The sequence below is a fragment of the Quercus robur genome, chromosome 9 (genome assembly GCF_932294415.1).
Source record: "Quercus robur chromosome 9, dhQueRobu3.1, whole genome shotgun sequence".
NCBI lineage: Eukaryota > Viridiplantae > Streptophyta > Magnoliopsida > Fagales > Fagaceae > Quercus > Quercus robur.
This window is the reverse complement of record NC_065542.1, coordinates 17,317,526-17,378,473: the sequence shown is the minus strand read 5'-3', so window position 1 is coordinate 17,378,473 and position 60,948 is coordinate 17,317,526. Positions and strand designations below refer to the sequence as shown.

The 60,948-nt window shown below is 32.9% G+C and overlaps 4 protein-coding genes and 1 pseudogene across 6 annotated transcripts; 4 read left to right on the top strand and 1 right to left on the bottom strand.

Moving 5' to 3' along the window:
• The first annotated feature begins 274 nt into the window (after nucleotides 1–274).
• LOC126698636 (uncharacterized) lies at nucleotides 275–3,810 on the top strand. 2 transcript variants are annotated; one of them, XM_050396007.1, is made up of 5 exons: nucleotides 275–577; nucleotides 680–875; nucleotides 1,543–1,629; nucleotides 2,203–2,386; nucleotides 3,605–3,810. In XM_050396007.1, the coding sequence occupies exons 1-4, from the start codon at nucleotides 360–362 to the stop codon at nucleotides 2,353–2,355; spliced, it is 654 nt and encodes a 217-aa protein (XP_050251964.1). In that variant the 5' UTR covers nucleotides 275–359; the 3' UTR covers nucleotides 2,356–2,386; nucleotides 3,605–3,810. The 2 variants fall into 2 exon arrangements, with proteins under 2 accessions (XP_050251964.1, XP_050251963.1); XM_050396006.1 differs by lacking the exon at nucleotides 3,605–3,810 and having other exon boundaries at nucleotides 2,203–2,519.
• A 1,717-nt stretch (nucleotides 3,811–5,527) lies between these two features.
• Nucleotides 5,528–11,658, top strand: LOC126698635 (amino acid transporter AVT6A-like). Its single transcript, XM_050396005.1, has 5 exons — nucleotides 5,528–6,104; nucleotides 7,786–7,938; nucleotides 8,842–9,045; nucleotides 9,799–10,264; nucleotides 11,055–11,658. Exons 1-5 carry the CDS (start codon nucleotides 5,696–5,698, stop codon nucleotides 11,191–11,193), a joined length of 1,371 nt encoding a protein of 456 aa, XP_050251962.1. The 5' UTR covers nucleotides 5,528–5,695; the 3' UTR covers nucleotides 11,194–11,658.
• Nucleotides 11,659–13,071: 1,413 nt separating this feature from the next.
• LOC126699606 (protein WHAT'S THIS FACTOR 9, mitochondrial-like) lies at nucleotides 13,072–15,735 on the top strand (annotated as a pseudogene).
• Nucleotides 15,736–35,075: 19,340 nt separating this feature from the next.
• LOC126701265 (probable xyloglucan glycosyltransferase 12) lies at nucleotides 35,076–38,619 on the top strand. The gene is made up of 5 exons (XM_050399384.1): nucleotides 35,076–36,288; nucleotides 36,470–36,778; nucleotides 36,898–37,188; nucleotides 37,280–37,393; nucleotides 37,547–38,619. The coding sequence occupies exons 1-5, from the start codon at nucleotides 35,449–35,451 to the stop codon at nucleotides 38,186–38,188; spliced, it is 2,196 nt and encodes a 731-aa protein (XP_050255341.1). The 5' UTR covers nucleotides 35,076–35,448; the 3' UTR covers nucleotides 38,189–38,619.
• Nucleotides 38,620–43,196: 4,577 nt separating this feature from the next.
• LOC126698406 (transcription factor bHLH74) lies at nucleotides 43,197–47,487 on the bottom strand. Of its 2 annotated transcripts, XM_050395604.1 has the most exons (9): nucleotides 46,971–47,487; nucleotides 45,570–46,188; nucleotides 45,231–45,461; nucleotides 45,080–45,145; nucleotides 44,927–44,995; nucleotides 44,139–44,210; nucleotides 43,891–44,034; nucleotides 43,732–43,813; nucleotides 43,197–43,651 (listed from the first exon to the last, which is right to left on the bottom strand). In XM_050395604.1, the coding sequence occupies exons 2-9, from the start codon at nucleotides 46,176–46,178 to the stop codon at nucleotides 43,626–43,628; spliced, it is 1,299 nt and encodes a 432-aa protein (XP_050251561.1). In that variant the 5' UTR covers nucleotides 46,179–46,188; nucleotides 46,971–47,487; the 3' UTR covers nucleotides 43,197–43,625. The 2 variants fall into 2 exon arrangements, with proteins under 2 accessions (XP_050251561.1, XP_050251560.1); XM_050395603.1 differs by having other exon boundaries at nucleotides 45,570–47,487.
• Nucleotides 47,488–60,948: the final 13,461 nt, after the last annotated feature.

Sequence of the window (60,948 nt, the reverse complement as noted above, 5' to 3'; positions counted from 1 at the left end):
TTTTTTATGCCACATAACCCATTATGCAGCAAAACTTTTCCCCTAAGCAGAATTCATCCCTAAATCCCTTGTTAGACCCAACTAGAATCCCTTTATTTTTAGATGCAATTCCTCTACCATCATAAATAATCTTGTTCAATTTGGACTTTAATAGTTTCACTAACCCAAATATGTAATATCTATACTAATACCCTTATGGACTTGTAAGCTAGAATCTAGCCCAACAACAAAATGGGCTTTCTGGCCTTCTTTCAAATCCACTTAATTTGAAAACAAAAACCGAAAAACTGCCATAGCGGGAACCTGTAAGAAAAAAAAAAGTCAAAAACACACAAACAGAGAAAGAGAAAGAAAAAAAAATGAAATTCGAGTGCTCTGAGCTGAATCTCTGGAAAGAAGCACTCTCTTCCTACTCAACTCGCTTAGAATCCCTTAACAAACCCAACCTAATTTCCTTTGACGACTTTTACCGCAACCAACTCCCTCCGATTCTTCGCAACCGAAACCCTAACCCTTACATCACCACCGCCGAGCTCTCCAAACTCATGCAATGGAAGCTCACACGTGGCAAATGGAGGTACTCTCTCTCTCTCTCTCTCTCTCTTCCTGAACTTTATTAAGTGTATAATCAATAATGTGTGAATTTTGTTTTTTTGTTTTTTTTTTTTTTTTTTTTAAGGCCGCGTTTGTTGGATTTCGTTTCGTCTTTGGACGAGGCGGTAGTGAAATCGGCGTCGGAAAAGGCATTCCAATCACTGCCTGATGTTTCCAAGGCTGTGTCTGAGCTCACGGTGCTCAAAGGCGTCGGTCCCGCCACCGCCTCCGCCGTTTTGGCTGCTTACGCGCCGGACGTGGCGCCGTTCATGTCCGACGAGGTATAATCGGTCCTTAATTTTGATCAATTATCACTTGTTCCAAACTAATAAACCAATTCGAAATCACTTTTAAGTACAGTTACCTAAAAGTTGTTTATTCTGTTTCGATGTGAAAACAAGCTCATCCAAATGGCTATTTTATTTAGGATGAACTGTTTTGGTACCTATTCCAGTTGTTGCTGTTTATTCATGGCTTTTATTAGATATCGATTTGTTGAAATGTTGCTTATTCGCTGGACTTGGTGTCATTCATGTCAGACGAGGTAAATTTGGCCCTTGATTTGATAATTAGGAAATGGTAGACTTATTTGGTTTACTGTGTAAAAGTATAGTTGTACCTTAAAAAAATGTGATACTTTAAAAAGTTGTACATTCTATTTGACATGAACATAAGCTCATCCAAAGTTGTAGCCCGATTTTATTTGGGATGGTTGTTTACTGCTTATTTCAGTGAATTAATTGTGTAAAAGTACAGTTGTACATTAAAAAATGTGATACTTTAAAGAGTTGCACATTCTGTTTCGATGCAAAAACATGCTCATCCAAATGAGGTCTTAATCAATATTCTTAATGCAATTTTATCTAGGATGATTGTTTATTTTTGTTGCTGGTTTATTTTATTGTGGCTTTTATCAGTTATTGATTTGTTGTAATGTTGGTGAAAAAGGCTATGGTGGCGGCACTTGGTAACTCAAAAGATTATTCACTGAAGCAGTACCTGTTATTCGCGAATAAACTCCAGACTAAAGCAAAGGTCAGTGAACGCTGTTCTCCTAATTGTCAATTATATATTCGTGGTTTGAAGTATTTATTTGCAATTATAATGACGTGTCTGAGGTAAGGGCTCATGGTGATTGTTTTGCCCTCTATTAGTGTGATCAAAATGTTTAATGTGAGATAAGAGATTGTAAATATTATTGTTTTGACTTTTAACTGCAATCTGATTTCAATGGAAAAGTTGAAAGCCAATAACTTTATCTCCAGATCTTAGGGCTCAGGGTCTTCTGGTTGTAGAGCTATTCTGGTTTTTTGGAAAGAAAAAGCTAGAGATTGATATCTCATAATCTCAATAAACACATTATGCATATGTAGGGTGGTGGGCTTCATTTTGGTTTAATGCTATACACTTGTTTTATGGTATTTCATTTGTTCTAATATTCTTTTTAGTATCTAGATTTAAATTGCATCAGATCAAATAAGCAATCACTCTGTATGGCTGTCTTCTTGTCGAATAAATAGTGCTACAAAAGTAGTCAAAGTTGGAAAGTTCCCCATTTCTATGGTTTATGGATGCCTGTTTACGTATCTAGTGGAAGATAATCTGCAGGAATTAAGTTCAGAAAACGAAACCTTTACACCATCAGATGTAGAAAGAGCACTGTGGAGTTCTGCTATGGAAACTAAGCAGCTAGCTTCACATCCAGATGCAGACTCCAAGGTTAAACCAAGTAAAAGCTCCAAGAGAAAGAGAAAGCCTTGATTTAGTAATGTGCAAGTTGACATCAATGCTTGTAAGTTATTTATCTTAACTTTGTTCTCTGTAAGTTATTTATGTCCTTACAGCTTGCAAAAGGCCCTTACTCTACTAGTAACTCATGAATGGCCACCAATTTTCATTCTATGATTGTGGTTTCTACTACTTTATTTTCTGCAAAGTATGATTGAATGACTTATTTTTGCTTAAAATATTATTTGTGGTAACCCTTCTCGTGCAATAAATGCTCCATTTTTTCTGTTGTTACTTGTTACCATGAAGAGAATATATATGCCTTGGTAATATGTCTGGCATTATGGTAGATGGGGCCACATATTTGGTCTATGCATCTCCTAATTCATCAATACCCATCTAGGAGAGGTTATCTGATTCATTTTGCTAGTATTGTTATGCCAAGAACTTTTCAGTTATTCCAAATTAGATTCTGCTCTTAACACTAGTTCAAATCTTCCCTTCCCTCTCCCCCTTGGGGCCAAAACTTACATATAAAAGAAAATATATGTTGATTATCACTTTTGGGATAAATTGTTGGATTCTTCCTTTGAGGTCTAATTGGAGAACCCATTGAAATATAAAGAACATCACATTTTAAGTTTGACAGAAATAGTTATACTAGATTTTGCAAAAAGCTATTTTATAAATAATACATACTGATGACAAGGGAATATCTTAAATGCAAAGGGATCTTGTAAAATGAACAAGTTTCTTCCTCTGTCAGAGGAAGTTGAGGTAATTTTATCTTGCCAAAGCAAGAGAAAGTTTTAAAAGGTTGGTGGAAGAAACAATTGATGACTGCAAACTGCAAAGGCTATCAAATTGCAGGTTTTGTATCATAATTTGGTATGCCGTGTGTGTGTGGGGTAATCGTTATGCTACGATGGCTCTTCCACACCTGCAAGATGTCATCTCAAGGACCTCACACTCTTCCTCGTGAGCTTGATTGGCTGCTTCACCCTATTGTCTTCATCAACCATTGAAGTACAGGACGGGTTGAATATGTTATTATCTAATGTCACAAGTCACAAGCAATAACAGAAAATTTGCTTATAGTCTAGAAAAAAAAAAAAAAAAAAAAAGAAGTAGAAGAAGAAGAGGATATGTTCATATTTTGGAATTTTTGTTAGTAAGATATTTAAGGTTTAATTACACTGTAAATTTATCAATACGTTTCCAACTATTCTGTTACAATTATATGGTGAGAATGACTAAGATGTTTCTTGCCTTCTACGTCCAGATAAGCTTTGAACCTCTTAGATGTGATCAGGCCTGATGTGGGGGCCCAACATTCCAATTTGAAACGTCAAGGGATTGGGCGTTTGGGTCGCCCTTTAAACTTTTTCCTTTGTAAGATACGTTCAACGAGTCTTGTTAGATGTCAGAGTCTTGTTGGTGAACTAGCATTTTTTAGTTTTTGAAACGAAGACATTCAAATTTTCCCTCCACTATTATTGTAACTAATTATCAAAAAAAAAAAAAAAAAGGGAAAAGAAAGTGCAGTGCCAACCGGTAAATTGCACGTTCTGGTCTGCACCCATAGTATGAATTAATGGTAAGGAAACTGTGAACCTAATACCTATTCAAGTTGGCTCTAAAAGAAAAAAAAAAAAAAAGGGCAAATGTTAACAAGCACAGTGGTGCTTGTTAATGTTGGACTAATGTGAGTTCCATTTGAGAAAAAAAAAAAAAAAAAAAAACTGACTCCAAAACTTATTTTAATATTTTTTTTCTTTCTATAAAATTGGTTTTACAACCTAAAAGCTGCAAGAATATGACATAAAGCTACAATAAAGTTGGAAATAACAAAGTAAAGACAGCTACAGTTAACGGGACCTTATGGTGCCCGTTAACACAATCCAAAAAAAAAAAAAAACCTATTCAAGTTGATCCAATCTCCCCCATTTTGTCTATTCCCCTAATTTGTCTGGTCTTGAAAGCAAGAAATGAATTTGAATCACTGATAGCTACCAGTCTTTCAAACTAGTACGACCTTGCCTAGATTGGTATTACATGTTGGCAGACGCATGATATATAACCATTGCCCTTTTTTTTTTTTTTTTTTTTGATAGGGGACCATTTCCGATTTAAATAGATTAATTATGAAAGTAAAGGAAATTTGATTGGAATGTGGTTCTTGGCCAACGTAAGGACAAATGAGGAAGTAAAAGGTTTTATTTGGCTTCCAACCAAATGGACTTTAATTAGGAAAATTATTAGTAATTAGTTTCTGAGCAGACGTGAGCGAGTGTTCAAAGGTTCTTTTATATATATATATATATATATTTATTGTAAACGTTAATAATTTGTATCCATTATAATTTGAGATTACTACATTTTTCAATCACAAAAATATTTAAGGGTATGATGAAAAAATTATTTCATCCAAAACACATAACACTCATCACAACTTAAATATTTTTGTGATTGAAAAATGTAGTAATCCTAAATTATAATGGATGCAAACTATTAACTTTTACTAAAAAAATATAAGAGCTTTTGAGGACAGGCGTGAGCACGTGCTCAGAGGCAAGTAAGTGAATAAAGTAATTTGAAAATCAAAAGGAGAATTGGCCTTGTTTTTTAGGCAATGTGTTAGTAGGAGTAGTATTTTTACCGGATTGTCCTTTAATTTTGTCTTTACTTAAACATAGGGGTGTAGGGGACATTTTTGAACGAAAAAAAATAAAGATCCCAAACAGGGGAAATCCTTTAAATAATAGTATAAAAAAGATAAATTCAATATTAGTTTTAAACTGTTAATATCATATTGTGATTGGCTTCAAAAAAAAAAAAAATCAAATTATGACTAATTGCTTATTACTTTCACATAGGTTCACTATTTTTTCTTTACCATTCACAGTTTGTCATGTAGACAATTGTGACACAAGTTATGCTATTTTATGTGGTCTTAGAATATTTCGTTCGTACTACTTATTTTAAATTAAACGATTTGAATTAGGAAAATTATTAATCATATAACTTCAATATCCCACCTATTTTAAATTAAATACTACTAATAGACAGATAGAATTTTAAACGTTTGACCTAGTTTAAATTCAAAATCCCCTCCCGTTTCTGTTTGGGTAGGTGAGGTGTCCCATACCTATTGGCCTTCCCTTATGCTTTCAGGGACATATACATCAAAACTATAGAAAACAAACAAAAAGTTTCCAAACTGACGAAAACTTCAAAGTCTCCTCTCTCCCTCTCTCCTTAAACTCAAAATAAAAAACCAAAGACATCATGGTTTCCACACCTCGTTCCCGCGTGAATCCCCAAAACAAAACTCTCTGAAACTCTCTCTCTCTCTCTCTCTCAAGTGACGATTATGCCCTCGGCTACGGACCCAAAGTACCGTCGCGGCGGCCCACGCGTCCCCCTCCTCCCGTCCCAGAAATGCTCGGCGGAGGAGGAGCTCCGGGAGGGAGGCTTCGACGGCGCGTCGTTTTCAGGGGCGGTGTTCAATCTCTCGACGACGGTCATCGGAGCCGGTATCATGGCGCTTCCGGCTACTATGAAGCAACTGGGGCTAATACCGGGTCTGGTCATGATCGTGTTGGGCGCCGCGTTGACTGAATCTTCCATTGAAATGATCCTGAGGTTCAGTCGGGCCTCCAAGTCCGCCACGTATTCGGGTCTGGTATCCGACGCATTCGGTGGGCCCGGTCGGACTTTATTGCAACTTTGCATTGTTGTCAATAACTTGGGCATGCTCGTTGTCTACATGATCATCATCGGTACGGACTTTTTAATGAACTTTTTTTGACTTTTTGTTTTATAATTTAATTTTTGTTGAATTGGGCTTTTGTTGTTGTTGTTGTTTGGTTTCTTGTAGTAAACTCTAAATGTTGAGTAATTTTAGCGACAGACATTGGTTAACTGTAACTTTCACATGAAACCACAATTTTTTCTTTCACAACTCACACTTTGCTGCATCATAGTTGTCGCAAGAAGTTCTGAAAAAATTTTGTGGTCCTAGACTTTTTTCTAAATATTAACCTTACCAATGGATCCCACAGGTGTACATACAGTTTGGGGTAGGTCTACTTTCAATTCTTCTTTATAAGGTTTCCATATCCGCCAAATTGATCTTGAGACAACTTAGGTGACCACTACATGACCACGTTTATGTTTCCATTTGGATTGTTGGGGGGAGTAGAGTATAGTTGGCCGAAAATTGGACTCACCAATTAATTGCACCATTAGACATGTGATAATTATGTGATTTTGCTGTCCAAAACAGCCAACAGAAGTTAGTCACATGAGTCGATTTGGAAGACGTGGAAACCTCAGGGAGTTATAAGGAAGAATTGAAAGCCCATGGGGTGTTTTTGCATTTGGGCCTAATTTTTGGTAGTCCCTTATGCTAACTCATAGTACATCGTGTTATTAGTTAGGTTGCATGGAGATGACATGGCCAATATTGTGAAACTTAGGTCATGTTGTTTAGTACACTGTAATGGTTAATTCTATAGGAATGAAATCCTGTAATGGTCATGTATTTGGTGATAATGTAGGAATAGAATCCTAAATCTGTGTTGTATAGTTTCATATTTGGTATAACATGATAAGATAGTGCAATGAAATCATATTTTCTTTATAAAATTATATTTACATTTTTTGTGGGTGTAGCTTAACATCCTTCTATGTATAAATTGAATGATTTTATAATTAATATTCTTGTCTTTTATTCAATATTGGTATCTTTATAAATATTTAAAAAGAAAAAAATTGATAACATCTTTTATAAACATTAAAGTTTATATTCACCCACATGAATATCATGATGTCATATAAAGCAAGTTTAGAGTTTTTATTTTTTAATAAAAGAAAAATACAAGTTTCATAAAAAGTTAATCCAACCATCCATAAGTATTAAAATGCAAAGTTTAATAAATTTACCTAAAAAGCATCACAATCGTCCATAAATTTTAGAAGTCTCATGGCTGTTTGAACTTCTACCTTCTGGCTCGTCATTGTTTATCCCTGTTTGTTTACTTTTATACTATTATACTTTCTGTTCTTTCTTTTTTCTTTTTTATGTTCCCTTGGGATTTTACTAGCCACTGTGTTTGGCTGCTCTTCTTTGGCATATCCTTTGGGTTCTGTCTTGTACTTCTTTTCCTCTATTAATATACTTCTATCGCATTTCAGTCCCAAAAAAAGAAGAAGTCTCATGTTCAATTAAAAAAAAAAATTTAAGTGCAATATGTTGGTTAAGTGCTATTACTTCGTTTAAGGAATAGATATTTCAAATCTTAGTAAGGAATTAATATTCACTACAAGGAAAATACAACAATGTCTCTTCCTATGTTCCAAATGCCCTTTGTAATTATATAATGTTTATGTTATTTAGTAGATTTTTCTTTGGATGGAGAGTAGAATTAATTAATATTATGGTGTTGGGATTGGATGCAGGTGATGTGTTATCAGGGACATGGTCAGATGGGGTGCAGCATTCAGGTGTGGTGGAAGAATGGTTTGGACAGCATTGGTGGACCACACGCTCCTCCTTACTGCTTCTCACAACACTCTTTGTTTTTGCTCCTCTCATTTCATTCAAGCGCGTTGGTGCGTCTCCTTGTTTCAATTTTATATATACATACATCTCATCCATGCATACATGCACAAACCCTAAATAGCATTTGGTTGTTTGTCTTTTGATTTGTCAAAAAGTCCTCACTAAATAATTAAAAATGAAGAGAAAATTTAGATTACAGAATATGGTGGGGATAAATTTGTCAAAGTAAAAAGATATATAAAAAAATAAATAAAAAAATCAAAAATGAGATAGAAAGTAAGGGTGATGGAGAGATGGTTATATTTTAAAATTAAACTATCCATAATTACAAATTTAGTGATGAAAGGATTAATGACAATTAAAATGATTAAACAAAATAGAAATTTATTAATATTATTATTTTAAAAGAGCTGCAAATATAGTGGTGAGGGAATTAAAGACTGTTGTATTGATTAGGTAAGATAAACTTTTATTTATATAAGAAAAGAGCCTGTGAGCACGTATGAAGGTGTGTATGTACACATGATAATATATTGCTAAGTTCTGTATTTTTTTGTTGAATTGAGAGCGGACGTTCTTGTTTTCTGATGGATGTATAGGAGGCAAGTAGGAGACTACTTTTTATTTTAATAGACAATTTTAAAGTGTATACTTTTTTTTAATGACTGCAGCTCATAAATTTGTGCTTACCACAAAAAGAGTTATTATCCCACTTACATGGGATGGGTACTCCAGTAAAGGAAGTTACATTAGTTTCTTCCCTTATTTGTTTTGTTTTTGTTTTTTTTTTTGGCATTATAATATCTGATTTTGAACATCTACGTATAACCTTGAAGAACTCTATGTGCATAGTGCATTCACCTTTCCAGTTTTAGTTGTTATTTGTTAACTGGCCAAAAAGTAATGTGAAATTTTGATTGATTTCTGTGCCTTTATCTTATTGGTGTTGATAGATTCTTTGAGATACACTTCAGCTTTGTCAGTGGGCTTGGCTATTGTATTTGTGGCCATCACTGCTGGAGTTGCAGTTGTTAAGTTGATAGATGGAAGCATTGAAATGCCTCGTTTGATGCCTGAACTTGTCGATCAGGCTTCATTTTGGAAGCTTTTCACAACTATTCCCGTTCTAGTCACTGCCTATATCTGCCACCATAATAGTAAGTTTTGAAATCTATTTCTGTTTCATTTCAGTTCACAACAACTCTTCTTTAAAAACCTTCTCCTCTCTCCCCGTGTGTGTGTGATAAAAATACTTATTATTCTCAAAAAAGAAAAAAGAAAAAAAAAGGTTCACAACAACTCTGATTGCAGTTAATGAAGGCTGCCTTGTAAGTTCAAACTTATATGTAGGGCCTGGTTCTGCTCAAATTTATTTTCCTCTCTACTGCCAAATTTCATTCCTAGTTAGTGGACGTTTTTCTTTGCTAATGTAGAAAAACAATGAATGCATTATTTTGTTGTCATTGGAAAGGGTATAAGAAATATCTAGATATTTTTCTTTGTGAAAATTTCTTGTTTTAAGAAGTCATCTCAATCTGTTAGTGGCTGAAAGGGTCATGTTTATATTTGACTGAAAACAGGGGGAAAAAAAAAACAGAATTTCCAATTTACCTTTATTTCAAGGAGAAATTATTTTACAAATAATTTGACACCAGATGATGTGCCTATCCTAATATGCCTTTCCAACAAAATGTTCCACACTCTAACCTATGGTTTACAACTTGACATAGTGGCTGCATATCAATGGATGGTTATTGCTCTTCTTTTTCTTGTCCATCTTTTAAAAACACACAAAAATAGTGTATGCCTATGCCTTGTAAAATCAATATATAGAAGATGTTTAATTATTGCTAACTTCTTGCTTCAACGTCTAACTTTTGGCTGTTCACATGCTCAAATGAATTTTGCAGTTCATCCTATAGAGAATGAACTGAAAGATCCCTCCCAAATGAAGTCGATAGTCCGAATGTCGCTAGCATTGTGCTCATCTGTTTACATTGCTACCAGCTTCTTTGGATTTCTTCTTTTTGGGGATCAGACACTTGATGATGTACTCACCAATTTCGATGGTGATCTTGGAATTCCATATAGCTCATTACTGGATGACGTGGTTAGGGTGAGCTATGGCATCCACCTGATGCTTGTTTTTCCAATTGTGTTTTTCTCACTTCGCCTCAACCTAGATGGTCTTCTTTTTCCCTATGCCATTCCGATTGCATTTGACAACCGGAGATTCTTCTCATTAACTTCAGCTCTCATGGGTTTTATCTTTGTGGGAGCCAACTTTGTGCCTAGCATTTGGGATGCCTTTCAGTTCACTGGTGCAACAGCTGCCATTTCAGTTGGATTCATCTTTCCAGCTGCAATCACACTTAGGTAAACTATTATGACTATGTCGTTTGACTTGTTAAATCACTTGCTACAGTAGCTGATCTGAGATCATCAAAATGATTGTTGCCTATAAGCTCATAGATGGACCAAAACCCGAAGATTAGCTGGTTTATTGTTATGACTAACATTCTTTAGTCTACAAAAATAGTAGTAATGGTAAATAAATATTTGTGCTTATTTTAGCTATCACATAGATGAAAGAAAAGATGTATCTAGTTTCAATAGTAGAAATGAGGGGAACCAGGGATTCTAGGAGGGTTTATTCATCTTCTATACGGTGCAGTAAGCTTTTTCCCAGTGTTTGTTAACTCCACTAGTTATGTGGTTGTCAATGATAGTAGGCCTGTATTAGATCATGAAAGGATTTTTACTGTGCATTTTGAGGTGTGTCTTAATTGATATATGGATTCCCCATTTCTTTGGATTGATGCTCATGTGCAACACAGTTAAGGCTGTGAAAAAAGACGATGCCCTGTTTTGGCATGATTTTAGATATGGACATATAGCTGAACAGTGAGTTGTTTCCATGAAGTTAATTCTGAGATGTGAGTTTACACTTTATGGAGTCAAGTGCATTTTTATTTGCTATCCAAATCCTACCATACTTAAGGTGCTCATGGGATCTTAGCAATCATATACCAGATAATATGCCTAAGAAAGCATATATCTTAGTGTGCTAGAAAATTGATCTAAAACATCTACTTGATTTGACATAAGGCCATGCTTTCAATTCTTAACATGCTAATTGGAAATAATCATATCTGCTATTGTGCAGAGACACTCATGGAATTGCAACAAAGAATGACAGGCTAGTCTCATGGGTGATGATCTTTTTAGCTGTCTCATCAAGCAGTGCGGCCATCTGCAGTGACATTTACGGCATCTTCAGTAGTGAGAAAGATGTTGGAGGCTAACCTAATGAAGCATGCAACCATGCGGTCCTCGTGCAAATCCCCACCCTGAAAAGCATGCTGGGTTTGGGGTCTCTTGATTTATCAAAAGAGAAGCACTGAACTGTTCAAAAATAGCAATGCTCTCCTACGCTTTCAATAACTGGGGCCTCAGTTTTGGAAAGTAATGTAGGTGACCATGATGCTTACATTTTATAGTATTACATTAAGTGAAATGTATATTTGGACTATTTTGTGTCAATTGTCACTCTGTGCTGGCTTATTAATTTTGGATTTGCTGAAGTTGTGGTATTCCAGATTAAAGAGCCTAACAAGTGGAATGTTTAGAGTGGTTTGTAACTTTTACTAAACAACTATTCTTTAATGTGTAGAAAGTAGAAACCATAAGGTTCGAGGGATGTATTTTTAGTAACAAAAATCTGGAGGATATTTTTCAAACTTCAAAAGATTTACTTGTTACTTCTGAGACTTAGATGTGTATACAAGAAACAAGGATTATATGTATATCACTGTCTGTTTTACCCTGCTAAACAAGGATTACTTATGAGACTTGAATGTAAATCTAGTTATTGGCCCATTCATAAAAGGGTCTCGTAATTTTTCTTTTTTTTAAAGCTGTTATGAATCGAGTGCCTAAGAAGCATCAAGTTTGCAAGCACTTTTGGGAGTGATCTTTATTCCTTTTACGCGTTAAACCTGCACCAATGCATGTGTTATATATGCTAGAGATCTAAGTGCCTCAGGTGGGTTGAACCATAATAGGGGTTCAACTCTGCCTATGTAACTTTTAGGCAGTGGGAAGCAGTTGGTCAATAATGATCATGATGTCATTGTTCTAGACTTTAGTCTCTTGGAGGGTTCAAACTCAAGATAGAATTGATGAACAATAATCTACCATCTTCATCATAATTATCTACATCTATGCTTGTCCATCCAAATAGACGACCATGCAGTCAGCTAAGCCAAAAAAGGAAAGTGTGATTGACAAAATACATTTAATATTTTATTAATTTACAACCATTCTCCAACAATTATGTATCTCAAAGATCTAGCAAATATGACAATAGATGTACTAACTATATTCCAATTATGGGATAGAGCATTCATTTGTAAAAGGCAAAAGTCACTTAAGCAACCTATATAAAGGCAACATCACCCAACTTCCAAAGGTATGACAGAAAAACTAATCATTTTTACTTATACAATTCATTCATTTAAGCTGAGTGAAATTTTGACTTCAAGTATGGAAAAAGATTAATTTGGTACCCAACGATGGAGATTTTCCTTCTTTGCAAATTTTCCAATACTTGTGTTTGGACAAGTAGTCTACTTAATGTTGTTTGCATCATCAAGAAGCATTGCTCCTCCAACATAAGAATATAGAAAACATCTGAAGTGTGGATTAAGTGTCACCCTTCATATAATGGCAAATTTATATTAAATATAGCAAAGATTGGGTCCAGTGTTCCAATGCATTGAATCTATCATGATAATACGTGTTCACTTTAAACCACGTGTCATTATCCTAAGTGTTCTAAAATACTGATCCAAGCCAAGTTCAATCTAGTATTATGTCATTTAAAATTTAAAAGTGAAATAGAGATTTTTTTTTTTTTTTTTTCCCAAGTCGAAATTGAGAGATTTTTTTCATTTAAAAAAAGCATAATTGCATATGAAGTTATGAACTATAAAGCGCACGTGTGTTCCGAATTTCAAAGCCCAAGTCCATTAAGCCCTTATACCTTAACCCCTGTTTTATTCTCCACTTGTTTACGTTACACAGCATCGGAAAATAATATACAGACAAAACATCGATCACCCAAAAAAAGAAACCATTGCTTAACCTAAAACCTCGGCATTGTCACAGTTTCGGGGTGCGTATCTCTCTCTACCTTATTTCAACGCTCCATTTACATTTTGGGTTTTCGATTCTCATTGAAATCTCAAATGGGTTTCTTTTACTTTTCAAAATCGGTGCTAAATATCTCAAATTTGTTCAATTTCTGTATCCTTTGCTTTTCTGCTCTGGGTCTCGTTTCTTTTACTTTGTTTTCGAAATACTTCTCAGTTCCAATACTATGATATTGTCTCTCTCAAACAAGTCCTAGGTGATGTATGTTGACTTGGTAAAATATTGATGTAATAGAAGTTCAACTTCTATATATTGTTGCTTTGTTTCTTAGGTAGTTTCTTATTTTGTTTTTTTAATATTTTTTTTCTTAGCTTAAATAAAATGTTAGTCCCTAAATTATAGTTCATGAAGTTTAAAGTAATCGTTTTTAGTCCCTCAGTGTCAGATGACATGTCCAAATTAAAACTGATATGTCATCTCTCTATTAGGCACATTAGGACTAGAAGTGATCACTTTAAGTTTGTTCGGGACTAAAAACGATCACTAAGAGTGTATTTTGGCCCTTTTTTATTTTTATCGATAGGTTTTATTTTGAGATTTGTTGCTGTGGTTCTTGTCATCTTTAGCTTTGTGGCTTTAGTTTTCACTTTTGGCATTTGAATTCTGATTATTTTGAGTGTTCAGTTGTTTATCTCATGTGATCTTGATCTGGATTTTGATAATTATTGCTTTGATTGGTGGGTGAAAGTGCTACCAGTTAGTGTGCATAATGGAATTCATTGGTTGTTGTGTCAAGTAAAAGAAGAAGAAAAAAATGAGTGTAAGCCATTTTGTGTTTCACTCCTACTTTGATTTTGAGTCATTTATTTATGGACCACACTGCTTGTTTCTTGTTAACTCTAAGTTCACTTTAGTGTTAATGTTTGTATTTCTACAGAAGGTCTGCTGTACTGATGAAGGTATTCTACTTGCAGTTTGTTGCTTCACTTGTTTATTGTAGACTTCTCTGCCATCCATGAACTGTGATGGGAGTTTGTGAATGGCTATTGCATTTGGTTGTGTTTACAAGGATGGTGAATGATATTCATGGCTTCGGTGACTGGTTAATTCAAAACATTACAAATATTCACACGCACAAATGTAATCCACATAAAGCCCTATTTCCTCTCCTCATTCCTCAATACTCTTCATAGACTACACCACACCTATGCAAACTCTAAATTCTCTTGTCAAAGGAAAACCTGAATCATTCACAACTCTCACCAATCACCTTCGATTTCCTTTCCTTAGATATCTATCTAAACCCAACCCATTATAGACCAGTATCTAAGTCCATCTCCATGTTTATCACCAACCCCACCTCCAAAACCCTTAAAAAGCTGCTCAGTTCCTCTCAAAAACCGATCTTTCCTTTCATATTCCAGCCCCAAAAAGACCAAAACCCTCCTTATACATACACCCAAATTTCCCACTATGTAGATGTATACATGAAGTGGAAGAAAGGCTCATACTATGACTCAATTGAGCACATCCACAGGTCTGAACAACTCAAGGCCATCATTTCCTTGAAAAACTGCATAGCTCAAGACCCCAACGGGTGCATCCCATCTCTCAAGTCTCAAAGAGGGAACTAGAGTTGGGTCTGCCCGTGAAGGCCGCTCAGTTCTTGAGGCAATACCCAACAATCTTTGAGGAGTTTATTGGTCCCCAATATAACTTACCTTGGTTTAGGCTGACCCAAGAAGCTGTTGAGATTGATAGAGAGGAGAAAAGGCTGTTTGAGGATTGTAGGGATGACCTGAAGAATAGGTTGAAGAGGTTCATATTGATGAGTAAAAGGAAGGTATTGCCTTTAAAGATTATTCAGGGAATGCAGTGGTATTTGGGTTTGCCTGAGGATTTTTTGAGGTGCTTGGAAGTGAATTTGGATAGTTCTTTTAGGCTTGTGGAGATGGATGATGGATTGACTGGTTTGGTTGTTGAGAGTGAGAAAAGGATATTTTCAATGGTGCAGAGAAATGCTAAGAAGAGAGGTGTGTATTCTGGGGAACCGATGGAGGCAATTGAGTTTCCACTTTTCCCCGCAAAGGGTTTGAGGTTGAGGAGGAAGATTGAGGATTGGTTAAGGGAAGTTTCAAAAGCTTCCTTATGTTTCACCCTATGAGGACTTTTCACATTTGGCTCCAGATGGTGATATGGGGGAGAAGCGGGTTGTGGGGTTTCTTTACGAGTTGCTTAGCCTTTTTGTTGAGCATTCAGCGGAGAGGAAGCAACTTCTATGCCTCAAGAAACATTTTGGGCTGCCACAGAATGTTCACAAGGCATTTGAGAGGCATCCCCATATGTTTTATTTGTCTTTGAGGAACAAGACTTGTACAGCGATTCTAAAGGAGGCTTACAGTGACAAAACAGCTATAGAGAGACATCCATATTGAGGGTTAGGAAAAAGTACATCAAGTTGATGAAGGAGTCCAAGCTGTTTTTGAAGAATAGGAGTTTGAGTAATCAGTTTGTTGATTGTGGGAAAACAAAGTTGGATTTGGATTTGGATTCTGCAGAATAGGAGAGAAGAGAGATGGCAGTTGTTCTTTGTAAATGAATTTTTTTGGTAAACTATAAACCTAAACCCAATTGTTTTTGGCTTTCTACAACAGCCAGTGCATGAATGGAGTTCAAGCATTTGTCGGCATTTATTTTTGGCTAAATCACAAATTGCACCCCTTAACTTTGCCTAAAATTCAATTCATTAGTCTAAACTTCATTGTAGTTCAATTTAGTCCTTTAACTTTCAATTTTTTTTTTCAATTCAGCCTCCTGTTAATCTCTATCATAATTGTGCCGTTAACTTTCAATTTTGTTCAATACAAAACTACAATGTTTGGGGGGGTCCTAAATGGCTAAATTCTAAACAAGACTAACAAGAGGACTGAATTGAATTTTAGGCAAAATTAGAATGGGCAATTTGTAATTTAGCCTTTAATTTTTATTTTATTTTTAAATTTTTACAGCACACATGCAATAGAAAACTGATTCATATCAATGATTAATTTGTTAGTATATAAAATCTTTCAAATGTTGAACTAACCCAGGCTTAGATTCCTCACTAAATTTCAGAACTTCATACCTTGTCCTCTGTCTTTCTCCATCTCTTCAACAACGGTGTTTGTGGGAACTGCCAGTGCTTCAATTCTATCAATTTTCCTCACCAATATTGATGAAACAGAAAGATATGCAAAATACAATTTTTATTTCAAAGTATTTTATGTAAATACATTATACATGTGACTTTTGTGTGCTTATACTGACCTATCTCTTAACTCAGTCTTTTTTGCATTGTACAAATTGATCAAACCTTTGTTGCAGATGTAGAGGACAATGAAAATTGATATTTCTCAGCAAGCTTCTTCAGTTATTGTGTTCTGCACGATCTTTATATAATGCAATACGGATTTTATCCTTCCTTTATTTTTAGCTCTATAAGACATTGTTACTATCTTGATACTTTTCCATCTACTTGATATCTTGTTTAACATAAGAACAAATCTAAATAAAACCTAACCCGTAGTCTTCAATCTCAATGATCTTTTCCTTCAATTTCTGTGCATTTGTATCTTTCTCATGCAGGGAATAGATAAGTCCAGGTATTATAAATTGGAACTGTGGAAGCCTGGCCCAAAGTACTCAGTGGCCTTGGAGATTGGGCTCTCAATTTATTTGTTTAGAGTGGATAAAGAGTTTCCTACAACGGTTGAGTCCCTTTGAGGCTAACTTACAGCCCAAATGAAGGAGTTTGTGACTCAGCTTGAATCTTATTCCCCCTCTTTGTCTATTTCCCAGGAAGTCTCGACTAGGTACCGAGCTTCCTTCTCTTTAACTGTTTCTCTCTCCTTTTCTCTCGTGTATCACTCTCTCTCTCTCCCCAGATTTTTTTCCAACCCCCTCTCACACCACCTCTTCCTACTTATATAACCTTCCCTCAGTGGGTTTGTCATCATGAGTGGCGGTTTTTCCAAAAAGGTAGGACCCATTCTGACCTATATTCCTGGTCGGATGGGACCTGCTACACATTTCTGAATTGACTCTATTAGTTGTGTCAGCCTCCAAATCTATGCTCAGCAGGTAGATATATCCAAAGGCATTATATAGTGTTCTCGGTGCTGCCTTGGGTCGGTTTGTACTATACCATGCTCTGACCCTCCATCACCTATTGGGCCTAACTTACGCGGGCCTCGGCCTTGGGCCGGTATTTGATTTATGGACTGTACAGGAACCATGCTAGCACTTTATATCAAGTACATATGCATGAAATTATCAACCAAATCATATGAAATATATGAGTATATATAATTATGATAAAAATTGTAATATATTTTCGAATAGGACCTATTCAATTAGTAGACAATTATTTGGCTAGTCTTTCTGTGCTTTTTTTTTTTTAATAACTAAATGTGAGGTTTGTCATCTCATCTACCATACAGAAAAGTGTTAGTTTGATAAAACGATTCTAACTCTATCTCCTCCATATATGACTTGTTTATAATACTCCATGCTTTTTTGAAACCCCAGTGAATACTTGATAAATCTCTCCGTTCTACTGCAATGTATGGTTCCTGACAACTAACAAGGCTTTTGTGCCCTTCTGATAGATTCTCTTGAATAAAATGCCAACTTTATTGATGATATAATTGCTTAAGCTGCAACCTCTATTACTTGGGCAAGAAGAAAATGGTGCATAGCTCATAGCTGCATAAAATATTCTCATCAAGGTATCTACAACAGGTGACAGCATATGTTTACTTGTTTAGCCATCAACTGCCTCTAGAGTGAGCCATTTGCACAAATTAGTTTTATTGAATCTAATCTTCATTAAGATATCTGATTTTTTTACTCTTTTTTTTTATAAAATGATTTTTTTTTTTTTTTTTACTTCTGAATGTGAGGTATGTGTCATCAATTACATGCAATATAATTTATTTTTTACATTTTTTTTCTATAAAATGACAATGTAGCAGCTGTGCAGCTATTGTCCTCAACTTGAAATACTATTATTTTTCTAGTATACCTTTGTCAGACTTTCTCCATTGAATGATTCTTATGGGAGATAGTAAGGGAATTCAATTTATAACTCAATGAATTCTGGAACACGTTCTATATTAGAATGGATGTGAGACACGGCCAACAATGAATCTAGGCGATGTTCAAACAAAGAATGGCATTACAAAAAACGAGTTAAAATTTATCTTTTCACTTAGGTTCTTCATCTTCCTTTTTCTCTGGCTGATTGATAATATCAGCCTTTTTCTTTATCCTCCTTTGTACAAACTCTAAATTTAGAGAAACAAAACATTTCACAGTAGCTGGTGTGGCCTATCGGCTATTGTGAATAATAAAAATGTTGTCATCAATGGGTCTATGTGAAACTGATATTGTTCCAATCAAAACTTGTTATATTAACAAAATGTGTTGAAAAAAAGGTTGTCTTTAACATTACTCTACACTCAAAATAAATACAGTAATTCAGCTCTATCAAGGATGTTTGTGAACCCGTTTTGCAACTATTAATCTATTTCTACCCACATCTTCTGCCCTGAGAATTGAGAGAAGCAGAAAGATGACATCAAGGCATGATGAGAGTTGGTCCTTGAAGCTGAAGATGAGAGAGTCATCAACTAATAGTAACATGCACAACTGTGAGAGTAAGAAAAGTCTGCTCTGCGGGTCTTATACTCTTATTATTTAATGATGCCATGTGAATAGCTAGAAACGTGTGAAATGTATGACTAACTCATACTCAATTAGGAAATGCTTCGCTTTCCAGGCCCATATGGATGAAGTCATTTTAGCTATGATGTTTGCTATCAATCGGGTATTTGGTGAAGGTATTTGTATTTATCATGCTACCATTTGAAGGTGAAGCAAAACTTTACTATGAACCCTCCCACCATATATAAATGCCTAGGGAAATTGATATGCTAGTTAATTACATATCTCAGTAAGGTATTTTCTACAGGATGCTTATTTTCAACAAGTTGGATTAGTCAGTATCCTAACAAATCCGTTGATGCTCTGTCTAAGTGAGGTCTTAACTCTTAAATGTAATTGTAATTCTCTCTTCTCTCTCACAAACCTTCCTTAGGTGTTTAGACTTACTCTTGAAAGGGATTGATGTATCTTATGTAATCTTATTGACTTATTCAACTTTATTCTAGAAAAAAAACATGTGAAACTCGGACATGTGAAATTCATTCTCTCATGAGAGGGGAAACTCAAACTTGGACATTAAAATCTTTGAAGTTCAACTACTACTTCTTGGTGTTTCTAATAAATCTATCAAATGTTCAAATTCATTCTCCTTATTGTAACTGTCGAATTTATAAAAAATGTAAACATTAAAAAAAAACTTATAACTCAATTTTCTTAGGTAAACCATCAAAAAAAAAAAAAGTTATAAACAAAGGATTTAATTTTATTGTACAAATAGAATGAAATTTTGATTCCCATACAAGGAGTATTTAGCAATAATTATCTTATGTATTAAACATATACATTGCACCCTCTCGTTTCACAAAAGGTGAGTCATACAACTATGTGAAGTCCATGTATTATGAGAGGAATGATGTATATATCCGATACATAAAATACCTTCTTAATAAACAAACATACCAATTCCTTCTAAAATATAATTTGACATCAATTAATTTATACGATTAATAAAGTGAGTTCAAGCAAACGTAAGGTGAACTTGATCAACACCATGTATTTCACTATAGCTCCACATGTTGCTGATTCTGCTAACTACAAGTTGAAGCAAGTAATCTTATACCTTAATTTCATGTTTCAACCAAAAGTCTTTAGTTGAAACGTGAAATTAAGGTATAAGATTACTTGTTTTGGTCTCAACTCTTAAAGATAGAAGAAGCAATGGAAAATGGAGATGGGTTTTCTTTTCTATTAGCTAAATTTCCAAGGCAGCTCCCAAAGATGTTTCCATTTTAGTGTAAATTTGGCTTGGACTGCAAACAAGCATATGCTCCTTTATGCTTGGCTTGTATAAACCAATCTATTGTGTACTTTGATTTTAATTTCTTGTGCCGGTGCACACACTACACGTGATATAATTACATATCAATTCGTAATGACCACGAGAAAGAATATGAAAAAAAAAATGTAAAAGTAAACCGTAGAAATTCAAACATCTAATGGAATTGGTCTCGGACAACCAAGAAAGTCAAAAAAATAAAACTGAAGAGAATAAAAAACACGGACATCATAGAAGTTTCCAAGACTAGCACCTTTTTTTTTTTTTTGGGACATAAAAGACAGAAAGACTAGCACTTTTACAATGCTTTATCTAGATACAAAAGAAAATGCTGCAAATTATTCAAAGAATTTTAGACTTGTTTAAAAGCATGCACAAACTTATATTTCGTGCTCGAGTGCAGCCACCGACAAATTATATATCTAATTTACACGTGTAATCTAATTTTGTACTAAGTGTTTATTTTAATTTTTTTATTAAAAAAAATTGGTACCAAATTATTTATTCATAATATTCAATATGAAAGTCGAGATAACCACCTCACTCATTTTAATTAGATCTTCTTATCATTACTAGTTACTACTATTAAATGTTTGGGTACCTAAAAATAGATTACAATCCAATTCAATCATAATTTTTCGAATTTATCAACAACAAACAAAAAAAAAATCATAATTTTTTGAAACAAATATGCAATGCATCTCTCTCTCTCTCTCTCACATAAACGTATTGACAGTGACACAGCACATTAGAGAGCCCCAGCTTTCTCTTTCATTTTTATTCAGTTGAGTGTTGAGCCTTTTTATTAAACTCCTTAATTAATTGACAATTTCTTGCAATTTTAAAAAACCTAACTTCCATTTTCTATTGCAGTTTCTTGCAATTAAAAGCAACTAAAGTTCCTTTTTTTTTGTGCTAGAATAAACATGCCCCCAAACTCTTATAGCATGGGGAGGTACCAACTTGTCTAATTAGGTGATGGTTAATTTATTTATTAAGCTCAACTTAATCTTTACTATTTATTTTCTAAAAAAAAATATTTACTATTTATAGTGATAAAGTAGAAAATAGATATAAGTTACAATAACTAAATTAGACATAAAATTTTGGTATTAATGTTTGTGCACAATTTTTCAGAATTCTTCATGTGCAAACACAATTATCTTTCCTGCACTTCAAACTGGCTAATTGTTCCCTTTACATTAAAACCTAAGGTGTGTTTAAATTAGTGTTAACAATTCAAAATTCGAAAAAGCGTACTTTTCACTGAGCTGGCTGGGCTGGGACCAAAATACACGTTTCCAGACTACAAAGTCACTAATCATCGTATAATAACTAATTAAGCGTGGGTTAGCCTGATGCTTTTTTTGCGTTAGCGTTTTAAGTGTCGGGTCCCATAGTACTATTTATGACTCAGCCAACAAATGAAAAAGCGCAGGAAACAGATCAACGACAGCACTGTTACATTTTAAAAATTATTATTTTATTACTGTATTTTTAGTAATAAATTTTCAATTTTTAATAAAATAAATGGTATCTAAATAGACTCTAAATATAAATTAATATTGGAAAACTTTAAATTAACCATACACCTTTTTTTTTTTTTTTTTATGTGTAAATAAATTAACCATACACCTGTACGAGCATTATGAGATTAATAATTATGGGATTAAGACCATAAAATAAACCACTGGTTTTTCAATTCACGCCTATTCACCTAACCCTTTTTGATTACATAATAAAGATGCCTCATTGGACCTACATGTCATGTTACTTTTCTTTTTTCTATTTTTCTATTTTTTTTTTAAATAGCTTTGTTGTGTGAATGCACACGAAACTTCTATAATTCTCTATGTTCCAATGGAAAAAAACAATCCTAAAGCAATCATAAGAGAACAGAGCTGTCATCCATGAATCTCATTTATAATAATTATTACTGTAATATTAATCTTAGTCAAAAGAAAAACACAGTTTTGTCTTTGTCAAATAGTTTGCACTTTGTTTTTGCGCCACTAAAAAATACTCCAAACTTTCTCTAGACTCTAGAGTTTGCACTTAGTAATATGGAGTTGTTGTTATTATCACTGACGCATGAAACACGCCAATTTAATTTTTGTGTGTGACAATCATATACAACTTGCAAACATAGGTTTGAATTCAAATTCTAATGTTTGTTATATTGATGTGATCGTTGATTTTAAGTTGCACGCTACTTTTCATTTTTCCCCTTCAAAATTATTGACTTGGACATAAATAAGAAATTGATGAAAGTTCTGTTGTTTCAATTTATAAAAATTAAAACTTTCTTTAAATAGATTGTTAAGGCATTCGTTAGCATTGGTTAACAATCCTTTTAAGAAAGTTTTAATACTACTTTTATGGGGAATGAAAAAAGTTGTCAAAATATTAATTGTTTTTTTTTTCTTTTTCTATAAAAACTTTCTTTAAATGGATTGTTAACCAATACCTTAAAGGCATTTGTTAGTATTTTCCAAAATAAAAAATAAAAATCAAAGTTTATAGGGTGTAATTGAACCCTCTAAATTAAAGTTAAGGCATACATGATAACCACAAACTACATTAACCAGTTAGTAATTGGCACGTATATTATTTGTGCTACCACCTACCATGAATTAAGATGATGATGAATTGGTGACTGTGAGGTGAGATAATGTGAACATAGAGACAAAAGGAGCAGATCAAATCATGGTTATTAGTATCCGATCCAAATCCTAAGATCCTCTATCCCTAAAACGTCATGGATCTTACTAGGACCTCTACTAAAGTAAAATCTGTGTGGAATCTTAATTCATTAGTGATACTAAAAATTTTGTGCTATTAAACAAAATCACAAATTTTTTCTTATTTTCGGCCTCCAAATGGAGCCCAAAGACCCCAATCTAATAAAAAATAATGTAATAAATAGATCAGCCCAGTGGCCTAAGTCCAAATTGGAAAAAAAAAAAAAAAAACATATATATATATATATATATATAAAAGCAAAAAAAATAAAACCCTAAGGCTCACGTTAGTAGTTAGTTGTCACCTTAACCTAATAAACAAAATCATAATATACAAGAGAGAAGAGACTAGACTATTAGAGAGTAAAAGGCGGCAAAGAAATATGATGGTGATGCCACAGTAAGAGAGACCGCCGACAAAAAAATATATATATAATTAAAGAAAAATTGAAAAAGGTAATTTTTTTACACAAATTAGTGATTACTAATAAAAGGCAAAATGACAAATTACAAATAGTATTTTTTAATCGGAAAGGAGTCCAAATCTTCTGTCCCACTTTTCCTGTTCTACTCTATACTCCACCAATAAAAACTTGCCATATGTTCACCTAATTAATTAATTACTATCATTAATTAATAATGGTAGCATTAATAAGTCAATAATGGTAGTATTTGATTAGTTAGGTGAACATGTGGCAAGTTTTTATTGGTGGAGCAAGAAAAGTGGGATAGAAAATTTGGACTCATCGGAAAGTATAGTATGAGCTTTGAGTATTTAGAAAATAGGATAAAAAATTTGGACATAAATAAGTGATTGGACTAGTTTGGATTTTGTAACAAAACTAATTTTTTCCTTATCAATTGTTGTAAGTTGTTGTCAAAAGCTTTGTAGTTTAACAGAACACCTCATTGTCTTTCTAATGAAAACATCGAAGGTTACAATTTTATCAGTTTCAACTATCAAATTATCATAAACTTATTTTAAGTTGTTATAATTTAGGTAATACTTATCTCCCTCCTAGATCTTAAATTCATTATGCAATAGTGAAAATACTTGAAGACAAAAGTATTACCTCTTCATGTTGTCTATAAATCCATTACTTTTGTTTCTTTACAACAAATGAATTAGGGGGATTCAAACTCAATTTTTCTCCCCTTAATGGATAAATTGGGCAATATTACTAAGTCATAATGTTTTCTTGGAACTGCAAAAAGCAAATTAGGTCAATGTTAGCTTGATCTAGTTCCATGTAGCCTCTTTTGCCAAACTTTGAATCACTAACTTATAAGACTCTTTGCAGGCTTTGTCCTGAATCTCCAAAAAAAAAAAAAAAAAAAAAAAAAAAAAAAAAACAACTCATAAGACTCTTTAAGTCTTAACCTCTATATTAATACAGCTTTTTTTTTTTTTTGGTCTTTCTCTCAAATACTGATTTGTATATTAACCATAAATTCCCATTAGTTCAAAAATCTCAATCAAAACTCAAATTAGAAACTATTTGATGGAGTTTACTTTGAAATTTTTGGCCAAAACTCAAACTAATGACAGAAACATGTGAGGTCATAATCTTTTTAATCACAAAAGTCAAGGTGACCAAATACATAAAAGAGGAAGCTTCTAATTAAATTACATTACACACTTTAAATAAAAAATAATCATCATCATCATCATTAATTTTATAAAAAGCATAAAATCAATTTTCAATAACATCAACAACATTAATTTAAACCCTGCAGTCCCAAAGTGTGGAATATAAAGTGGAGTCCAACTCCAATCATAGTTTAACTTTAACTCTTAAAAAAATAAAATAAAAAAACAAAAACAAAAATTTCAATCATAGTACGAATATTGTGTAGTCACCTCTATAATATAAATAAACATCAAAGTTTCTTAATCACTAGTAATTTATTATTAAAAATTGTGTTTAATAATAATTTTTTATTAAAAAAAATTAAGAAAATTGGAAAAGTAGGTAATGACTAAAATGTGCTGAGGTGGCTCTATCTATGTACCGGAGATTACGTGCAATTACCTGCGAGCACGACAACAATAAGAAGCCTTGCCGGCTTTGTGTTGTGGTGGACAGCCTGTTATTTAAATGTCTGACCAAGGGACAACCTCTTTGTCCAGGTGTCTTAATCTTATACCCCATCTTTGTCACACGTTTCATATTACCGCTCGTCACGTGCGGTTCCTGATTTGGCTGTTGTCTGACGCTTTTTACGGTCTTACCTTCCAAAACAAAAATACCTCCGAGGAATCCTATGATCCTATCCTATTTGTTGATGAGTATGGTCTTTTTTATTTTGTTTGTCCCTTAAATTAGTGTGTATTCCCATAATATGCAATTAGTACTCTCTCTCTCTCATAATTGATGATTTTTATTTATAAAAAATAATAATTGTTTTTTATAAATTTAATTAATTAAATACTCTCTCTCTCATATAATTGATGATTTTTATTTATAAAAAATGATAATTGTTTTTTGGATAAAATTTAACTACAAAATTGGTTGTATCCTTACGTTACAACTTTATTTAATATCTTTTTATTGAAGGTAAATTTTGACAAATCTACCATTATTACATCTTTCTCTTATATCCTCCATACTTGCAAAATCTCGAGAAAAATTAAAAATCAATAGCTATGTCATCAATAAATTTTTTAAATTGAAGTTTTTGTAGTTTAAAATTATGAATAAAATAATAGCTTATAGGTCATATAATAAATAATATCAAATTGATACAAAATTTGACATGTGTATTAAGAGAGTAAAGAACATACAATTCAATGGTTAGATTTTCAAAATATGTAGTAATGTTTATTTGATTGAGTAAGGTTGTAGTCTAAGACTACAACCAATTTGTAGCTAAACTTTGTCCATTATTTTTTTATAAATTCAATTAATGAAATCCACTATTAAGTGAAATGATCAAATATCACCTATTTTCTATATACAATAAATATAAAATTACTAAATAATTACTATATATTCTCATATGAACGATGAATTCTATCATAAATTACTGTTGGGGGGGGGGGGGGGGACTCAAGGAGCAAAGGTACAAGGCATTAGGACATCCCGAAGAGACAATTGGGCCTCACTCTTCATCGAATTGGGCCCAGCCGAGATGAGGCAACCATATGACAAAAACCGAGTAAAGGGTTTAGTTTGAGGGTTTCAAGGAGCAAGCTTCCCCTGGGGAACCGAGGTCCCAACCCAAAACCAACATGATAGGTGATTGATGAAGAGAGTAAAGACATGCACACAAGGGAAGAAGGAAGCTTATTGATAAAGCACCCATCACCTCTGCATTAAACGCACTATACCAACTTAGTCTGTCACATTTAATAGCAGAATAATCCCTAAACAATGTTTTTATAGCTTACAACCTATACTACCACCACCAGCAAGATGCGGGACAAGCATCCAAGCAAGGATCATAGTAATTCAAGTGGAGGGCTGGAATGAAGCCCTAGCTAGTATAAAAAAGAAGGAAGCTCCACTAAGAAGGGGTTGATAAAAAAAAAAAAAAAAAAAAAAAAAAAAAAAAAAAAAAACAAGAGAACAAAACTAAGAACTGTGTTGCCGAGAAGTGTGTGTAATCCAAAGAATCATCTTTCCTCGGCTAAATCGAGGAAGACCTTGAATAATAGTCTTCGCTTTTTATTTTTATCATTTGTCTATCAAGCTATTGCATGGAAAGTTTTTCCTTTCTTAAAAATCGTCAAGTAGAGCCATTAAGATATAAGGTTTGGCCTTGATAACCCATCTCTAAGAATTAGTTGCATCGGGCTTGCTTGACAGCCCATCCCTGTTAGTCTGTTACAAGTAAAATTCTTCCTATGTGTAAAATTTTTGTTACATCTCCTTGTTATCATGCCTTGGGTTTCTCATTTATCATGATAATAATAAGAAAAGTGTTATGTCCACAATACTTTCACAATAAATCATTAGTGGAAAGTTTTATTGGTTCTAATTTGAATCCATGACTTAAATTACTTTTTTGCCCACCCACAACAACCAATAACAACCTGCCACATAAGATTAGTTGTAAAAATATTTTGGACATAACATTTCTTTAATAATAAACAAAATATTCAAATTTATTGATGCAATGCAAACAAATTTTTGTTTTAAATGTCAGTTAAATTTGTTTATATGATTTTATTGGATAATGCATTCACATTATTGAATTTAATATAGGAACTTAAGATACAACAACTAGAGAACTATACTTAAGTTCTACATCCTTTCTATAAAATCTTAATCGCTTGTTATTAAATGAATGGTTTAGATATTGGTACACTGTCAATTAGATATGTGTCCAAATGTTACTAATTAAATTTTGTTTACAATATACTAATAATTATTTTCTAAATATGTATGATGTTGTAAAAATTAAATGGCCCACTTTATAATGGATTGGTAGGACATAAGACTCAAATGGTTGCACCTATCCATGACTATACGAGCCAATAATCTTGTAGATAAGTTGTATTACTTTATATCCTTAATGAGAATTCAGAAGAATTAGGGCTCAAATCCCCTTCCCCATTGTTGAAACTATCAATTTGTGAAAAAAGAAATCCTTAACTATTCAAAGGTATTTATAATATGCACAATAAACTCTAAATTTTTTTAATTATACATAGTCCCTTTATTCAATATTAATCTATAAATTATATCAAATCATTAAAATTAATGACTGATTATATATATATATATATATTGCTTTTGAATTAGGTTGTGATTGCTAATTGTGTAATATATATATATATATATATATATATTCTAGATGTCCTATCATGGTAGATTATTGTTTATTAAAATCTTAATCTATACATTATTCTGAACAGTAGGAGGGCATTATAGTTTTTTATGCCTACTTTATCGAATATTGACGGCATCATCTTATAGTATGAAGTGCATATTATAACTATGGGATGGATAGTTATGATTAACCCTTGAGAGTACGTTTGAGTTGTGAAAATACGTTTGAGTTGTTTAAAAGTGAGAGGATGTAAAAAGTAAAAATTGGCTGATATTTTATTTTATTTGATAAAGTAGAAAAATGGATAGAGCGAGATAATTTTCAAGCTGAGATTCTCATATTATAATCCTCTATGGCTCTTTGGGTATTTATATTGCAGAGTTTTTAAAATTTTATCTATTTATTTTAAACCAATGAATGGAGTTGGCCACAAACATCAATAAATTTAATGAATACAAAAAGACCATAATGTAAAAAGAAAAGTGTAAGGACACGATTCGTATCGAACCACAACAGTGTTGGGTTCGCACGTAAAAAGACCCAAACAATATCATTTGTAGAGCGTGGGTTTGAAAGGCTAGGCCTTAGTCACCAGGCAGTGAGTCTTTCGTGGTGTTCATACATGGTTAAGTCATTTTCGCCCTAGGAGTCTTTCTCCAGGAGGCGAGCTGGGAGGCTCTGGTTTTTGGCCATTTTTCCCAGCCTCCTTTTTGGCACACCTACCTTTTCATTATATAGTCCTTCTTGGTTGATTCTAGCCCTCCACTTGTTGGTCAGGCAGGTGCTTACCTCTGTATCCATCCCATCAACCGTCCCCTCTTACTTTCTGCTAGTTGCGAAGATCGAAGTTACACCGTCCAAACGTCTTTTCTCATTAACCGGATCTGGACGTTGGCAGGTGCATTTAATGCGGAGGGGACGCATTTTCCTTGATCCAATTTTGCACCCTATTTCCCTGTGGGCCCCATTCCACTCACATCCCCTTCAGGGGGCTGTTTGGGGATAGCCTTTACCAAGACGTTGATCTTCCCATTGAAGTCCTGGAGTGCCGAGGACAGGGTAGTCCTCAGCCGTTCCCCTTGACACCTCGGCCTTCGATCATTCGTCCTCGGCACACGACCTCCTCGACACGGGCCCTGGGCCCAGATAGAGTTTGGGCCAGATTGTAAACTTTCAGGACCCTAAAAAAGAATACCAAAATATTGGTAGATAATTTTTTTTGTTTTAATAGACAACTTAAAAAAAAAAATGCTGATAATGTGTATTCGAAATGAATTATTGGAATTTTAGGAACTCCATGGTAGAGTTATCTAAAAACTATAAAGAATGTGTCTAAAATAAACTTCATTTTTTTTTTTTTTTTTTGTGTGTTTAGGTAACGTTTGGATACAGTGTCTCAATCTCACATCTGCGTTATTGCATTTGAAGTGGGACCCGCTTACACTGTGCATGTTCAGCCATTCACACATTCACATAGTTTGTCCATCCTTGCTAGGACCCACGTGTACTATGCAGTTTGTCCATTCACGCAGTTCAGCCACTGTGCACTGTGCACGTCTCAACATTTAGTTGCGTAAACAGTTTGTCCATCTTTACTAGGACCTACGTGTGCACTGTTTAGTCTTATTTTAAAATTATTTGCTATAGTATTTTAAGTTTTCAGCAAAATAAGCGGTATCCAAATAAACCATTAATATATGTTTGGATAATTATAATTTTCCTGCATTTGTGTGTTTTTATTTTTTATTTTTATTTTTTTTATCTAGCTCCTCTTGCACTATTCATAGGATATGAACAACACAATTAGGCAAATGCACAGTGATTTCATTAATGAACAGTAATCGGAAAATATTTTTTAATTGTTTTCAGTTTTCAGTTTTTAACAAAATAAGCGGTATTCAAATACACCATTAGTATCATAATTTTCCATTCATTCATCTCTTTTCGTGCATTAAAAATCGGTTGTGAATTTGAGTTAACTGAATGCCTAGAAATTTTTATGTTTAAAAATAAAAGAGAACGTAGAAGAAGCAAGAAAATAAATAAAGTGTGTCTGTTTAATTTTTTTTTTTAAAAGATAAGAGATGAGGAGGAAAATATGGTGTGTTTGTTTAAATTTCAAAAAGAATAAGAGATAAGGGGATTGTAAACTACTAAGAACGTGGGTTTAGTGAGGGGTTTTAAATTGTGAGCTTTTATTTTATGAATTTGTCCCCCTTAATTGAAAAACTGTAAGTGAGCGAAGAGATGATATTTTGGGATATTCAAAACTTAGAGTCCACGGTTTAAACGGTTTGAGAGCTCCTTAAATAGTACTAGTATAAATAATATGACAATCATGTCCCTCTACGTTACTATAAAAATTTCCTAAAATAATTGATTACTAAAAACAATTAAAGCAAAGTAATTTATTTTCTCTCCAAACTGTTTATTTTTCTATCCAAAACTAATAATGGAAAAAAAGATTCATTGTGTTTCATGTTGTTTACTTTTCTATTATATTTTAAGATTTCTCAAAATATAGTAAATTTAAAATTAACAAAACTTATGTACAGTACCTTAAGTGTTATTCTTTGGGTTTTCCTCTTAAGTTTGAGCTATGTGACTACTTAACTAAAAAATACACTTTCATCTCATAAGAAAAAAACTACATAGCATAATCTCAAGAGGGGAATCTAAGGAACATCACTTAATAGTAAGTATTTTTTTTTTTTTAGAGAGTTTTAACCTTTAGCGTCCGCTCCTGATGATAACTCTTTATCATCAGACCAAGACATCAATCAGTTTATGGTGTAGGCGGTGATTGAACCCCAGATCTTTTATACAACCATCAGAGACTTTACCAGTTGAGCTAACTGGAACCCACAAATAGTAAGTATTAAATGATGTTCTTTTAATCTTTCTATCTTTTAATATATAAAAAGTATGTTATTTAAAAATGAATTTTCTAAAGGAGAACTAATTTTTTTTTTTTAATTATTATATAAGGAGCCCACGGGGGTTTCGCTCAGCTGGGTATGGTTCGTTCGCTTTGCCTAACACGCTTAGGTTCGATTCCCGCTACCAGCAGGAGTCCGTTGGTGGGCATCATATCCCTAAGCGTGTGTGCTCTGTCGGGGGTTTAATATAACCATAAACACCCTTATTTTTCTTTCTCAAAAAAAAAAATTATTATATAAGGAAGTGGTATTTTAATTTTTGGCCAAACTATTTCACTTTATGTCTATAAGATATTTTGAAAACTTTATGGATAAATAGTATGGTAGATTGAATCTCAGTCCTTTGGGTTTATATCATGCTCTAGACCAATAAAATCACTACCCAAGTACCCAAAGAGGGGGTTTAAACTTTGAGCAATACTAGTAATACAACATTTTACATAATAACTAGCTATATGATAAGTTGTGAATAGTGAAGATATGGACTCACATAGATCTATTATTTTGTGGTATTTAAAGAGAGTAAGTTTAGTACCACAACTTTACTACATGACACCTTGTGAACGATGAAAATATGAACTTGTAATTTTATTTTCACCACTCACTAACATAGTAAAATTGTGGAAAATTTTGTGACGAGACTTATTCATTTAAAAGAGGATAAAGTTGAAGGATCAACGATATCAATGTCGATATGGGGAGGAAGTATAAATTTATTAAATTTGTTTTCTATCACTTTTTCTAAGCCAGCACAGTGTATTGTGAAATGTCCATTTGTACCCCTTATCCATTGCGCGCTTTTACAGCTGAGAGCTATTGGTCTTTTTGAATTTCGAAGCGGCGCTCACTTTCCTCACGTGACTACGGCTATATCTCATTACTACTGCGTCAAATTTAGCATACATCTCATTCTCTGTACACTCGTGTACAAAAAAAAAATCAGGAACCGCACATCAAAACAGAAAATGTTTTCTGATCAAACAAAAAACACTGTGATTGCGGAAATAGAGATATGAGAAAGTCACAATCAATAAACGGTGATTAAAGAAGCAATACCGTAAGTACCGTGGGCCTCGGAAGTACTTTTCCACTATCTTTGGATTTGCGCCAGCTAATATATATATACTGAAATTGTCGGTGGCTGACGTGGATTCAAGGCTATTTTAGCCAATTCCAATTTTATTTCTTTATTATTTTCAGCAATTAATGGGGAGCACCTCAGGTGCACCCGCAACTTCAGCGCGTATTGCTAAGCATTAAAGCAACAACTAGAAATACCAAAAAATATAAAAATATAAAAATATAAAATCTTAAAAGTTAAAAGGTACTATTAATATTACAATATGACAAATTACATGCATAATTAGTGGGGTAATTATGCTCTCTTCCCTTAAATCAGAAAGAAATTTTTTTTTTTTTTCCTTTTACATTTATTTGACTAAATTCTATTAAATTGATGTTAAAAATGTTTCGTACTAATCTGCCATTCGCTTAAGGACATTTTTTTTTCAAAATTATCCTCAATTTCAAAATTAAAATTCATGGATTTAAATTTTTAATTAAAGAGTATTTTTAAATATTTAGTATGACTCGTTTTCTTATTTTTTAGTTTTTCTACAGGTTGTGGAGAGACTTATCGTTGCAAGTATTTTGGTACTTAACAAACCTTGCTTATTCTAAAAATTTCAATTATATTTTGACTAGTTTTGGTTAAACTTTAGTAAAGAGAATTTTATAGAAATTTATAATATTTTGTTACTAATATAAATAGAGAGGGGGGAGTGTTATTTTTTTTTCAATCATCAAGGAAGAAGAGTATTTTTTTCCTTCAAATTTGGGATGGAGTGTAATTCCTCCAAAACCTCAAGAGAGTAGAGTATAATTACCCCTAATTAGTATCTTAATTATTCTCTCCATGATGTGAAAAACAAGTACTACTACATGAAATTAATGATAGCATATATGCACTAAGAATTGTTATGTGCACATTATTTTTATAGTAATTTCATAACAAATCTTAGGTAGTAATTTATTATTGGTTTTAATATGAATCCACCACTTAAATTACTTTTTTACCCACCTGTAACAGCCAATGATAACTTGCTATTTGTTTATGATTTGTTACAAAAATATTGTGAATATAACATTTCTCTATATGCAGGTCCATCCAATATTCAATCGGTCTTAGTATTGAAATAATTTTGGTTGTTAGTAAATAGTTATATTATTGTCAAGCAATTGAGTTTAGTTACAACAGAGTTAGTTAAGTGACTATGTCAGATTTGTTCACATGTTGGAAGTTAGATGAGTAAGTGTGTAATTGTATATATCTCATGATTGTATAAATAAGTCAATCGTCTATGCCAGATCATTAGTACTACAATGCTACTCTATTATGAATAATATTTTGAGAAATAGAGTTTTCATTTTCTATCTCAATTTTTACCTCTTCTCCTATTTATTATTTGATTACTTTCTTCAAACACTTGCTACTATTTTACAATTATAATCATTGAAGTCTGTTCAATAAATCCAATTAACCTTTATTTTCTATTTGTTTTCTGTCAAGACTTGTAGTATTGCTTTACAAAGGATATTTAAATTTTAAAAATGAAAATCAAGAAGATGCTTGTATAAATGGGATTTTAACATAGCTAATGATAGGTGATTGGATAAAATACGTGATGACATAGGAATGGTTTACACTTTACAATAGTAAGATATTTACAATAATGGTTTAGAAAACATTAACGTCATTAAGTACTCTAAAAAATGTGAGTTTCAGTTATTTTAACAGATAAAATCTCTAATAGTTAAATAAGAGATTTAAGGTTCAATTTCTGCATATATAAAAAACAGACTGATTGGCATCTTAGTCTAATAATAAAGAACTATCGTCAGAGCAAACGCCAAATGTTTAAAATTCTCTAAAAAAAAGTTTTTTGAAAAACTATTTTATATTTCTATATTTGGTAATAACATCAAAATAAGATAAAGTTGTAAGTCATATAATTAATAAAGTTTTCCATTGACTAAAAATAGTTTTTATTTGACTCTTTTTTATGCTACAAAGCACAAAAGTACAAAAAACTATGTTCACAAGAGGTTTTACATCGAAATAAACGGACTACTAAACCTAACTCATTCTCATCCTCGAGGACCAAATCGTTTTTATTTTAGCCACAACTTTAACACAACAAACTACAAGTGGTTACTTATTACTTTCACTTAGACTCATAATTCTTTTCCCACCACTCACATTCCGCCACATTAAAATTATGTCAAAGTTGTGTTCCTAAACTTCCTCGATCTCCTCTTCCTTACAATTGGTAGAGGCTAACATCTACTCATTTGCTGACTGTGTCCAGCACGCCGTTTGTTGGAGCGTGGATAATGCCATAATAATGGTAGTACCAAAGCTAAAAGTTGCTAACAAAAAAAAAAAAAAAAAAAATAAAAAAGAAAAAACAAAAAAAAAACCGACTTGAAGAGCTTCCAATTAAGATTCAAAAGATTGCACCACTTTTTAGCTATGGGATTGGGGAGGGGACTTGGTCTTGGTCATATATCCCAATCCACCCACATAAGAGGCCTATTAAAGTTTCTTCTAGCCTCTCCACAAAATGGTACGGCCAAGCCATTGATAACCCCTCACTCACTGCAAGAAATTCTAACACCCTCACATCAAACAATCTAATATAATTAAATATTCCCCCTAAAAATAAATATTTTTAAAAAGCAAAACCCAAAAAAACACTTTTTTTTTTTTTTTTTTGCTTTTTGCCGCGTCGTCACGCGGTTGGTTGTTACAGACCGTGTGATTATTTCATTTTTTTTCGTGTCCAAAATTTTCCAGAATTTAATTATTAAATAAATTAAAAAAAAGAAGAAAAAGAAAAAAGAAAACCCATCATCCATATCTCTTTGTTCTTTGTGTAGACCCTACAGAAGCACGGTGGAAGTTTTCAAATATTTATAAAAATCTGTGTAAATTTTTTTTGTTCTTACCCACTGTAAAAAGCTAAAAAAAAATTAAAAAAACTAGGGCTTACGTTGTTGTGTGGTCATTGGTTTTTATTAAATCCAAAAGAAAGTTGGTGATATTGTCGGAAATCTGTTTTTATATTCTTCATGACCCTTTTAAATCCCACACCTAATTTACCCATGTTAATAATAACAATTAGTTAATTAATTAATATTAATAAGAAATTCACTGCGTAATTGTTGATTTTGTTTATGGTAAAAATAAAAATATAGAGACCGATTTGGGGACGTGGTAACTGTACATAATAATTCCCCATTGAATATTCCCTTTTTTTTCTTTTCTTTTTTTGATTTTTAGGAATCCAAAAAACCTAAAGACGTGTTGAGCTGTTACCACATTCTTTCTCTTCATTCTTCTTTTATATCAATCGCTTTCTCTTTTCCATTTGGCAAAAACATAAACACATTCACACACATTGTTTGTGTTTCTGCTTCTCTCTCTTTCTTTTGTTTTGTTTTGTTTTTTTTTTTTTTAATGTTTTTTTTTTTTGTTGTGTGTGACTTTTGAAGTATATGAGATTGAGAGAGAGAGAGAGAGCGAGACTCCCATATTTTGCAAGCTGTAATTGGATGTGAGCTTTTTTGGACACATCGTTCTCGTATAAGTGTTCTCCGAATGTCACCGTGATTTAAGAGACAACAACCTTGGCTCTCCTCTGAGCTCTCTGTTTCCTCTATCTCCACTTGTCTGTCTGTCTGTCTTTTTTTTTTTTTTTTGGTTGTTCTGTGTGTTGTTTTGTGTTTTTGTATATATTTTTTATACTAGTCTCATCGCACGTACTAAGCTCGGAGTTTCGAGTTTTTGGTGTTTTTAAAGGTCTCATTGTGTGAGATCAGACCTTAAAGAGAGAAAGGAAAGAAAAAAGAATGGCACCGTCGTTTCAATGGTGGGCGAAAGAGAGCCACCGTGGCACGCCGGTGGTGGTGAAGATGGAGAATCCGAATTGGTCAATGGTGGAGCTGGAGGGTCCGACGGAGGACGATTTTCTCATTACAACCGACACGCCCGGGTCGGGTCGTACCAGAGACAAAGGCCACCGAGGACGCAAAAACGCCAAGCAGCTCACTTGGGTCCTAATGCTCAAAGCCCACCGTGCCGCCGGTTGCTTGACCTCCATCGCCTCCGCAATGTTCGGCCTCGCCGCCTTGATCCGCCGCCGTCTCGCCTCGGGCCGAACCGACTCCGACGAAGTCGAAAACGAGAACGAGCACGAGCACGAGAACGACGACGCTTCGGTGGTGGAGGGAATGGGGAGGGAGAAAGAGAACCCGGCGGTGAAAACCAGGTTCTACTTCTGTATCAAAATGTTCTTGTGGGTGTCTCTGATTTTACTCGGGTTCGAAATAGCGGCTTACTTCAAAGGCTGGCATTTCGGGGCTCCGAAATTGCTTCAGTTCCAGTTGCAGTCTTTGTGGGCAACGCCATTGGGTGTTAAGGGCGTGTTTGATTGGATTTATTCTCGGTGGGTTTTGATTCGTGTGGAATATCTCGCGCCCCCTCTTCAATTTCTCGCCAATGCTTGTATTGTGCTCTTCTTAATCCAAAGCATTGATAGGCTAGTTCTATGTTTGGGTTGTTTTTGGATCCGATTCAAGAAGATCCAACCCGTTTTGAAAGAAGACAACCTCGGAGATCTCGAATCCGGTGAGAAAGGTGGTTACTTTCCCATGGTACTTGTTCAGATCCCCATGTGCAATGAAAAAGAGGTAATTGTTAATTCTAATCCATAAACATTTTATAAGATAAGACATTAATTGATGTTGGACCAAAAAGATTACATGTGGTTGACTCTGATTAGGCTATTGTCGTAGCTGTTAATTATGAGAGAGTGTTTGTTTTTTTTTGGGGTCTTAATTTTTATTTTTTTTTTGGTTTGAAATGATGCAGGTTTATCAGCAATCAATTGCCGCAGTGTGTAATTTAGAGTGGCCGAAATCAAAGATTTTGATTCAGGTTCTTGATGATTCGGATGACCCAACAACGCAATCGTTGATCAAAGAGGAAGTGCGTAAATGGCAGCAAGAGGGTGCCAACATTGTGTACAGGCATCGTGTGATTAGAGATGGCTACAAGGCTGGTAATCTTAAGTCAGCTATGAATTGTAGCTATGTCAAAGACTATGAATTTGTTGCTATGTTCGATGCCGATTTTCAGCCCAACCCTGATTTCTTGAAACGAACTGTTCCTCATTTTAAGGTACTTGGTTTGAAATTGAATCACAGTATTGATTTCTTGATAAGGAAAAAACATAATAATGTAATGCTTTTTAAGGTTTATGGTAAATTGGGAGTAATTGAATTGAGTTCCTTTGGCAGGGTAATGAGGAATTAGGATTGGTTCAGGCAAGGTGGTCTTTTGTGAACAAGGATGAAAACCTGTTAACAAGGTTGCAAAACATTAATTTGGCATTCCATTTTGAAGTAGAGCAGCAAGTAAATGGTGTTTTCATTAATTTCTTCGGGTTTAATGGGACGGCCGGTGTGTGGAGAATAAAGACCTTGGAGGATGCTGGTGGGTGGTTAGAGAGGACCACTGTGGAGGACATGGACATTGCTGTCCGTGCTCATCTTAAAGGATGGAAATTCATTTTCCTCAATGATGTCGAGGTACTTACTTACTCCGTTCTTGTCTATCTTATTGAATTTGTTAGTGTCGAAATAGTTCGTTTGAAAGTGATTGTTCTGTTAATTTGTTCAGTGCCAGTGTGAATTACCGGAGTCTTATGAAGCTTACAGGAAACAACAACATAGATGGCATTCTGGACCTATGCAGTTGTTTAGACTTTGTTTGCCTGATATTATCAGAGCCAAGGTATATTAAATAGTTTATTTTTTGGTAAATATATTCATCTTTAGATAGTTGCTGCATCTTTAGTGTGTGCTACTTGTCCAATTTTTATGCGTTGAAAATCATGATGGAATGTGATTGCTAATATCCAACTGTTATCAATTTTGGCTGATGCAGATAAGTTTTTGGAAGAAATTCAACATGATCTTTCTCTTCTTTCTCCTTAGAAAGTTGATACTGCCATTCTATTCATTTACCCTTTTCTGCATAATTCTCCCCATGACAATGTTCATACCGGAAGCCCAACTCCCTGCATGGGTTGTATGTTATATCCCGGCTACCATGTCTTTTCTTAATATCCTTCCAGCCCCAAAATCTTTCCCCTTTATAGTTCCTTATCTTCTTTTTGAGAACACCATGTCAGTGACCAAATTCAATGCCATGATTTCGGGCCTATTCCAGCTTGGAAGTGCTTATGAGTGGGTTGTTACTAAGAAATCTGGGCGTTCGTCTGAGGGTGATCTTGTCTCCTTGGTTGAGAAGGAGCAGCAGCAGCCAAAACCTCATAGGGGGGTCTCAGAATCCAATCTTGAGGAAATGAAGGAGGAAATTCGACAACAAGAGCAAAAGTCTTCTCAGAAGAAGAAGAAGAAGCATAACCGAATATATACAAAGGAGCTAGCATTGGCTTTCCTTCTTCTAACGGCTTCAGCAAGGAGTCTCCTTTCAGCTCAGGGAATCCATTTCTACTTCCTGCTGTTTCAGGGGGTATCATTTCTGCTGGTTGGTTTAGATTTGATTGGTGAACAAGTTGAGTGAACAGAATACAGTAGGACTTCGACGGGACATATGGAGATATAAATACTAGCAACATGGGTGGCCACGATATCTGAGTATCACAGAAACAGCTTATGGGAAAATTGTAGAGGGCTGAGAGTGCTTACTTTCTTGCTTGTCCTCCACCCTCAGAGAGAGACCCCCAATCAGTTTCCACCCAATACAAGAAGAAATTGTGTTATATGAACAGAAGAATTGACTTGCATTTTGAAGAGAGTGACATTAGGAAATGCTGAAGCTCTTCAATATATGTAAGGTTTTCATTTTCTACTTTTGTAACTTTCTTTTATTTTGATTCTTTTGTTTTTGGGTCGATTCTTTTGTATGAAAATTTGTTGTTCAAAGATCAAACAGGTTATTTAGTTACAGTTCTAAGTCAGAATAGCAGCACTCCTCTCGGTGCCTTTTTTTTCCTCCCTCTTTTGTCACTTAATTACTTGAGAATGTTGTTAGAATTTGTTGATTTCTTCAATGGCAGAAACTGGAATTTATTCCTTGTGTATGGTGGGTTTCTATTCTAAAAGTAAACTCAGTCCTTATCTGATGTTCCTAAATGGCATTGTTTGTCTTCTTTCACTTTAATATGAATTACCAGATAAGGCTTTTCTTACTCTCACCTTTAAGTTGTAACCCACTGCCAAAAGAAAGTACAAAAAAAAATGTTCTACCTGAAAGCTAAGAGGGTAAGAACTGCAGTGGCAAAAGTTACCCCAACTTGTTTTTCAAACCGAGGTTTTCCGGTCATCTTGGGACAATGTCAAGGAGCAAGTCACTATCATAAACTCTTTTTCAGGAGCCTAGATATGTTAGTTTAGGTGTTAATCATTATTAGAAGATAGAAATCAATATTCAGTAAGTAAATATTATTTGAAATTCAAGTGGTATTGCAATTTTGTCAAAAATCACATGATTTATGTAGATCTGCTTCAGTATATAGTGTTCAAAAATCTGCAAAAGATTTGATGTCATATCAAGTTACACAAGAAGTGATTAATCACACACTCGTTTCATATCCAAGAATGATCATTAAGCTACAGAGAAGGAAGCACATGATGGCCTGTTTTGTCTGATTTGAGAATTGTGTGGTCCATTGAAGAGTTGGCTGAAACCTTATTTATGTTTTTGGAGGTAGCTGGACCACACTCCATGGTATGGCTACTTTGATCTCTACTTTCTCAGACTAAATTCAAGGGTTTTCCCATTTGAATTTTGTTTTTGTTCTTTATTCTAACCGATCACAGGTAGGACAAAAATATATATAAATTTGAGGTTCAAGAACACGGCTAAGAAGCTACTACATATTTTTATGTTAAAAACAGAGAAGATTGATTGAATCATGTCCATTCCTATTCAATTCCATGCTTCTGTTGGAGATGCCGAAGTTAATTAACAATGTTTAAGGCTTTCATATATATATATATATATATATATTTTTTTTTTTAAAGCTTTGGATTCATACTAATTCAGAAATACTTTTAATTATTTGGGGGCCTCTAACAGTCTATAGAACACCTGTGAATCGATGGGCATGTGGCATGGCAGTGGAGCTACATCAATACAGCAGGCTGTCCTGTATTGCAGGCCCCATAGACATGTCATCTTTAATCGACAGTATTTCTTTTGGACCAGCTAACCGGCACTGCCTTTTTGATAAAGTCATCATTTGGGAAAAAGTTAAAAACAGTGTTATTAGTTTTGATTATATAGCTTATTGGCTGTAAAGTATAAGATATTCCTATGTACTTCAAATTACAAAATTTTATGATGTCCTATCAACTATGTTTTCACTTTGTTCAATTGGCAAATTTTTTTTTATCATTGAATAAGAGACTTGAATCAAATTGTGTCTATCAAAATAAAAATTCATTAATGTTTTGATCTAATGGTAAAAACGTATAGATTCTAGATTTTTTTTTTTTTTTTTGAATTTAGGATATTAATTTCAAGTACTCATAATTTATTAATTTAAATACTGATTTAAGCAATGAAGGAGGCATTTAAAGGTTGATTGCAAAATTATAAAGTTTTTGGTGTTCATTTTAAGTGGTTTCATGGTTTAAGCCTTTAAGGTGGATAGCTATAGTAATGATAATAATAAAAATGTTATTATTACTATTATTGTATAAAAAAATTTACCAGTTTTTCCCTGACCAAATATTTAGAAGCCCGTTAAGTCTAATTTTATTCTAGTTCATAATTGGCACATTACTAGGCTGAAAATGTCAACTAGTTTATCACAACCAGCCATTGAACATGGAGCAGAATAGTATAACTTTGTTCCACCTTTTTTTCAGGGGTTCCCGTACATGTTAGAGGCACCATTTTCCCTTTGAATATGATCCAATGCCTCTTTATTCCTAAACAAATTCCCATGCAATGCATCCTATTCTAAATTTTGTAGTAGATTTCAATCCATTATTGCACCTTTAATCCTAAGGGTCCGAATTAGGTCTAGTACTTCCAGTGCACTAGACATGTGTCACAATCTTAACGAGTTCAATGCCATTGGACACTGGACCCAAATCACCCCCTAACCCTAATGAAGTAGTTCCTTCAAAACTCAATGAATAAGTATGATATATTAGGATCATTTTGCTATGTGCCCAATGTCAAAGCACTTGAGTGCAAAAAAAAATGTGCCTTTTTTTTAGCCAAAACCTAAGTCTGCAACATTTTAAAATGCCACTTCTTGTTACATTTTAAAATGCCATTTTTAAAACTAGATTGACCAATACAGCATTAATAGAATTGGAAAAATTCATAAAGTTGACGAATTCTAATGACATAATTATTGTTGTTAAAACAATATAGGTTCCTTTCTATATTTATAGGAAACTTGTTGACACACATACATGTGAATTAGTTTGTTTTGTTTTGGTTTTTGTTTTTGTTTTTTTAGACAATAAGTTTAGTCTCAACAAGTCATAACTCTTAAATTGACATATTGTGATTGTTATATGGTAAAAGTAATGTCAGTGACAAATCTATATAAAAATAGTGTTTTATTAATAATAACTCGGTCACCTCGAATCTTGATAAATTGGAAAAAAAAAAAAATAGTGAATATATTCTCTAACATTGATCTTTGGGTAAAAAAACATTCAACTTGTGAAAATTCAGTGATTTTTTTTTACTCATAGTGGGGTTCAAAATTTAAGGGTAAAATGTGAAATCAGATTCAAATGTATAAATGCTTTTAATTTTTTTTTTTTTTAAATTTTAAAAGTGTATACTTGGAGACAGCTTAAATAGAAAAGCGTTTTCCCATCAATTTTGAGACGAAAGGAACGCATAAATTCATGAAAAAAAAAAAAAAAGGACATGGCCCCTTTTCAGTCAACACAGACACTGTGATTGATGGTTTAGTGTCTCATATCATATGTAACATGGACATGGAGGACCCTTTATTTTACATGTACTTCCATATTCATCTCAAGCTATAGTATTTTAGTGGGTCACGCTTTTCTTTCTTGGTTCCTTAAAGCACGGTTGAATTATGGTGATGGTTTTTGTAATTAGAATTTTAGGCTCTGGAAAAGTAAAAAAAAAAACCTGAAACTGAATTAACAATTCACTAATGAATCATGGGCCGGACTTACGGGAAGGCCCATACTATAGGCCCAGCACACGCAAGAAGCAAACAGCTTGGACCATGGGCACATATAAAGTAGTCCTAAATTAGAATTTAGAAGTACTCCATAAAACAAAATTAGGATGTTGTGAAGTTTCTAGGATAGTTTAGAGTTTTTAAAATCTGAATAATTTATGTTTCAAATTTTGGCATCAATATTTTAAGTGGATGTCAAAATAGTGCTAGTAAATGTTTGCTTAATAGAACGAAGTGGTAAAATTTGAACCATTTCTTTCATCATTGATATTTTAATGTTTTAAGATAGAATTATTGCAGCCAAGAGTTTAAGATTATTTCATCATCAATAGACACTACTTGGTATTTTCAACAAAGATGTTGGATTTAAATCCCTTTTCTCGTAACTATTGAATTAATAATGATGATGATATAAAAAAAAGATAGAATTGTTGTAAAAATTATAGAGGGTTTAAATACAATAAAAAGAAATGGGAAAATATGTTAGAATGACCAAATTGAAAAGGTTAGGTTATAATTCAATTGATTATGCCACCTCTTATTGCTTACTAGAGGTACATCCATAGGTGAAGTTTGAGATTCCTTGTAGGATCAAAAAGTTTGAGTTCAGTACTATCATATCTCACTTTGGTCCTACAACATTTTTAGAAGAATATACCTTAAAGGTATATGTTTGGTTGGGATGAAAGCTAAATGTATAGAAAACGAGGAAGAGAAAATAGGAGAGAAAACTAAAAATTAAACCAATCTAATACTAGTATCCAAACATATATTTTCTATGTGAGGCCACTCAACCCATTGGACCAATCCAAAGCCCATTACAACCCAAATCAAGCATTAATGCTGAACATACACTGTATGCTCGAGCCCAAAGGCTACAGACAAGCCCAGCCCAGACCAGATCCAATTCAACCAAAAATAGGGAACATAGGCGACCAAGCATGTCCTTAAAAAACCTTAAAATTTGATATTTTATGCACTTATTTACAAGCTAACACAATCCAATCCAATCCAATCTCACATCTATATAAACATATCATTATACATACATACTCAAATTGAAACCGATACTCACAAATTTGCTTACAAACACATTATATTTAAGCGTGGTTCATTTACTATATAGTCAATCCTAAATCTAAATTTGAACTCAATTTGTTTACTAAAATATAGACAAGCTTTTTAGAATCGAACCCAACAACTTGATCCTAAAGGTAAGGTTGGTTTATCAAAGGGCTTTATGTAGGAACTAAAAGAAAGGTTTTCAATTCGTAGAACAAATATATTCGACAGGAACTTCAAATATCTTAAAAAGAAAAGTAAAAAAAAAGCATTCATTATTGAGGCTTGTAAAACCAGTTTAAGCAGTATAGAGTTTGAGGATGATAGCAAGGGAGAAACACATTGCCATTTTTTATTGCAATGGAAGATAGCTGTTCTTTCAAAAGGATGACAAACAAACTTCTTGCCCTATCTATTCTCTTACCCTGATGTACTCTACAAAGAAACTTTCTTCCACAGTTTCCCCAAAACTCTCACAAAGCTTCACAAATAGTCCTAATCAAAACAATAATCTTCATCAATCAAAGTCCCACTTTTTTTGGTCTGAAAATATACATAGTTTCTACTTCTAACAGGTCATTTTCTTCTGCTAAAAAATTAGAAGAACAAACAGTCAGGAAATGACAACCTATACAACTTTTTTTTTTTGCCTATTTTTTTCCCCTTGTAATTGAGTTAATGTGCAGTCAACTTGAAATATATGTAATCTTTGTTAGGAGGAAATAAACAAACTTTTATCTCTTCCAAGCACTAATTCTCCGGTTTCAAGTGCCCTGCTGAACATGATAGTATCTCAAGGTTAGAAGAATGCAGGACAACGCCTTGCATTGTTCTCATACAAACTTTTGCAAATTACCATTTGGTCCCAAATTGTCAATAGCTGAACTAGAATCGAATCCCATTTGGAAAAGACTTTGGAAATCATTGTCTAAGACATTCTGCATGCGTGAAAGATGGCTTATATCAATGCTATAACAAGGAAAATGATGAATAACATGATATAAAGATAACTTACCTGAGACAATGAAGGATATTTTGGAGTTGTACTGGGGATACTTGGCAAGGTCCCTTGGTAAATCCCATGCGGGTAAGGGTGAGAGGAGCTCATTCCAGGACCAAACCCGAGAATAGCTCCTGTGCCGCCCCGTGAATGAATAATCTGCACAAGAGGAACTCTTTGAAGTTAATTTTATTCAACACACATAATTGGCATGATGGAATAAATTATCAATCAAGTTCAACAATAGGATGATCTTGACTTACATCTTTTGACAGAATCTGCTCTATATCAATGTTCAGTTCTGGATTGACAGTCGCTAGTTTCATTGACAAAAACTGTGGCATGAACATAAGCATATCTTCATTGAGTACTTGAACAAAGAGAGACAACATAATGGTAGGAAAATTGATGTATATTTATACATGTACAGAAAATCCTCAATTACAAATTCTTCTGCTACAAAGAACAAAGCAACTATATAACCAGGCATGAGCTTCCTGTGCATTTGGTCAATCAACTTTCAGTTTTGAACAAGTAGTTGTTGATAAATTATTGATTGTCCCAAAAACTTAAGCTAATAGGAAACGGTGAATTTAATCACTTAACCATAATATTATAACACTCCTTAATAAATGGAATCAACAAGTGTAGAGTGGAGCCAATGTTCGAACTCAAGACCACTTGATATCATAATAATTTACCACTTGATCCCCAAAACTTAAACTATTAGGAAATGATAAATTTAACCACTTAACTTTATTCTAACAGCATAGAAGATCATCATTTGGTTTCAAAAGAGTATAGGATCAATAATCACAACCTTATAGAAATAAATATGGCCCATTGTTGTCATACTTCTTTTCTTCAAAAATCAATTTCAGCTAAGATCATTGAGAGTTTTCAATTTTATTTACATTCAGCTAAGCTTCCATTAGTCTCATGAAGTCCAAGATTCTCACCAAAGGATTATTAGCTTTTATCTCTCATTTAAAAACTTAACATACAAAAGAAATGAACAAATTCAATATCTTAGAGTTGCAAAATAGCATACCTCAACTTGCTGTTGCAGCGACTGCACATAGTTAATAATCTCATCAAGCATTACCGCTTTCCCAGTAATCTAAAACAGTAAATAGAATCAAATTAAAAAAATATATAAAATACACATAAGAGATCAATCAAAATCTTGAGATTCTCCAATTACCTTATTGCATCCAGGAACAAGTTCTTGAAGCAATCTCATCCTCTCGCTAATCTTTTCTCTTCTCACCTGCAAACAGAGAGCTATATTCTTTCAAGATGATAAAAAAGCAAACAATATCACCAAAGCATTATATATAGTAGTGAGAAGGTACCCTTTCTGCAAGGCTATGACTATTTGTTGCCTGTCCTCTTCGGGCTCTGACATGAATGTAATTGTCTTTAGTAGCATCCCCACTGGAAGTATCTTTAGCTTGCTTACTTGTTTGTTTACCACGCAAATTTGAACCCGTGTTTTGTTCAATTTTTGGCTTCTTCTCATCTGGTTCTTTTTGACCATCAGAGCTCTCCCCAGAAAGATCCTTCTGTACATCCCCTTCACCGTTCTACCATGGATAACAAAGCAATTCACTCTTACAAGTACTAGGAAAAATACAAAATAAACAATAAAAAGGGGCAACAAAAATTTGATATTATAGTAAGACTCAAGTTACCTGATTTGGGCTGAATGCTAAATTGTTGGAATCAGGCACTCTCTTCCTTCTCTTTGCAATAGGTGAAGATCCGATAGCACCCTCTCCTGAAACTTGGTGATCATCCTTAGACTCTGCACCATTTGTTGAAGTCCTTCCAGTGGCAACTTCCTTGATTGAGGCATAATTCTGAGGACACCCAGAATTAGCAATCTGACTACATTCTGGAAGGCCAAAGGAATTAACCATTTCTGAGAAGCTCCCACTTCCAAAGCATGGAAGCTTTGGCACTAGCTCAGCAAAGCTGGAACTGGATGGGTACTGAACCAGATGGGAGGCGGTACTAATTCCCTGATTTTCCATTACAACAGGGTAAGGAGGATATTCACCATGAGAGACCATGGAAGAACCTCCAAAATTCTCACTTTGATTCAATGAAACAAGTGGATCCCAACCAGAACCAAAGAAAGGATCAACTCCATTTGAAGGTTTATACATGGAGACAGAGCTCATACTCATTCCTGAAACCTTTTCAGGCAGTGGATTTGTGCTCATCCTTGAAGATGGGCAATTTAGGATACCTTCACTTCCATGTTGAAACCCCACATCTTCATTTTCATGACCATCCATCTCCAAAATTCTGAAGTTTTAGGAGACCAAAACTATGTAACACGCCTATATATATATACTAATGAAATGAAACCCAGGGACTAAAAATAGATGAACAGAAAGAAACTATAAAACAAAAGGCAAAGCGGGTTTGACTAAAATTGACTGGTGATATCTTGCATGACTCAACAAGGAACAAATAGCCTTGGCAGCTTTATAGGAACTCAGAAGGTGTAAAGCAAAAGAAGCCCCTTATTGCAGCATCCCACAGACACAAAGTAAAAGGACAAATCCAAATGTATCAGGCATAAAATCTACAAGGCCAGCAAATTACTTCTTCCTTTCAAAAAAACCCTAGGGATTAAGCTTACCCTAATGCAAAGGAGGAAAAGGAAAATGCTTCCCCAGACAGGAAAGTGAACCTTTCAGAGTATAAAGTAGGCATAGACAAACAATGGCACTAGCTAATTAACAGCTCACCAGACTAGAGAAAAGAAAGCAGATTCCCTTTTGCCTCTTTTCTTTTATGGGAAAACTGAAGTTCTATGCCCCTCCACTAAATCAAACACCAATGTGATTGATTTGAAGGCAAGTTTGGATCTTTTTCAAACAAGACCAAATTGAGAACAATCACTTCTTCAAGCAATGAATATACAATGAAGTAGTTTGTAGTTAAGTCCTAATTAGGGAATAACCAGTTGTTCAAATTTTGAATCCAAGAACCAAGAAATGGGGAGTTGCAGAAACCCGTTTGAGATATTCTCAGATGGGTACCTAAAAAAAGAAAAAGACCAAAAGGCATCAAATTCTAACCTTGAATTAGTGCAAGAACTGAAATGTGGCAGGCAGGTTTTTTGCACAGTATCCTGAATTGGGTATTTGATTGTACCATCAAAAGCATCAAATGCTCACTTAAATTTGACAAGAAAAAACCAAATTCATCAATTGGGTACTTTCTTAAACGGCAGAGGCAGCATCAAATTCCAACCTTTATAGATCACAGACACTGTTGTGACTTATGAGTGAGCTCTTTACTCTAGAGAGAGATAGAGAGAAAGCTAGAGCCTTTGCTTACCTGCCCAATCTTACAGGCAACAATGTAAGATTTTAAAAGACAGACTAACTACTGCCAACTGCTCTTGTTGGTGAATTATTACAGAACCTAATCACCTATCCCTCCCACTTTTTTTTTTCACTCAATTGTAATTTCTGTCTTTGCTTTTTTCTCACATTATTATATTACATACTTTTGATTTTTGTTATTATTATATTTTTTTTCCTCTCAGAGGGGATTGAAGTCTTTGGACTTTGGACAAGTACTTCTCTTCAAGCCCAAGCTTGCTTCCTTCCTTTTTTTGACATTGTACATTTTTTTACTGACACGCTTGCCAACTGTGCTAACAGACCTCTCTCTCTTTGCTGTTACACACTCATTTTTCTCAGTGCCAACTAACCCGCTTTCATTTCTATTCAGAAGTGGGAACATACACTGTGCACCTAACCTCCATCATCCTCCATGAACACTATTACACATCACAGTAATTCCACTCATTAGGCCCACCAGATCTTTCTTCCAAAACATTCAATCTGTGGGCAATATAATACCCATCCAAATATAATAATATTCCCTCTGTTTCTACTGTGATCAACAAGTAGAGCCACACTTATTTTTACGGTCATATTTAATTTCACAACATGCTAATATTTGACAAAGACAAAAAGTATAAGACACTGAAGAAATTGTTTTTGTTTCTATATATTTACTGTATGTTAATTAGAGGGGATGAGCAATTTGGACAAGTGTATGGCTATGATTAGACAACTCAGAGAGAATACTGTGGTTGCAGTGCAGAATATTAGTCTTTAATATTTGTTTCAAACTTTTTTCAATATTAAAATAAGTTTGTACCAGCAATCTTTTTTCTTTTACTTTGGGTCTGAGGAACACAAGGAATAATGGAATCTAATCATCAAATTTTACCTCCTTGTCATTGTACTATTTCCAGCTGTATATTTGGGTGCCTGTTCAAAGACTCCAGCCAAGCCAACCAACCTGGTCAAACTAAATTATCTGGTCAACTTCTAGTCCGGTTGTGATCTTATTGGGAAAAAAATTAAATTAAATTGAATTTCCGAGATTAACGGCTAATTTGCTCCCAAACTGAACTTTGATAGTTTTTTTTGCGATCTAGTACAGGACACCACATAGTAGTATAAATGATTTGGTCCAATCATAAATTATAAAGAAAAAGAAATTAAGAATATGATATAGATTGAAGTGATTGAGATTTGTTTGATCTAGAATTTGGACCCACATCAAGTACTGCATAGTCAAGGAGAATCTCTGTATGTTATGATTGAGATGGTACACCTAACTTATCGATGTGGGTACACAGACCAAATCATTCTTTTCTGGGTACACGGGGGCTAGGGCTAGAAAAGCTAGGGACTTTATTTTTTTGTGGGTATGGAAATGGAAATCTCTACAAGTTTTCTTCACTTGGGAAAATAGTAATACTATTTCTTATAGTCATAACTAGACACTTGGATCCAGCCAAAACAATACACGATTTTGCAATGAACACATTTTCAATGAGACCATATAACACGCATGTATGGATTTGTTTGTGTGAAATGATTTGGCATGTTTGGGGGAACTCAAATTCTATTTCGTTTTTTTTAGAGGCAACATTGCTTTGCTTGTTTGTTGACCTCAAGAAACCAGTGAATTTTTTTTTTTGATGGGAAAGAAGCCAATGGTTTGGCTTATCAAACAAAGAAAAAGAAAAAAGAAAGGCAATGGTTTGGGTTGAAAATTAAAATTTTAGGTTCTAATCTCCTTTTCTTCTTTAAGTAAGGAACTAATATTTGGTTTACTTTCACCCAAAAGAGGAAAGCCTATTGAAATAGCTTTTTTTTTTTTTTTTTTTTTTGGGGGGGGGGGGGGGAGGGGATAATTATCATAAATTGACTTGATGGTTTGATTTGATATTAGGAAGTAATTTTTATACATTTAAATCTTTTTGTATTTATCGAAAATTTCATAAGGTAAAGTAAAACCGTGTTATTTATTTTGATAAATAACCATGTAATATATTGATATTAATTCTTTCTTCTTCCTTTTTAATTTAAGAAAATACGACATAATAATGTTTGCTATGAAAAAAGCCCCACCCCCCCTCCCAAAAAAAAAAAAAAAAACTATTGCTAATTACCTAATTGCACTCCAACAAAAATTATTAAAGATTGTAAAATAAAGTTAATTGTATTCACTCTTCTCACATGTGAGATCCATTATTATAAAAAAAGAAGTATCAAATCATCTTATGTCAAACTTAAAAGTATCAAGTTAACTTATATTTCGCTAAAATAGCAATCAAAAAACAAAAAAGAAGCATAGGATGTGGTAGCAATTGTTCATACCTCAAGAATGTTTCTTATAATCGGCGTGATTCGTACTCAATCTTTTTTAAGCTGAAAAATGGCATTTTAACTTCTAAAAATTCTAAAGAATGAGAAAATCATTCCCATTGACAAATGACACATGTCATGGAACTTTTTTTGTTGTTCTTCTTTTTTTTCAGCGCCTTCCCAGCTCTCTTTCTAACTAAGTTTTGCTATTTATCACAAATTTTTTGGGAGAAGTTCAAAAAATAGGCTTGACACATTACAACAAAATCAATTCCATCTGATTTCAAACTGAACATCATTTGATTTATTTACTTTTATTCAGCTACTCCCTTCTAAACTAAATGTCTCAAATTTAAAATCCCTCGATATAGAAACTCCTAACTTAGGATCGTTCCATCGTGGTCCAATCACAATTTGTTAAACTATTATGTTCTTGTTTTTAATTTTTTAAACTTATGCCTTCCATTCAGTGATGATTGTTTTTCTCATAAGGCTAAAGCATCAATTGATTTTTGACGTAAATGGGGTTTCATTCACAAATCTCATATTTAAAAGAGATTTTACCAGTTTATTTAACTAAAACCCATGACTGAACTAATATATTCTGCGACTAGGATTATATTCAAAGAGGATGCATGGGCAAAAACATAGATTGTATATAGCAATGATTTAGACTTCACACATAGACCATTGACCCAGCAACATCGGTGGGTTCTATTATTGAGCACTGGCCAGGTTAGATCGTGAGCAATTTTGTGTTGTGTTTCATGAATTAAACAATAAAACTGTGACAGAAAAATGTTTTATCAACAACAACAACAAAAAAAAAAACACTATAATAAAGCAGAACCAAAAGAGGGCCCTTGATCACGCGTGCAGCGTGCATTTAGCTTGCGGTGGGCCTAATCCTCTTGTGGTCCTCACTAAATCCTAATTAGCAATGATGGGTTTGATACCTATGAGAAGAATCTCTTAAGATTTTGCCCCCATGAGATTTTTTTCCCAACCTCAAATTTTTATTTTTGGAGTGTGTTCAGCATAATAATTCCACTAAGTCCTTCTCTTGGATTAATTAATGAGTTACTATATGCTTTACAAAGTTACATAGCCCATGCTTTATGCTCACTTACACACTCTTTTTGGCTAGAAAGATTTATACTTTTAATGAAACTTTTTCCTTCTTTACAAAAAGTTTGCCAACCCTCTTTTTCCCCAATTATGCAAAGCTACCTTCTTGTAAGGCAAAAACCAAAACATCATATACAGGGGGACACAATTTTTTTCACGATTGTTGACATGGTTTGAATAACACTACTTTCAACTAAATCTTCTACTAACACGACTCACTTTTTTATTATAGGAACTTCGCTTTCAATTGAATCTGTTATTGAAACGATTCTTTTTTATATACCCATCACAATAGGTCATGTCAACAATTGTGAAAAATATTGTGTTGCTAAAGTCGTTGAAAACATCTGGTTCTTTTATTTTTTTAATGGGCCAGTGGGCTCTTGGAGCTAACAACTCACCCAAACTGCATTAAACAAAGGGCATGATTAAAAAATTTCAGCCCATAATGAATATGAATGATATTAAATCAGATACAAAGAATCCCTAAATCTATATCTTCCAATGAAACAAGCATGCGCAAATCAAAGTAATCATCATCTAGTCTTTTAAAATTAAAGTTCAAAAGGCTGCTGTTAAGGAAGCTGAAACCTATGATGCTTGCTATTAGATGCAACTCATCAAACCCATGACGGCTCAGAGCAAATAATCATTCTAAGCCATTGATGTTTCCACATCAAGAAGTTTTGCAGTGCTGAATGTTAAAAATGGTACCCTTTGACATACAATAAAACTAAAGATATGCTAAAAAAAAAAGGGAAAACCAATCCAGACATTCCTCCCTTGGGCTTTGATATAATGATTTTGTGGCTTTCTCCAATGTCAGCTATCAATGGCAGAAAACTCAAGGATCAACTTGTAAGAAAAGGTGGCATCTGAGACTATAAGACCCACAAAACAATATCTTCTTATTTTGAACATAATGATTGATTTGTTCAGAAACTGATACTTCAGTTCCTTCATGTTACAAAAACAAGTCCAAGACTTCAACTTTTCATCCTTTTAGATACCATTACAATGGAACAATATTATCTCACTGAGTTGTAAAGTCCTCACGTAGGCATTATCAACGTCACAAATCTTGGAACTTTTATTACAATCCCTTGATCCTCAGTTTGTGATGTTTAAACTAGTATCCATGCAAGCTGGGGGGAAAAATTCTAACTAGTATTGATCCTTTCATTCTCCACATCTCATAAGTTGATGGAATCCCCTAGCAAATTGATAGTGTGGAATATATCCTCCTGCCTACCCTGCATACATTGCACTAAAATGTACCTTCTGTCTATGTAGTTATATAGTGAAAAAAATTTATAAGAGAGAACAATTTATCCAATTCTTAAATACTCTAGCTAGGCTCATCTTTATATACATAGCCATTACATTTGAAGACTTTGTCATAAGAGTGACAAACTCTATAGCTGCAAAATTACTTTGGTTTAAACAAGTTAATTAGATTATCAGTAATTCCTTATATTATATACCAGCTACTTCAAAAAAAAAAAAAAAAGATTGGGAATAAGGTTGTTTGTCAATTGCTTCTCTACGACCCCGCAAAAAAGTCTTACTTTTGTGCATTGGGTACGACTTATATATTAGGACTTTTTTAGTAACTCCATTGCAGGGTCCCATATCTGTAAAAGAGAAGCTTGGGCCGTTCAGGGACTTCCAAAGTAAGACTAATGATAACTTGTTTAGTTCAATGTATAAGCATTTCCCACATAATCAACCCTCCTAACCCCACCGATCTCCACTCATTAGTCTACGCAAGTTGTGGTCAAGTTACTATAGAAATCAAAATCGGCAACCTACAGCTTGAATTACAGACCAGTTTAATTTATTGGGATGATATGCAATTCTTCCTTAAGATTCACAGCTTGAAAAAAGTTCATTGCACTCCTGGGAAATGAAGAGAGAGTTTTCTAATATTATAAGGAATTACTGATACTTTTAACTTTGACCGCTAATATAGACTCATGAATAAATCTAGCGAGATTTTTCTAATCTGTAAGTTAGATGCTGAAGAACTATTTGCCAAGAGAAAAAAAAAAAACCAAACATGCCTGATCTGCTTCTGCATATATAATTATAATAAAGGGAACTAAATAATAAGGATGAATTAACACTGAAATAGGTCAATTGACTGCTGTGCTCCTTGACAAACAAGAAGATACTGTGTATAGTTATACCAAAAAAATAATTGTAAGACCAAAATATGGTTATTTATACCATATTAATATTTATTTATTGGCATAAACCCTCTTGTGATACTTTATATATATATATATATATATATATTTATATATATGTATATATGTGTGTGTGTGTGTGGGGCTTGGTAGCCATGGTTAGTTTGGTAAGCATGACATGTGTGTGCTTGCCAAAAAAAATAGAAGGTTAAAAGTTGTAAAAATGTAGAAATCAATAGAGGGCAATTGCCCCCAGTTGGTTCCCCCCAAAATTAAACTCCTCCACCACTATAAACATTTTTTTATTTCTTGTGGTCTCTTTCATTTTATGTTTATTTAAATAAAAAAAATTATTTCCCTTTTATAGATCAAGTTTCATTGAAAAAAATAAATAATTCCCTTTATATCAAAATTTGTTATGATTATAAGAGAAAAATAATAATAGAAAAAAATGTTTTAATTCAAGAGGAAAAAAATGCAAGAAAATATGGTTACCATTCGAAATTGTTAGGGCTTCATATTATTTATGTAGTACCTAATAATTTTCTGTAGTAACTTAATAATTTTCATAAATTTTGTACAAGTAATTAAATTTGGAAATATTATACAATAAAATTCATAAAATTGATATTTTTTCCAAGTCAAACTCAAAAAATTTGATGCACAAAATTGTTACTATATAGTTTAATTGTTATATGAGTTTAACAAAAAAATTATGTAAATTGTACTTGATATTTATCTAATTTCTAAATTCATTATATGGGAATTAAATGTGAAATTTTGAGCATGACAAAATCTTTTTATGGGTAATCTAGCTTTAATAAACACGTGAGTGATATTATTTTATTATAAAGATTAATTTTATTTTATTAAAAATTTTTAAAATAGTTCATTAACAAATGTTCTTTAAGCATTCGTTAACAAAATATTAAAATCTATAATTTTTCTATAAACAATTTTTTAAAATTTCTTGTGATCTCTTTCATTTTATATATATATTTTTAAAAAACTTATATCCCTTTTAGGCTTTTATAGATCAAGTTTCATTGAAAAAATATAAAGAAAATATTTCCCTTTATATCAAAATTTGTTAAGGTTATAAGAGAAAAATAACGATATATAGAAAAAAAAAAGTTTTAATTCAAGAGGAAAAAAATGCAAGAAAATATTGTTACCTTTCAAAACTGTTAGAGCTTTATATTATTTATGTAGTAACTTATTAATTAATTTTCATAAAATTTGTACAAGTAATTAAATTTGGAAATATTATACAAAAAAATTCATAAAATTGATTTTTTTTTTCAAATCAAACTAAAAAATTTTGATGCACAAAATTGTTACTATATAGTTTAATTGTTATATGAGTTTAACAAAAAATTTATATATGTAAATTGTACTTGATATTTATCTAATTTCTAAATTCATTATATGGAATTTTTTTTTTGGGGGAATTAAATGTGAAATTTTGAGCATGACAAAATCTTTTTATGGGTAATCTAGCATTAATAATCTCGTGAGTGATATTTTATTATAAAGATTTGTATTAAGTATTAAATATATGATACATGAATGTGTATAAAACTAAGTTGGCTGTGAGTATATGTGGAGATACATGTATATAAATGATAGATACACTGCCTAATACGCCAAAAAAAAAAACATAACCTCATACCTCTCCAAAACGCCACAAATCGGCTAGGCTTCATTCTCTTCTATTTGTGTCCAAATTTTACGTAATTGCTATATCTGATTTCATACGTTGGCTGTGAGTATGTGGCGCTTCAAACCCAATAAGGTACTTCATTAGTTTATTTTAGTTTTTATTTTCCGTTTTCTATATTTGGCTTATTTTATACAAGATAGAATTTATACTCTAGCCTAATCTAAGTATATATGTGTGTAAAACTTCCTTCTAGATAATTGAACCCCAGCCCTTGCACCCAACACCCCACAAATATAAATACTTGTGAAGTGACCACCACATATAATGTGAATATGATTGGTATAATTAATAAAAATTAGAACATCAAGTCGACCTTCTTTTAATTACTTTTTTCTCAAATTCCTTTCATTTCTCTTCTTTTTTTGAGTAAATAGTAATACTTATTAGAATATACACAAAAATAATAATACTAGTATTTTTAACCGGATTTATAATATATTACATAACCAGAGTACAACTACAAAAGGACGTAATCTTTGTAATTGTAAACAATGGACACCAGATACACAACAATGTGAGAATTTGCAGAAGAATTTGAAGGTGGTTTTGAAGGTCTTTAGCATGACTACCGATGATAAAAGGAAAAAAACGATGAGTGCTGCCTCTATAGACGGTATTCTTCTTATATGTTTTTCATATACTATAACTTTACTCAATATATTTTTATTAGAAGTAAATTTTGATAAATCCACCATTGAAGTACATTTTTTTCTTATATCCTCTATACTTGCAAAATTTATAATAAAAAAAAAATTAAAGATTAATAGCTATATCATCAATAAAATTTTTAAATTGCAAGTTTTGGTAGTTTAAAATTATGCATAAAATATAAATTTATAAATCATATAGTCAATAGTACAATTAGCACAAAATTTAACATGTATATTAAGAACATAAAGAACATGTAATTTAATGATTAAATTTTCAAAATATGTAGTAATGTTAATTTTTTAAAAGAAAGTTGTAATCTTAGATTACAACCAATTTTGTGGCTAAACTTTGTCCCAAAGAAAATCTTGAATTTAATATGGATAAGTTAAAGTTTGGTTACAAACCTAGTTATAGTTTTAGGCTACAACTAACAATGTAAGTTTGAGTAACTTAAAATAATTATATAAAATCACTGAAGTGTATGCACGTAACAGAGATACATGTCAACTTACCAAGTTTGTAACCAAGCTCTGTTCATATCAATTTGTGCATCTTTTCAAAATATGAATTTTATATAAAAGTATTGGGTGGTGTAATATTGCTTAGAGTTACACTAGGTGTAACTTGAACTTCACCTTGCGCGTGTGTATATATATTAAGGGAAACATAGTATGATAGTAAGTACCATATATGTGAATGCTGGTTGTGTGTTTTTTTTTTTTTTTGGGGCAATAATTGCTTGAATTTTGATAAACAGGAATAGTTTCTATTGGGGCAGAAGTGGCGGAGCAGAAGTTGACAGTGATAGGACAATTTGATAAAGATGAACTATTGAGGAGGTTGAAGCAACTCGGTGAAGTGGAAATAGTATCAAGTGAGGAAATCTAATAGAAGAAGGAAGAAAAAAATAATAAGAGAGGAAAGAAGAAAAGAAAGAGGAAAAAAAAAAGTAGAAGAAAATAAGTTCAATCAATACTACCCTTGTATAATCTAAAATGATCGATAGAAATATAATTCGCTTTTAAAATTACATAAAATTGTCTTCCTGTCTCCTTCATTAAAATTTAGCACCCCCTTGCATTAAATTGACATTATTATTTTTTAAATTCTACTCTACATTATTGTCACTAGTCTTAGTGTATAATTTCCAAATAATTTCACTTCATCATGATAGAGTATTGGCAGAACAAAATGTAACACCTTCTCTTTTGTTATCCTAAGCTAACATTCTTTTTTGGATGCTTTGATTACAAAGTAAAACTTGTTTCCCTCCAAACTCCAAATCTTAATGAATATTTCACTCATGACTCATGTTGTCATGATTAACAGTACAAACAATCATGAACTATGCATGAACCTAAGGTGTTGAATATATAATACATAGTTTCAGTTCTCTGCCTTATTGTTTTAGAGGATAATCCAAACATTAGGAAAAAGAAATGAAAGTTGTGGCTTTTTTTTTGGGTTGGTATTATATGATTATGTCCCTAAAGAACATATGATGTGCAAAGAGGCATACCCCATTAAGAAAAGCATCCCTAATTGACCAGGGGAACCAAGTGCAATATTAATTAATCCTAAAGTAATTGGACCCAAACAAAACTAAAAGACCCGTGAAGGAAACAAAATAGGATGTATACAATGTGTGTTATAAACCACACAACAACGAACATTTTTATAATAATAATGCCAAAACCCATTGATTTCAAGTAATAAAATGATCATTTTCCCTTCAAAAAATAATAAAGCTAGAGGCTTTGTGTGGCCGAGTGCTATTGTCCACGTTTCCCATGAAAATGAACTCAATTATGTGTAAATGCATGCATTTGCAAAGCGCACAAAATTGAATCAAATGAGCATCATGTAGGCAAGAATGAGATGCATTATTGCATTTACGTAAAGCCTTTCCTAGGAGCTAAGGCAGCCATACATTGGCAAACTTTCCTTAAAATAATTCTTCAAAGAAATCAAGTTTCAATCTCTACTGAAAACACTTCGAGTCTTGTAACTTAGTAGCATTTTCAGAAATCTTCCCTCCCTATTTTTTGTAACAATGAATATAAAACTAAACAATATAGACCAAAGCCAAAAAAAGAAGATAACACATAAGAAAGATTATCCATTTAAGCACCATCATCTAAAATTCTTAATTAGATAAAAAAAAAATCTAAAATTCTTAGTGCATCCTTGTCACATACGACATGTAGCATATTCTCGCATGCGTGTCTGCAATGTGTCGATTTTTTTTTTTTCTTCGTATTTTAATAAAAAATTTCGTTTGATTTTTTCACAAATTAATCCGTGTTCTTTGTTATACTTATGCATTGCTCAACATCCTCTAAAACATCATGTGTGTGCCTGTGTCACTGTGTTGTTTATCTTGCCCTAATGGGTTAATGGCCCAGTGAAATTCATCCGTCAAATGAATGGATTTCGTTTTTTTTACAGGCCCAACAAAGTCAACTATTGTAGCCCAATTCAATTCCACACCATTGAAAATTGTGGAAGTAATAAGATGGCCTGAAGGTTTACTTTAGTAGGTCCATTTGAGGCTTTCTAGCAAAAGTACATAAAAGCATTTTGGGCTGATCAACTCCTCTATTGCAGCGACAATGATGAACCTGTGGGGAACAAATGGACTGTACCTTATCTCTTTGCAAGCCCAATAGACCCAACAGAGAAAGAGGTAGAGGGCCAATAGAATAAACCTGTGGCCCATCTTATTATTTCAAAGTTGAGACGCCAAGAAGAAGGCCCAAAATATTTCCATTTTTGTGGGAATTCATTTGGGTTGTCTTTTTCTATCTTATTCTTGAGATCGGCTTAAGAATATGAGAAAATCACCAAACCATAAACATTAATTAAAGAATCAAACTGTGCTAAGAGATTTTGATTGAGTTATGGGTATGGATTGTGTAGGTTTCAAAAATTAAGGTTCATGCATATGAGATTTTATACAGGAATTTTGCTAGGCTCACATGAAGTGTTAGGGCCTATTATTGGTGCTTTGTTTTGAATCAATAAATAATAACAATGTTTTGTTGCAAGTAGAATCCAAATCACAAGTTAAGATGGTTTGAGTTGCAATGGAAGCAAATTTTAAATTTTTTTTTTTTTTTAGAAAGACTAAGTTAATTAAATTGAACAAAAATAAATTACATAATTTGAGAAAGTATATTCTAAAAAATAAGGGTTATCTTCAATCTAAGTAATGTAATGCTCAATACTTTGAGCATGTTTTGCTAACAAATAAAAATAACATTGTTAGACACGGATAATGCAAGTTTCTTTTCTCTTGTATAATTGTAGTGCATCCAGCTTAGGATTAAGAATTCATGTCTGGATAACAGGATAACTGAAGCTATAATCTCTCTCTGGTTTAATTTAATAATCATTAATAATCTTTCAATAAGTACGGATTAATAGTTTTTAACAAACTATATAATGAACATTTTGAATTTTGTTACCCGAATATGTCTTCTTGTTTTGTGGGGCAATCAACTTTTTAACTAATCCATGTAAGTCAAAATATTATTTTTTTAATGAACGAGTAAAAGCATTATAAAACAAGTCTTTTTTTTTTTTTTTTTTTTTTTTGTGATGGGATAAAACAAGTCTTTTTGACAAACTCACATGATTAACTTACAATTTTATTTACGTATAAGAATCTTGTGTGTCTTTAACTTTCTATGATAATTGAATTAGTCTCTTTAACACGTGTTATGGACGTGTTTATATATATATATATATTTTTTGAGAATGGACGTGTTTATATTAGTTATAAGCACTTATATGTATTATCTCTCTAAGTCATCTACTTAAGTGTATTTTTTGTAATTAATTTTATTAAAAAATGAGGTAATTCTGTTCTCATTTTTTTATATATTATAAATAATATAATAGTTAAGGGAATGAGGGTTTAACTTAAACCCTAAACAGATGTGCTAACTAGATGAATTACACAACATTTAATTGCATTTATTCTATTTTTAAAAGTCATAAATATACAGTTTTGTTTGTATTGTGTTGGAAATTTCAAATTTGACCTAAATTCTAAGTGTTTGAAATATGTTGTCTCCCTTATTTGATTAAATATTATATTTATGAGTTTGGTTCAAGTTACACCTGATGTAATTCTAAACTCTAAGCGATATTACATCACTTAATAATTTATTATTAGATGTGAATTTTATCAAATCTACTGTTGGATTACATTATATTCATATATTCTCCATGATTGCAAAATTTCACGGTGATCAAAGATTAATAACAATGTTATCAATCAATTGTTTAAATTCAAGTTTTTGTAGTTTGAAATAATTTATAAAAAATTAGTTTATGGATCACATGGTAAATAACATTTGATTATCATGAAAATTGGCATGCATGTTAAGCACATATAGAACATATAATTCAGTGGTATGATTCTTAAAATATGAATTTAATAACAAGTTATTGGGTTGTATAATATTACTTAAACTTACATCAGGTGTAACTTGAATCTAACTCTATATTTATTTGAAAATTCTTTTAATTTATAGTAACTAATGTGTGCATGTTTTTTGAACCATTTATAAATTAAACACAAAAATATTTTTGTAATCATAATATAGTTTAGTGAGAGAAACTTATAGCTCACAAATATTAATCTCATGAGAAAAATGCAGAACACACAAATTTTTAGAACTCACATTTTGTGAGAGTGAGAGCTTATCATTAAACACATAATTTTTGTATGGTTGTCACCTCTAATCAAGTCATTAATTCTTATTGAAAAATATTAATAGATGTCTTTAAAATAATGATTAATAATCTATTTAAAGAAAGTTTTTATGAAAAAAGAATAAAAAAACAAAAATTAATGTTTTGAAAAAAAATTTTATTGGCCATTACCTTAAAAATATTTGTTAATGTGACGTGTCATTATTTCATAAAAAAGTAATTAATCATTATTAAAATAAATAACATATAAATAGCAATTGTGCCTTGGTAGATTCTTTGATATATATTTTTTTTCTAGTCTCTTCCACACAAAAGAGAAAAACAGACAAAGTAAACACACTAGTACTCTGTACCCTACGGTTCTTAAAAATGGGAATTACTCTACGACCCACCAACGGCTGTTACGGCGGGTACTATACACAGAGAGTCACAGAGACAGAGACACAGCGATTGACGGCCACGAAAGGTGCCACGTAAGAAAGATCAGAGCAAGTAGTAGCTTGATCACGAGGGCAAACAAAAGTCATGGACCTAAGATCCTTACTTAGATACGTGATGTTGACTGCTCCATCTATTTTCTATTTTGTCATTGCTATTAGCTTTTTCCCATAAAACAAAATCCCCACCCCCCCCCCCCCCCCCCCACCTTTTTTTTTTTTTTTTGGTAAAAATATTTTACTATAATATATAAGGGTGCTTTTAACCAGAATTACCGCCACTAAGTTAAAAACCCCAAAAAAAAAAAAAAAAGTTTAGATAAGAGAAAGTTTGGTAGGATTGTTTGAGAATTGTTGTTTAAAGTTTTTTGAAATCAGTGTGGATAGAAAAGTATGTGAAAAAATGTGTAATATTGTTTAAAATGTAAAAATGTGAGTTTGAACTCATTCATTAAACATGCCCAGATAAAATTTCAAAGAAGTGTTGCTCAGATAAAATTTTTACAATATATTTTAGTTGACAGGTTGTT

Excerpts from the sequence above, each read along its gene's own strand:
- LOC126701265 (XM_050399384.1), top strand. The coding sequence starts at position 35,449 with ATGGCACCGTCGTTTCAATGGTGGGCGAAAGAGAGCCACCGTGGCACG. Across the intron at positions 36,289-36,469 it reads CCATGTGCAATGAAAAAGAG|GTTTATCAGCAATCAATTGC; the intron begins GTAATTGTTAAT and ends GAAATGATGCAG. Across the intron at positions 37,189-37,279 it reads TTTTCCTCAATGATGTCGAG|TGCCAGTGTGAATTACCGGA; the intron begins GTACTTACTTAC and ends TAATTTGTTCAG.
- LOC126698636 (XM_050396007.1), top strand. The coding sequence starts at position 360 with ATGAAATTCGAGTGCTCTGAGCTGAATCTCTGGAAAGAAGCACTCTCT. Across the intron at positions 876-1,542 it reads CGCCGTTCATGTCCGACGAG|GCTATGGTGGCGGCACTTGG; the intron begins GTATAATCGGTC and ends TTGGTGAAAAAG. Across the intron at positions 1,630-2,202 it reads AACTCCAGACTAAAGCAAAG|GAATTAAGTTCAGAAAACGA; the intron begins GTCAGTGAACGC and ends GATAATCTGCAG.
- LOC126698635 (XM_050396005.1), top strand. The coding sequence starts at position 5,696 with ATGCCCTCGGCTACGGACCCAAAGTACCGTCGCGGCGGCCCACGCGTC. Across the intron at positions 7,939-8,841 it reads CATTTCATTCAAGCGCGTTG|ATTCTTTGAGATACACTTCA; the intron begins GTGCGTCTCCTT and ends TGGTGTTGATAG. Across the intron at positions 10,265-11,054 it reads CCAGCTGCAATCACACTTAG|AGACACTCATGGAATTGCAA; the intron begins GTAAACTATTAT and ends GCTATTGTGCAG.
- LOC126698406 (XM_050395603.1), bottom strand. The coding sequence starts at position 46,178 with ATGGATGGTCATGAAAATGAAGATGTGGGGTTTCAACATGGAAGTGAA. Across the intron at positions 45,462-45,569 it reads TAGCATTCAGCCCAAATCAG|AACGGTGAAGGGGATGTACA; the intron begins GTAACTTGAGTC and ends TATCCATGGTAG. Across the intron at positions 44,996-45,079 it reads TTGTTCCTGGATGCAATAAG|ATTACTGGGAAAGCGGTAAT; the intron begins GTAATTGGAGAA and ends TTACTGTTTTAG.